Consider the following 70,081-nt stretch of genomic DNA (forward strand, 5'->3'; position numbering starts at 1 on the left):
TTGGTGACACTTCTCAGCTGCTGCTTTCAGCAAGGGACAAAATTTACACACGTGGTTTCTTCCCGCCACTAAACCTCACCCACTCAGGCTGTAGAGAGGAGGAATAGCTCAGTACTCTGAGGGCAGAAGTATTCTGCCCACAGAATACTCCTCCCATTTGCAGGAGGATGTGGAAGGTTGCTCTCAGACTATTTTTCTGCCTGTAGATGCCAAATTTGGAAGCATGAAAAGGTAAAACCCATAATTCCTGTGCAACATTTCAGGGTTCAAGTGTCAACAGAAGATGCAACAGGGACCACCAAATTTGCTGCAGCACCCCAGTTTGCTGGCAACTTCTTTGTAGTGATGATCCTGCATTGTCCCCAGAGCCCTTCAAGGCAGTTGTGAAAGGACAAAGCAGGCAGAGGCTGCTGCCCTCTTCCAGAGCCCTCAGTCTATATGGTCTTCAGACCATGCCTGCAAGCAACTGCAGGAGCTTGGGGACGTCCTGCCCACTGTGCCACTCTGGGACCAGAGGCTCATAGTTGGCCTCAGCTGAAAACAAGCCCACCTTTCCCTGGAGAGCACTGGAGCTCATGCGTAGCCTTAGCCACAGTCTGGCCAGAAAGATCTCTTCCACAGAAATGTTTTTGTGAGAAATTGCCAAGGAACACAGGCAAATGTTTACTTCAGTTTCCGAGGAATAACTTCTCCATTTCCACACTCTAGCCAAACCCACAAGCACTCAGGGAACAAGCAGTGGCCTGTTTGCCCAAGCAGTCACAGCCTGAGTGAGAGTTTGCATCCCCTGCCTCATTTCAGGATGGACTGCATGCTACTCACAGATAAAGGAACCATGCTAGTTTTCTGGTGTCATCTGGAGGCTCTTAGGTCTTAGGGCAAAAATTTTGAAGCACAGAGAAATTAATTCAGGGGGCAGCCAGAGGGACGAAAAGCTGGAGAAAGTTAATGCAAGGAGATTAAGGCACAGTCTAGTCCACCCCAAGAGCCAGAAACCCACTAAGACAGAGAGGCAATCCAGAGCAATGCTGCCAAATGTTGTAACTGAAAATATTTTTATTTGTGATCAATAGTAAAGAAGGAACATTGGATTATACATCCCTTGGTATATAAATGGTAAGAGTGCATAAGCAAAACCATCTACAGGAAACCCCAGTAAAAGCAGTCCAGCATACGAGTCCTGGAGAAAAGCAGCACACCAGAACCCTCCCTCATGCTAACAAGCAGTCAGTCATTCCAAAGAATCCAAGCATTAGCGTTTCCTTTGAAGCTGGTTTTTTTTTCCAGGTTTCAACCATTATTTACAATCAGTATCACTTTGAGTGTTTCCACCAGTAGGGGAGAGGAAAAAACACCACCCACCATAGGACACAGTTGGAATTGGCTTGTGTCCAACATGAGTATTTGTAGATGTGGCCCCTGAAAATCCCAGGGAGAGAAATTTCATGGCCAGGTCAAGTCAAGAGCATTTAATGAGTTTCACTGATACAGTTTACAAAGAGACAATGAGATTTAGAAATCACAGGTCAGCACCAAAGGGCAACATGAGCTACAAGAGGTGGCTTCAGTTCTTTACATGGCTTGTGGCTTTAGCAGCGGAAGAGAAACTATGCAGCAGCTTCTTGCACTGCTAGTATCTCTCTCTTGAAAAGGGTTTTCAGATTTCCTGATTTTCCAGTTTCCACTTCTTCCCTCTTTCAAGGCACATGTTGTAGAAACCTTTGATCTCAACAGCCAGAAACAAGTGCTCATCTCACCTCCACGACACTGAATAATTTCTGCATACAGCCAAACAATGAGTTATTGCAGTAACTTTTTTTCTAACCGTCAAAGAACTCACTGCAAGGATGCTGCCAGCATCTCTCCCACATGCCTGGTAGCAGGCAGCACTACAGCTGAAGGTCCTGACTCTTCAACTTGGCTCAAATAATCTTTGGCTTGAATCTTTTCTGATTACAAAAGGCTCAGCACAAAACTGAGGTGCTCTCTGCAAAGACATGGCATTTTCAAGTGCAGCCTTAATAATTTTTGGTTATCTGTGCTAGCTGTGGGAGTGAGGCCCTCCTTCTAAGGCAGCTTTGAAAATAAAAATTAAAAATAGTCTTCTCTTGTGCCTCCATTACAATCTCCACTCATGACAATGTTTTACAGGGAGACATTTGACCTGCATTTTGTAAAACACATCTTCTTTTACTCCCTCGCATCTTTAAGACCTGGAGCCTGATCTGCCATATTTTTTTTTTTAAATGCAATGATAAGCACAAAGGATAAGCTCTTAACCACAAGCCTCCTTCCTTGTACTTTGCTCCTGCTCCATGCAAACCCAATCTTTCCTCAGCTCCCACCATTACTGGAGCAGCAAGTCTAGCCAGAAAGAGCTTTGAACCAAAGAAGGTGAAGGTTTTTCCAAAGTGGGACTGAAAAGGCATCTGGTAAAGTCTCTATGCATCCTGTGAGCCACTGCTGGCCTAAGAAGAAACACACGGTTCCCTGGTCCCTGCAGGATCCCACCCCTGCAGTGCAAGGGTTCAGCAAAACCTTCCGGTCTCAAAAAATGTAACAAAAAAAACAAACTAAACCAAATTGGGAAAAAAAAAAAAAAGAAATTAAAAAAAAGGCAGTGCTGAAGATGATCCCCAGTAGAAGTGTCCCTGATTTTAACAAACTTCAGCACAGGCCAAGGAAGTGCAAATCACTGTGATAAGAGCTGGTGGCAAAGTACTCACCAGAAAGAATTCAGTTCTCAGTTCTGGCTAAGAGCTTTAAATCACTTAAACCAGCTCCCTAGGTGTCAGCACTTGAGGCTTTCACACACAGTCAAGAGGAGGAAAAGCAGGGTCTGTACAGGCGGCGTCCTGGTGCACTGACAGAAAATAGTACTGCAGAATGTGCATGGCCCTCAAGCCTGAGACAATCAGAAGGGAGGTTCCAGATACAGGACACACATTGCAAACAGTCTTTAGGCAAAGAAAAATCATTTGGATGTCGGCCCTGCTGTGAATATCTCAGCACTGCAGGAGATTTAATAGACAAATACGCAGAGCAAACAAAATACATGGCTTATATATAATGACGCACATAAAAGGCCTACTAGTCTAAAGATAAAGGAGGCTTTGAATCGTATCCTATTATACTGCACCCTACTTTAATCTGGTATTAAATATACTGCTTATGATACACAAATTACTTTTAAAAGGTATTAAAGTGTTACAACAACAACAAAAGTAATAAAATATTTCAAGTTTTATGCACACCCTTGTAAGAGAAAATTTTGGTTTCAGGAAGCTTCAGACAATGCTTAAATAGCATGGTAACTTCCTACCGCTGCTAACAAGTGTTAGCAAATTTTAAGGCCATATTTGTGCAATTAAATTAATCTTTATTTAATGGGGAAAAAAAACCAAAACAAATCAACACCACAAACCCACCCCTCTCTGAACTCCTCCAGCCCACAAAAGAATCCCAGGTGGTGTTGTGCTGAAGCAAATAATCTCTATCCTATCCAGAAGTAGGGTTATCTGAGGCCAGTGGTTTTTAGAGAGGTCATCTGTGTAGCTCCCACCCTATGCAGTGAGCTTACCCACAAATTCTGGCAAACTGTCTCAACTCACTCAAAGCCTCCTTTGAGACTAAATAAAATAATGACATTCATTGAATCCAGACTTGATTGTTCAACACCTGCTCTGCACATAGAGGAGATGTTTGTTTTGGTCACTATGACAAAAAAGTTGTATTATGCTGTCTCCATTTAAAAAAATCTAATGCAAAGCGTAAACTTGGACAATTTTAGCAGCATTTTACAGTCCTTCATAAAGTAAAACCAGGAATGAATTTAAAAGAACGCCTGCACGCACATCATTCAAAATACCAAATATCATGGGCAGCAACTGTTGATACATCACAGCCATAATCAGAAAAATTTGAGTCCAGCAATTAACTCAACATGGGGAGTACTGCAGCAAATAGATCAGATTCAACATTTTCTGGCAAAGTAATTATTTACAACTCATATGTACAGCTTCTGGACTTAAAAAACGATGGAGAGCTAGAAAGTTGTGTAAAGTCAAGTTTGAAATTTAAATTTTTTTTTTAAAAGCAGTTGTCCAAACAATTTGGAGACACTTTGGCATGCCAAAAGAGGCGCGCTACTTTTTTTTTTTTTTTGGTTCATTGCAACTGTTATAAAACCAGCACATATAATGCATTAGTGAGGCCAGATATCCTGGGCAATACAGGGAAGTCTCTGTTGTGTCTCTGATGTTAGCTATTAGGGGAGCCAATATCCACTGTGATCTTTGTATACAGAGGGTACTTGTCAGTTCTTAACACCTTGTAGGATAGTGTATTTAGGCCATCAGAATTCATGGTCTCCCGTGTGTGAGCAATTCGGTCAAACCTGTAGGAGGGGAAGAAAAAAAGTAGGGGAGAGGGTGGAAACAACAAAGAAAGGAAATAAATGTTTAAGTTTAAACAATCTGATTTTTACATGCCTCTCAGGCAGCATCTCTAGTGTTTCAAGAAAAACCTGAGTATCAGTGCCATAAACTCCCAGATTTGGCCAGCATTAGCAGCGGGTCAATGCATCCCTATGGGGTCAAATTTTAGCTAGGAAGAAACAGCCAAGCTTTTAAATCACAAAGGTCCTTTTCCAGCTCTCCATTAGAGCAGAGGTTTATACCCCAACAACAATCTGGAAATAATTGCTTGGAATCTAATTCTCTGCCTTTACGAAATAAAAGAGAGGCCTTCTTGCCACAGTGCAATGTTGGGGGAAAGGTCTATAATCAGATAATAAACTGGCAAGAGGAAGGTGGCAGCTTATTGAGCAGGAGCAGAGAGCTCAGTCAGGGAGGAGCCTTCCCACACTGGACCTCTGTGCCCAGCAAAGAGAAAGCCAAGCAGTCAGAGCAGCAAGGGCAGGAGGCACCCCTAAACCTGCTGTGGGTCAGGGTGAGACACACCTCTCAGGGTTGGGTTCGTTCTTCCTGTCCCGGGAATGCCGGATCATTCTGCACTTCCCAATGACCGCATCCGGACGGGATATCCCCATGCCTTTAAACACCAGCCTGCAGAAAGCAAGTACATTAAACACCCGACGGATGTGGGATGCTGTGCCGCAACGTCCATAAATAACCACTGGTTTTACCTGTTTTTTTTGTGGGTTTTTTTTTTTTTTTTTTTTTTTTTTGTTGTTGTTTTGTTTGTTTGGTTTTTTTTTTTTGAGGGGGGATATTACTAAGGCACCTCCAAGCTTGCCGACACAAGGAAGGAAAGCCAGTCCTTTTCCACACAGACACCTTATCCATCGTGTGGAGCAGAGACCTCCTCTTGCCAACATCAAGATAATTCACCACACCCTCATTTACACCTCCATCTCCAAACAACACCCAACACACATTAACCCTGCTCCAGGCTGTAGACTCCAATCTGAGTGGGAGTCATCTAGTTTTTAACCCATCTGGATAGGATCCAGAGGAGCACTTATTTTTTGTGATGTGAAAGAGCTGCAGTGCTGGGGGAAACCAGCATGAATGGTAGTGAAGCAGCATAAAGGAGACACACCATCAGACTCACAGACCTACCAAGTGAGGGACAACCTGTCTTTGTTAGCAAGCATGCTCTCTACAAAGCACCTGCAGAGTTTTTTAATGGATATCAGTGATGAAAAAGTACTTGATTTCTTCTTTGCCTCTCCCTTTTCACTTCTGTGTAGCATCTTCTGTTCCTCAAAAAGAAAGAACTGCCACCTTGCTCTGAATGCCCTACTGGAGACCTGTCCCTCTCTTAGATTTTTAACAGAAGTTCAAAACCTCAGGAAGGTACAATTTTTTAACTTTTATTTTTTTGGAACATCCTTCCTGAAGCCCAGAAGAGCTCAGAAGCCCCAGAAAAAAGATCACGGAGTGGTTTTGTCACAGAGAAACATGAAAAAGCTTCCAAAAATAAGCCCCTGATGATTTCTCTCAGTGACTGCTGTGGATATGTGAAACTGTAAGGTAGCATAACCCCATGTTCATCTTTTGCCCTGGTTTTCCCAGCCTGCCCTGTGAGAACACCTTCCTCCTCTCCTCTCCTGCAGCTTTGAGCCTTGCTCAGCTTCCTTCCAGTCAAGCTCATATGGCACACAGCATTATACAGAGCTGCTTACAGCCTGACAAATGGAACTCTCCTGGGAACAAGAGCATCTGCTACAAAGCTGCAGACCCAAACAAATCTTGGGCTGCATTGGGCAACGTGGGACAAGGTCTCATCCACCCTTGCCTTCATGTCCTGAATCCCCTTCTTTGAGCCAGTGCTGGGAGACCCAGAAGCACAGTGCTCCAGCCAGTGCACTGGTGTGGATGCTGGTGAGACTACAGGGAGAATGAACAGTGGCAGGGGGATGGGGCCAGGGTGTGACTTTTCCAACTTGACCCTCTACCCATGACATCGTGGAAGCTGAGAAATGGGGTGCCAGCTGCCAGCAGGAACATGCTCTTGCTGAGCCAGTAGGTTGCCCATAGACCACCTCATGCCTGGAGACACCCCATGTACCCCCATACCCCCATAGGTGAGAGCAGCAGGTCTATGTTCATCCCACCTGGGATGCACCCCAGGGTACCAAGGAGGAAGAATTATTTACCTGTTATAAATGTCATCATCTTCACCACCCCAGCCCCAGTAATTGTTTGGGAACCCATTGATCTTTGTGAACTGCTCTTTGCTCAGGGCAGACACGCCTCCAAAATACTGATTGTAAGGCAACCTGGGAGCAGAGAGAAGAACACGTTAAAGGAGAAGAGGTGCTATCCAAGGGGTAGCCTGCCTGCCTGAAAGGGTTTTGCTGTTGCCCTTCACCCAGCCCTCACACAGCCAGCACCCACTGCAAAGCACCTTCCTGCCACAGGAAGCAGCCATGTGTTTTGGTACCCTGGACTCAGCTGAGAGAGAGGAAACTGGTGGGCTCAGTCCTAAATATATCTGAGAAGTATTCTGCAACTGGAAGTAGCTGCAACCTTTTACTTAGCAGTACACTGCCCTCAAAGGACAGGCATACGAATGCCACAGGAGTAGCAGGAGCTCAGACAGACATTGGATACGACACAGAGCTTTCTCTTCCCGCAGCTCTACTGCTCACCTCCACACTCCTCAGTGCCCCAAAAGGGAGCTTGCAGCCCTGAAGTGAGCTGGCAGTGTGACCCTGCATAAGAAAGCCAACCAGCTCCCACTTGAAATGGGACAATTCACCAGGAGATTGAGTACAGATGAAATTCAGACCCAGAGCATAAGGAAAGGGTCTACACAGGGATCACTAGGACCTAGAACAGATTTGTCTCTGGTTTAACCAGAGCTATGCATTTCTATTTTAAATTTCATCTCAGTGCAAGAAAAAACTGCAGCTGCTGCAGTGCCAGTTTCAGTCCTGCTCTAAGCAGGGCTTGGGTCTGGAGTGGAGATGTGTAAGGACCCTATAACTTTAGCACTACTGGCCACCACAGGGTCACAAACAGTCTTCACTTCATAGATGAGCTTTTAAACTCCTCCTTGGGGATTTGGGACAGGGAAAAAAAAAACAAAACAAAAAAACAGAAGGAAAAAGCAAGACACACTTTGGATCAAAACAGCTTGCTGAGCCCAAATGTATGCTACAAGAAATTTCACTTTGTGCTGTTCTCATGTACTAGGGCAAGTCTCTCAGTGGCATAAAACCAAACAGCCAAAAAAATGTTGTCTTGCTCTTAAAATAGTATCTGATGCAGTCTTTTTAAAGCTGCACATAATTCTCACTGTGTAAGAGTATCTCACTTTTCAGACTGGGTGGAAACACTAGCTGTCTTCCAGCTTCCAGACTGAAACACAAGAGGGGATATGTGGGCATCTGCAAAATGAAGCGTGCTTAGCTCTTCCTCACCCTACGTTTCACCTTCCAGAAGCTCTGAATTTTAATAAATTGCTCAGCTGCATTTCTCTGCCTTCCTCCCCTGCAGCCACCCGCTCCCTGCAGGGCCGTGCACGTTAAGACAGGCTTTTGGGAGAGATGTTTTCCCATGCTTTCAGTGGTGGGCGGGGATGTGTAACACAGTGCCTGCCCTGCTAGGCTGCCAGCGGTATTAGAAAAAATATGCCGCTCCAAAAGGCATCTCACCGAAATCCAAATTTATCCATGGATACAGAGAGGTGTCGTGGCTGGCTGTAACATTTGTAGGTGTTCCTGTCATCCATTGGAATGAGGTCTACATCACTAAACACAAAGCAATCATAGTCATACTCCTTCAAGGCCTCTGCAAATCCAATATTCAGCAGTTTAGCACGGTTAAATTCTTCTTCTCCATCCTAATTTAAAAACAAATAAAAACAGTTAAGTGACTTAACTTTGACAGCTGGACATTAGCAGTTTCTTACCTGTTGCCATATGCCAGTGCTGCTGCAGAGGGCCGACATGCCTGCGATGGACAGAGCTGGAGCCCGAGCACTGCCCTTGCAGCACCCATGGGATGTTTGCACAGCAGACCTCCATGACCCCAAATGCTGCCTGCGGGACAATGACACCTGGGACAGCAGCAAACCGGGGGGGTAGGAAAAACAGCTGAGGAAAAGCTGGACGGCAGGAAAAACAGCTGAGGAAAAGCTGGACCCAGCTCAGCTCCCACCTCTTGCTGGGAGCCCCCAAGAGGGCAGGTTTGATATGATATTAAGCAGTCTGTGTCCCACTCCATGCACTGACATTTAAGAATTGAATTTTCTTATACCGGGCAAACAGGTGGAGCTTCCTGGAGCAGCAAAGAAAAGCAAAATGAGGTGAGCTCCTCTGGAAGAAGGGACTCTTGCTACAGAGAGAAACACTGGCAGTGCTTTAGCCATGACAAAGACCATGGACCAAAACCTCACTGTGGCCAGAATTCCAGCACCCTCCTCCTAAGCTCTGTCACAACACGGCTGTGAGACTGTAGCACAGACACTGCTGAGCAACGTGTGATCACATGCCAGACCTGATTTGCAAAGCACAAGACGGCACCAGGAGCCAAGGTCTGGTGCTCTGCTACTCACCTCTGACCCTCTGCCAAGCTGTGAGCAGCCATGAGTGCCAAGGAGCAGGATGCTCCCTGGGCCCTGCTCCCAAACCTCCTTTGGCACATGGCTGTGGCACACAGCCTTGGTTACTGCACAGCAGGCCAGCATGAGCTGCTTCCTGAAAGGGCGACAGCTCAAGAGATGGAATGTGCCACTGCTGCGGTGGCACATCCCCTTCTTAGGTGCTCTTCCACCACTGTTTATCTGTCTTGGGGGTCTCAATGGGAAAATGACATCAGGAAGGCTCTCAGCATGATGGGAAAAACTTGAAAAGAGCTGACACTACAGCAGGGCATATTCATCCCATGGCAACCACAGCTAATGAAAGGACTGGCAGAGAGCAGGGCAGGAAAATCCCCACTTCCTCCCCAGGCAATGAAGCACCTGAGGAGAACCTGCTCAGCCTTTTTCAGGCAAAAACATTTCAAAAGCACATGTGGATTTGAGAACAAGTACAGGCTCACAAATTGCGGAGCACTTTTGAAAAGCTAAAATATCATACCCAAACCCCAAAAATACTGGTGGTTGGAGAGTAAGGATTTCCAATCAAAGACCCCACTCTGCAGCAGCAGCTTCAAACCCAAACCCTGTACAAGGGAACAGAGCAGGAAGAAAGAAACTCATGGGGCATCGCCCAAAGAAACTGAAGGTTTTTGCCAGCCTGGAAACCAAGACTGCCAAATCCATTCTACCTCTAATCCTCCACACTCTCTGAGCAGTGTCAAGACAAGGAACTCCCCCACTGTGCAAGCTGTCCCCCCACCCTGCATTACCTACACCCAACATGGGATGCAAATCAAGGATAGACAAAATACTGTCCTCAAAGAACAGCAGCTTAACGCACCACATTCTCTGCAACAGATTTACCTGGTTAATAAGCAATTATTTTGGTAACTGTTTAATCCAGACTGGTTAATAAATCTGCTGCTGAAGAGCCAGTGCAGGTTCTTGAAACCACCCCAAGTATTCCAAATGTAGGTTTTAAAATGCAAGTGTCAAACCAAAGTTTTCAAAAGCATTCCTCTCCTGCCTTGGGCATAAATTACTTCACAGGGAGGAGTAAGCTTTCATGGAAGAGGATCTGAGCAAATTCTCAGCACCCTCACCCAAAACAAAAGGGTTCACACTATACTGAGGTGGTGGGTGGACGATCACTATCATGCATAAAGCTAGAGGAGTGAAAATTCGAGTACAGAAAATGAAGGCAAGTGAAACAAAGAGACTGGGGAGAGGAAGCAGCTAAGGTCATGAGATTGGAGCATTTTCTTTCCTCAGCAAAGGGGGCTGCCCAGCCCTAGCTGCCCAGCACTCCTCAGGTCCCATGGCACCAAACCCAAACTTGGCTCCAGGGTTCTCAGGGGGAACTCATCCTGGTGCTGGGGCTAAGTGCAACGTGCTCACACCTCAAAGCAACTGCTGGGGCCAGTCCAGGAGTGCGGCCTCATTTCACACCCTTTGGCTGCTCTTTTCCTAATGAAATTCAAGGCAAAGGGCACTTCACACCGATTTTGTTACCAGCAGAGGCTCAGCTGTAATTAACCTGTGCCTTTGGGTAGCCTCTAACTCTTCTGGGTGACACATGGGGATTAACAGTGCTAGGAGGAGCTGTGTTTTTAAACCTCTCCCCAAAAAAAATAAAAAACTTCAAAGCACAGAGAGTATGGCACCAAAAGCATGCAGGACCCTTCCTGCCACCTCACCCACGGGACCCTGGCAGAGCTCACATTAGAGCTCCCATGCATGGAGAGGGACACGACACAGGTCAAACACTTAAATGCAGGCATTGCCACTCTCCTCCTAAATGGCCACACAGATTCACACTCTGGCATCCAAAAGACTAGGAAGAAGGGAATCACAGCCTATACATGAAAACAAAGAATGCTCTCCAAGACATTTTTTAGTAACTTTATAGTGAGGATGTAGCTCATGCAGCAAACTTTGCAAGGCTGTTATCAGCTGTGACTGCTTTGAGGGCAGGAGGCTGGTTTTCTGTCCCAGAAGGTACATGGGGCTTTAACACAATGTAGTGGAACAAAAAAAAGAATGACAAGAGGTTTTTGTTTTGTTTTGTTTTGTTTTTTTAACTCATATGCATGCTGCAATCTTTGACTGATCCCCAACATTTTGGAAAAACAACCAAACAACAAACCAGAGCTGTGAAAACTTCCTTCCAGGCCAGCACAGAGCATAGTACCCACCAGTGACCCTTGAGAAAGTGGGAAAAGCATAACTGAAAAAATCTCAATCCCTCACCTCCGCCTGGTAGCTTGTCATCCCATGAATGCTGTTATTTGTCACAAAGAAATGGGTAAGTTTGGATTTGCTTGGACAGATGAGTATTATCTTGAAGAGCAAGGCAGTGCACAGAGGACTCCTAGTTTGACAATGCAGTCAAGCTCTATACATAGCCTCTATGTTTTCCTAGGCTTTCAGACAGAAAATATATAGTCCAACTATATTTTTGATATTTTCTTTTTCCCAATGTTCTCTTGTCCTGAAACTTAATCTATGTTTGAGTTCAGTGCTGGCACCCAGCACCTGCCTCTGAATTAACTCTCTCTGTCACTCCCAGAACAAATTGCTGGCTCAGTCCTGCAAGGTCTGACACTGACTCCTGCTTGCCCCTGCAGGTGAATGATCAGCCTTAGCAGAAAAACATCCAGGCTTTTTTACTTCCCATCCCTTACTTCAGCTGAATCTGGTTTGTTCAGCCAGACCTGCCAAAGGAGGGTTCCTTTTTCATTAGTCCTAGAGAGAAAAAAGTTGACGCTTTTTGAATCATTGCTCAAACTAAAGGGGTTGCAAACCAGCAAGAAGACACATGTTCTGACTTTGTTCTGCCTCCTACGTCTACATAGGAGGCAGCTCTGTGATTTCTCCTGCAGACAGCGCAGATGAAACGTGGCTGCATCTCTTTCACCTGAATCCTACACTTATCAGATCTCAGGGAGGTAATGTTGAGGATGTGTGTTTCTGGCCAGCAAGGAGACAGCCATCACCTCCAGTGGGAGCTTGCTAGCTAAGTCAAGGATACACTGAGATAGCCTGAGCCACACATGCAATGTCCATGGGAAAGTCCTTCCTCCAGTGGACTTGATAAGGTAGAAATAAATTTCCTGAGCCATAAGAGAAATACTAGAATATCAGTATATCAGTATCAAAACCAGAATATCAGTATCATAGAGAATTTCAGGATATACTCTGGTATTCCTGTCAAAGGGTGTTTTAAGGCCCCAGCACAATTACATTGGGCACAGGGAGAGAGCAGCCACAGCGGAAACCTGCCTGCCTTGACACTGGAAGGGGAAGTAGGAGCTGAGCACATTCCCTCCTCTGCCCATACACCTGATACCTCCTGCAAAGTAACGCGAATAAGAGTGATGCTCCAACCACTCCACACACACACACACACACACACACACACACACAACTCTCTGGAAAACTGCTCCCAAGACACTGCAAATAGCACCAGGGACCAGTGGAAAATGGCTGAACAACTGCCCAGTTTTCAGGGACTTGGCTAAGTCTTCCCTTTCCCAAACTTTAGTCTGGCCGTGCAGGCATCTTCATGGGCTGAAATGCAGTGAGAAGATTAACTTCTAGACCTGAGCATCTGCATGGCAATGGCCACAGGTGCAGGAGAACACATGGAATACGGTGGGAGTGAGCAAGGCTGAGGGAGACGCTGCAAATGCAACACTTGTGTGGCATTGATGGGCACTGGGCAGAACGTGCCTGGCCATGTATCCTTCCTCATCTCAGATTTACCTGAAAAATCCTCCAACGGCTATTCTAGGTACTGGGTTGGGGTTTTTCTAGGGATGGAGTGTGCAAGGCGAAACATAGTACATTATTTTCCACTGGCTCCTGTTACATGCTGGACATTTCACAAACATCATCCCCCTGACTTCAGCCAAGTCCTACTCAGAGGCATTCAGGCACGCAAGAACAGCATGATGGAGACACAATGGACTCGTGACAGAAACACATTGCGCTGAAAGGAAGAAGTTTGACATTACCAGTGCAGCAGTAGCAGGGCTCAGCACTCCTCTTTCTTTCTATGAGATGCGGAGCACAGAAGAGCATGTAGGCAGCGTGTAAGAACCAGATCACACAGTAATTCTCCTTGCTTCAGTGATTGCTTTGATATAGACAGGATTAACAAGTAAAGGTAATATTTCCCCACTAGAAGGAAAAATAAAATAAAAAAATAGGAGGGCAGATGCAAAGGGAAGGACAGACAAGAAAAAGAGAAAAGCAATTGTCAAGACAGCAGAAAATAAGACTTTTCCTACTGTACTTCTTGAAGAATTAATATATTTTCTGCATCTCTCTCTATTCAGTGTTCCCAGTCACCCTTGTGAGATGCATCCAGTTGGTTTGCTACCACTGACCACTCCACTTCTTCTAGATGCAGCTTATTAGAGGCATGCAGAAGGATAACATTTATTTTACAAATCAAGTAGTCTTACTTGCTAACCTTACTCACTTGCTAACTGCTGGATGTGGCCAGGGCATAATTACCCTGTGTACTGCATTTCACTTTCACTCAAACTATGCCCAAAGGATGAACCCGAGAAAAAGCATTTGTTTCAAAAACTTCTGTGAGAGTTAACTGTAAAGCACACAGCCCCAGTGCCGGAGAACAGGACCACAGAAGAGACGCAGCCAGCAACACAGGGCAATGCAAGCCAGCATGCACCATCACAGCAGCAGCAGGGAGTCCAACCGCCTTCAGACACTGCCTGCCTTTAGGGACACCAGCACTGCTTTCCCCACCCTGGAACACCACCCCGAGCTGCACTGCCAGCTCTTCACAGTGGAGCCAGCTGCTCTCCCACAAGCGATGCCCCAGACCTCGTGCAGGCAGCTCTCACAGCTGGTGGGTGACTACACCTGCCTTGGAAAGCAGCAGTTCCCAGCACAGGACCACTGCTGGAAGCCACACCACACTCTTGATTCCGAGCCATGCTCAGAGCAGGGAGGAACCGTCCTGCCAGCACCTGCACCCCTGACCAGCAGGGTCCGTGGACCAGCCAGCCCTGTGGCACCAGCACCACGCACGGGCAAATGCTGCACGTGCAGGGAAACCCAGTCCGGAGGATGGAGGGCAGCAGGCTGGCCCTGTAATGCTGCTCCTTGCATTACACAGGAAGGCTTTCCCTACAGGGCTCAATTTTAGGGCACAGCATGCCGGTCTGCATGTTGCAGAAATGCCTTGTGTCCTCAGCAGTGTGGCTGCCAGGCCACAGCAGAGTCAGATGAAGACACTGAACCATCTTGGCTGCTGTGCTGGGGAACTATTGCTAATTCGCCAGAAATCTCTTTTGTCCTGATCTCTGGCAGCCTGGAAATGAGCAAAGTAAGAGAAATTGTAGTAATGGAGTATCAGTTTTCTCTCACAGGGTAAGTCTCCCCCTACTTTCAAGTCCGTGATGAAATTAATCTCTTGGGTGACCACTTTAAATATTCATGGTGTTTGATATGCCCAAACACACCAGCTGATCCCAGCAGAAGTTTAAGGAGTTAACACTTAAAGCAGCATGTTATTTCATCTCAGTTCTTACTGAGCTGAGAAAACAGGATAAAAATACATATCCAAGAGAGAAACCGCAGAGGAATTGTCCAGAAGGTGGTCTCTGCTGGGGCTCTCAGAACTTCATCTGCCCTTTCACCCTGGAGCCTGCACAAACATCTGCACATTTTAAGCCTTTCCAAGAGTGAACACAAGTCACTTATTTAAACACCGTTATTCTATAAATTAAGACAGCTTGTCTTGAGTGAAATGTGCATTTTTATGCCTTTCATTTTTTCAAAGGCAGATTGAAAGCCACCAGATATCAAGAAGAAAAAGTCCCAAAACAAAAATCTCCATGAACTTCCCCATGATTGCTTGTTTCTTCTCTAATCCCCTGAAGACAACCACTTACCTGCCCCACTGCCACAACTTTGTTTTCTCCATCCTGACTTTGTGTGCTAACCTGAACAGAAGGTGTCTGATAAACTGAAATCCTACACACTTATGGCACATCTACTATCAAACTAGGCCAATATAATACCAAGCTGCCACCTTAATAATCTCTTCATGCAATTCCTGCAGCAGTTGGGGAAAAAAATACATTTGGAAAGAGATAATTAATTGGGTTGTGTTATTAAGAATTCTTTCCTCTTCACCAAGTGGTTTCTTTAAAGCAGAAGTTCTTAAGAATGAATTGTCTCTGAGCAGAAGTGGGGATCTCGAGTTTTCCATCAAAAGCATTCAAGCCAAATTTCTCTTCTTTTTCTTTTTTTAAGCAACCTTATACCTGCTTGCCAGCCTACTGCTTTTCAAAGTAAAGCAACCATTCCTCTGTTTTAAGGGGCACAGGCACTGTTGTGACAGCTGTATAAAAGTTTGTCTCTAGTACCTTACCTGGTTGATAACATATATTCCATAATCTAGTTGCTGCCTTTGGAGAATTGGGTGCAGGTAATAGAGCCAGTACTTCAGGTGCTCCTCTCGGTTCCTGAATGGAATGATTATTGCTACCTTCTGAAGTGCTATACAGTCCTTCGGAGCAAAATGACCTCCTGCTTTGACCATTGGGTTAATTCTTGCCACTTCTTCCAGGTTTACAGGCTGGGAAAACTCCACACGTAGTGCACCAACTGGAAGAGAGGCATAACACAAAGCAAATTAACACACACAATCTATTTCTCTGAGCATGCATCCTTTACACACATAATGGTTTTGCTTGGGTTTGTTTTTTAAGAAACAGAGCTTTTGGTCCCAACACAACCCCATCAGTACTTGGAGGTATTGAAACTTGGACCCTCCATACATAAAGCAACCTCACACCACCAAGTCAGAGCAAACCCACAAACACTGCGGCCTCTTGGTATTAGAACTCAATGGAGTCTGACACTGAGACCTGCAAGTCCTACAGTCTGTGTGGCCAACCAAGAGCTGTGCTCCCAATGGCTCGTGCACCACAAAACCAGCCTGAAGTACTGCCCTCTGGGCTCTCATCGACTTCAGGCAGCCCAAGAGTCAAGTACTTCAAAAATAGTTCTGCTCTCCTACCAACAAAATCACCTATGGCTAGTCACATGCAAAGTGAATTAAATTCCTTTCCTGGTTTGGTTTTTTTTTTAATATAGATATTTTCAGTGTTCTTTAAGGCATGTCTCCTATTTATTCAAAGTTCAAGTATTACAAATGCTACAAAAACCCATTTCCAGATTTTCATTCAGTTTGGCAATTTCTGTAGATGGTTTCAGAAGTGGCAGGTTTTGAAACCACTGAAACAATCTGTGTCAAAACCAGGTTAAAAGAGAGAAGTCCAGGTGGCACCAGAGAGAACCCTTTCAGAACAGCCAGGCTGGCCCTTCTATTTGCTTCCAGATGCTGCAGCACCAACTCACCACAAAAGCCTAAGGAAGGGTCTCTCCTGCTGCCACATCCTGCTTCCAGCACCAGCCCGTCAACAAACTGGACTTGGCACACACACTCATCTCCTGCTAAAACCTCTTCAGGAGAGGCTGAGGAACCCCTGCATAAGGCATAAAACATCAACCATAAATACCAGCCTGGGGATCACCCCTTAAACATTTGGCTGCAGTACCCTTCCTCTCCTCCATCTGGGTGTGCTTGAGTGTCCTACCTCAATGCTACCAACAAATGCTACCACCTCACATTTGTTGCAGAGACCCTCAGGTCCCCAAGGAGGGGGTACACTGCCCTGGGGGAGCCCCTTAAGAAGGGGCACAAGTGACTTCTGGAGCTCAAAAAGGCAGTGGCCATCACAATCAACCTTGTGCATCCCACAACGTGTGACTACTAAAAAAAGCAGAAATAATACTCCAGACTCATGGCTCGCTCCCTGGTTATTTAGAAGAAGCAACTGTGGTTGTGCTGCTTCACTAAGCTGTGCTCACTCACACTGGAAAGGACAAGGAGGAGACTGGCCAAGCTGGTAGAGATGCTCAGTGTACCTCCAGAGGCAGCAGGGAAGCTTTGCTGCATAGCACCTGCGTAGTGGCAGGGTGCAAAGGGATCTCCTGATCGCTGCATTTTCCACTGGTTAAATGGTAAGTTTCCCTCTCACACGAGGAGAAGGAAGTGTTTTCTCAGACTCCAGGAGCACTGGGACCAGTCTGCCTATGCTCCCAGCACCCCAGCAGCTCCCAGCTGTACTGCTGACACGTGTGCCTGGTTCTGCACCCTCTCTGCCCCACAGCACAAGCGGGGCCCTAGGGCTGCCTGCCCTGCAGCTGCACAGCCAGGGCCAAAGCCTCTCTGCTCTGAAGCCTAAATGTGGCTTGCAGAGAGAGCTCAGAAGGTGCTCTGCAGCAGGAGGAAGAGGCAAAAAATGGAGGAACTGGGACATGAAGGAACATGCAGTGGAATGGCCAGGACTGGAGCTCAGTGGTGACAGGATCAGGGGCCAGGCACAGCCACCCTCGTGCCTGTGGGACAGGTATCATATCAGGGAGCCCAGAGGTGGCAGCAGCAGGAGGCAGTACGTTGTTTCCTCTGAATTTGGGGACTGCTTCCATACCATGGCGGAGAGCATTTTCCCAAAACGGCCTCTAGCCCCAACCCACTTGCACACCCACTTGCCCAGCTGTCCCTGTGCCCATCAGTGTAACCTCCATCAGGAGACTGGCACTCAGAGTTAGGATGATGCTACACTTCTGTGTTTTTAAAACAGCAGAGGGCATTGCACTGGGAATGGTTCACCTAACCAGTCATGGCCAGCAAATGGGATTATGTTGAGCATCTGTGTCTAGAAACTTTATTTTCCCATCGTTCTTGCACCTGGTTTCCAGCAGCAGGGGCCAGTGGGATGCTGCAGGAAGCAGCAGGGGAGAAGCAACACATCCCTTGTGGGGCCTTGCCAGCCTAGTCCATTGCCAAAGACTGGGTGTGGCTGCTGTCCCATCAAACAAGCCCATTCCTGTTGGGACAAGCTGGGCTCTGTGTTCCCAGTTACTTGACTCTTCTCCCAGTTGCTGCTCCTAAGAAGCAACTGCAAGCCCCATCAGACTGGAGAATGCTTTCTGGCTTAATAAACAAAGGTTCTTTTAATGTCTCAAACCCACTCAGAGTAAGGCGGGAGGAAATGAAAGTCTGCCATTTAGGTGAACTTACAGAGGAAATCTCCCACTGGTGACTTGTGAGCCTCAGCTGGGCAAGGACAGCCACAAGCATTTGGAACTGCATACAGCTTTTTGCTGGCTGGCATCCAGCAGCCCCCCAAGGCGAAACATAGACCACTCATCCTGCCAGCAGTCACTCTTGCTTGCCTTATGGAGACTGGAATATTGGCAAGGAAAAGATGGGAGCAGAAAACATATTCATTGTTAAAAACAGCTGCAGAAGGCAGAGATTTAACAGTTTCATAGTCTTGAAGGGCTTTGGTGAGAAATGAATTCTACTGCACCACCCTCCTGCTTAATCAGTGTGCTTAATCAGCACACCTTCTCACAAATACTGCCCTAAGGGAAGCAACCAACATGTAGGTCAGTGAGAAGTCCCCAGGCACCACTGCCATCCATGTCTGGCAAAGCAGCCACTTCTGAGACAGGCTGGACACAAATCACTCAGTTAATACGGTAACCAAATACAAAACCAGAAAAAAAAAAAGCTGAATAGGCTGTTTTGAAATACAGAGTGACTAAAACAAACTCAACTTCCTAAAGCCATGTGGCTTACACAAAGCAGCAGCAACATACCATCCATTGCAAATTAACACTTTCAGTTTGCTTCCCAAGCAGGACAAGGCTAAAGCCAAATCCGTAAACGCACAGGCTTTCCAAATGGTTAATAGAGTCACAGTTCCAGCTACTAATTTTAAATAATTTTCGCTGAAATTTGACTACCTGGATAGCAAGCAGCCCTAGGGCTGCTGTTTCCCAAGGATGCTGACTCTGGACGTAATCTTCAACGGCAAGAAAACGTGCAAAGTCTGCTGCAAGTGCTGTCCCGCCTGTCAAAACTGTGTCCCTATCTATGTTTACTAGGTAAACTTTCCAGCTCGATTCACTCCATCTGAATCTTTTCTGATTCTGTTCAAGCTGACTGCCTGACACAGAAATCACTGTATATGGACCCCCTTCTAAGACAGGCATGACAGTGCTGCGTGGACTTGCAACTCCGGTCACCACTGCAGCCTGGCATTTGTAGGCAGATGCTTGTTGGGTTCAGCAACACAAAGCTCCAACTGAGCAGCTTCATGAGAGCCTCCACTGAGTACTTTTAGCAAAAGAAAACCTCGAAAACATAAATAAGCAACTGCAGGAAGCTTGCAAAAGAACACAAAAGCACAGCATCACATCAAAACATTTCAGAGTTTGTAAAAGGAGGCTTTAGCTGGCAGAGGCAGGGTAAGAGGAAGATACACCAAGAAAAGCCAACCCACTCCTGCCCCTCACCTCTGACCCTCAGAAGCATTTCTGCTCACAGGGAAGGTGCACCGGAAAAGCCAGGGACCATCATGCTGCTCATAAACAGGAAGCAGCTTCTCACACAAAGCAAAAAGTGAAGCTTGCAAAAAGCCAGAGGCAGAGCAGTGCTGGAGCCCCAGGAGCCTGTTGTACAGTGCCAGTGATTTTCCCATCCCCACTTTCCAACGGCCATGCCTGCCACAAGACCTAAACCTCCTGCCATCTGAAGCTGCCAGCACACAGCCTTCCAAGCACTCATCCTGCTGACCAAATGACAGGACCCTCACATAAGCAGCCCAGAATCCACTCAGCCTGATGCTATAATAAATCTAGAGACTGCTCTAGCTTCCCTAGACCAAAGGGAGTGATCTAGGGAGGCTCCAAGGAACATTTTCCCAATACTGTAAGTGGGAAAACTCAGGCAGCAATGTCTCGCAGAGCCAAAAGTGTATTCGTGCATCCGTACAGGGGTTGCAAAGGAGCCAACACCACACTCCATACAAGAAGGTGGGAGCAGGTTATACAAAACAGGGCTACTGCCACAAAAGGGCAGGCCTGGGGGGTCCAAGCAGGACAGACTGGGAGAACCCCGTTCTTCAGGAGGGCAGTGTGGCCCCAGGAGAAGGAAACAGGAAGGAGGGAAACTAGTCTGTTGGACAGGCTTGAAAAGTGATCCAGCTGTCTGAGTCACTGTCCTGAGAACTTCACTGGGAAAACAGGCAAAATCCACCTGCATGCTTTAAGCCAGGATCAATCTCAGACATCTAATTTAGTGGAAATGAAAGCAAAACCAGGTAGCAGCGGCTGAGAAAAGGCTCTCCCCAAACAGAGCTGAAAAGAACATTTCCATCAGCCTGGCTCAGAGCTGGGCGCTGCTCTCCATCCGCTGAGCCGTGTGCACACCCGCACTGCCACACTCAGACAATCCTCACACCAAATAAAAAACTGGAAAAGAGAAGCAGAGCTCGCAAGAGAGGAAAAAAAAAATCCGAAAAACAAATAACCCCCGTCTTTGCAGGGGCGCAACAGAAAAGGGAAGGAAGGGCCTTGTCAGCCACACCAAGCCCGCCTTGGCTGGGGAAAACAATATCAGCTCCATCCCAGACAATGTGAGAGCAAGTTCCCCCCACAGCAGGCTGTGAAGCAGGGCTGGACCCCAGCCCCACATGGCAGTTCCAGTGCAGGCTGGCAGCTGCATCCCAGTTCAACAAAGCAGTTATTTCCTCTTAAGGTCATGAAAATAATTTCCCACCAGCTAAACTTCAAAGCTGTGCCAGCAGCTTGTCACATAGCACCAGACAGACTCAAATCGAGCCTCAGGCTCATGGTGGGGAGACAGGGCAGCCCTCATGTCCCTTGCCCACCTGGGTCTCCCAAGCAGTCATGTCCAGGCATGAAACCCAGGCCAACTGGCTGCAGCCACTGCTCCCCTAGGGCAGTTTAAAAAAAAATCTCCTTGGGTTTTTCTAGAAATATCCTAGTCACAAAAAAGCCCGCAAAAAACAACAACAACAAAAAACAAACAAACAAACAAAAACAAACCCAAAACAAACAAAGAAACAAACAAAACAAAATTCCCTCTCACGGGCTGGGATACATTTCATTTGGCTGATCTACACTTGTGAAGTTGCATACCCCCAGAGATGTTAGCTATGCCAGGGTAAGGGAAGCCTGCTGCTTGGGCTCATCTATCCTGGGCAGGCTCACACATGGTCTGGCCTCTGCAACTGCAAAGAGAAACAGGCTGAAAAACATGAGGATGCATCACATGTGCTGGCAACGTTGGGTCTGCCTGATTAACTCAGCAACTACAGGCAGAGAAAAGAATTTCTTAACCCAAACCCCAGCACTGACTTTAGCATGTACATCTTTAAAACAAAATAATTAAAAAAAGGGGAGACGGTCTTGTTGATGGAGGGTATTTCTGGGAGAGAAGCAAAGTCCTCACTGGTGGCTCAAATCCAGTGCACGCTCACTGAGGCAGCTTTGAACCAGGCAATCTGCATGCTATTAGCTCTTCCCACCCGCCACAGAATTAAATTCCAGGCCCTCTAACAGAAAACTACAAACAAACAAACATGGGTCAGAAAAAGGCTGAGCAGCCACCAGCCAGAAACCCCCCACTATGCAACAGGATGGGATGTGTGGACAGGAGCCCTCCCATGCTGAGTGGCAGGCTCAGGCACATCTCTGCCACTGGCAGCCCCAAATCACAGGGCAATACCCCCAGCCCCTCTCCCATGCCCCATGCCATCCTGCCTGTGGCATGTGCACCTGAATTCCAGCACTGCCCCGGGGCTGGGGTGCGCTCCCCAGATAGGTGGGGGAGCGCTGGGTGTGCCAGGTGGGTGGAGGTGTGTCTGTCTGGCTGAAACTCTGCCAGGGCTTGTGCACCCCAAAAGCACAGGCTGCTGCTGGCATCAGGGAGTGCAGGAGGTGAGGACAGCAGGAGAGCATTGCATGCCTGGAGAGGTGGCTGCTGCTTCATGTGCTGCCCTGGAGCACACAGGTTTGTGGAAACCCTTTACAGGGCCACTTCCAGATTCAGCAAGATAGGTTTGCAGGTAACTTGTCTCTTTTGCCCTCAAAGTAAGTCCAGTGACAACCCAGTTGTGGGAGGTGACAAAAGCAACTCTCAGACAAACATCTGCAGAGGATAGGGCACTGCCAGGAGTTGCCTGCAGTTTAGCAGCAGCTGGAAGCCTGCTGGAAAGGCTGTTTGCCATGCCGCTGGCCATGGACACTGCTCAGTGAAATCAGCACCTGCAGTGCAAATGCAATCCACACCCGGCTCACCAGGCACCTGTCCTTGCATGCAGGGGCTGCAGAAAACACAGATCCAGTGGGCACAAGCTGAGCAGCAAGACCTTGTCCAACCCAGAAAATTAGCAAGATGAACACTGACACTGCTCCATCCATGTGCCCAAACACCCCAAATCTTTGGCCCCATCACTGCAGCATTGCTGTGGATGGGCTGGTTTTGTCCCCAAAACCAGACCTCCCTTCTGCCCTGCAGAGAAGGGTGTGCAGGAGGGACTGGAGCAGTGGCTGCAGGACGCTGGCTGGAGGGTAGTGTCCATTGGTGAGGAAAGGAAGTGAGCAGTGGAGCCCAGCACCTCCTGCTTGCTAGAGCACCTCCCTACTGAGGACTGTACACCCCCAGCACCATGCCTTTCAGGGTGGGGATGGCCCTCAAGACAGGGCCAACATTCCCTATCTGCTGAATGAAGTCAGACTAAGATGCGCCACACCAGAGGAGGAAAGTGAAAGAGCTTAACTGAATTCTGCATTCAAGTGCATTTTTGGAGCTGCAAGTTATCTGTCTCTTTCCAAACACAAACTTGGCGCAATTTCCAAAGAAACTAGCTTTTGCTTCAGATCAGTGCTGGCAGAGAAACAAGTGTGTTATAAAACACTACATGCATGAGACAGAAAACTTTCCTTTTCTCCTCTGTCTGTTGTGCTTTGTCCCTGGAACAGCTGCTCTCCAGCACAGCACAGCACCTTTCCGAGTTACTTTGTGAGCCTAATTAGCACTCCTTGACCTCCACTTTAACAAGATGAGAGGATGCTAGTGATATGCTCCTCACAGAAGCTGCTCCCTGCCAGCCAAGAAAGCCTGAGTTTCAAAGGTATGATGTGCTCCCAGCCACACAGATAGATAGCTGTGGAGTTGTCAGTGATGTTGCCAAGATCACACATCTGCTCCTTGCCAAACATCTTAAGCATATTCTGTGGAGAAGTTTAACAGTTTCTCAAACCCTCTTTCGAAGCCAAAAAAGCTTAAATTTGAGCAAACTGATTTATGTGTTATCTCCCCCTCCCCCTGTCCTCTCCATGAGTCTCTCTACTCTGAGTCTCTGTTTTACTTTTTTAAAAGAAGGCAGTAGAGGGACACAGCATAACTCCAGCTTGTGCCTGTGAGCAAAGCAATGCCTCCAGCACCCAGGCAGGCAGGAAGGAGCAGAGACCAGCTATATAAAAACAGTTTAAAAAAAGGCAGGTCCAGATGAGAGAGGAAAGGGAGATACAACATGTAAAGCAAATGTTTCCTCTACTGCCTGGCATTGCAAGTGACCCCACAAATTCAGAGGCCTCCAACTCTTGAGGTAGAAACTCCCCAAACAAGAAGAGAGCCTATGACTGAAGGTGTGCAACGTGACACGATGGCGAGACCACATGCATGCCCAACCTACCAAATCCCTCCAGTACTGTCAGCACTAGAAGTCTTCCTGAAAAACTGTGGGTTTAGCATCTCTTGGGTTTTCACCCTCTTGCTCCAGTTTTGTCCTGCTAGGATTCTGCCAGTGGTAAAGCATCTCCTATCTCTGCTCACACAAAGTCCACATATACAGTCAAATGTCAAACGACATTATTTATTAATTCAATCTCAGGCAGCACATAACCTCTAAACATTTCTGTAATACAGACACTAAGCATCACTGCTGATTTTACAGGCTACCTCAAAGCATCAGAATACTCTCATCGCTGACCTTCAGCATCAACAGTTTAGAGCACCTGCTTGTACTGACTACACAGGCATCAGAAGCAGTGCATTGAAAAAATAGCCTGTGTAATAGGTCCTATCCTCCCTGAGTGAAAGCTGTTCAAAGTTTTTTTCTTTCAATCCTTGTTTTTTTTTAAAACACGCCTCACTAACATGGATGTAGGAAGCATCAGTTTATATCCAGATCTCCAACATCTTGGAGAAACAGTTCTTTTCCTCGTATGCCCAAGATCCCCAAGCAGGACTTAGGGGTGCTGGCTGACAAGAAGCTGGACATGACCCAGCCATGAGCACTCCCAGCCCAGAAAGCCAAACGTGTCCTGGGCTGCATCCAGAGCAGCATGGGCAGCAGGGGAGGGAGGGGATTCTGTCCCTCTGCTCTGCTCTGGTGAGACCCCAGCTGGAACCCTGCATCCAGCTCTGGGGTCCAGCACAGGAAAGACACGGAATTGCTGGAGTGAGTCCAGAGGAGGGACATCAAGATGATCAGAGGGTTGGAGCACTTTCCTTGTGAAGACAGGCTGAGAGAACTGGGACTGTTCAGATGGAAGAGGACAAAGCTCTAGAGAGGAAACAAAGCTGAAGAGGGACTTTTGACAAGATAGTGACATAACAAAGAGCAATGGCTTTTAAGGGCAGCAGGTTTAGATTAGATGTTAGGAAAAAATTCTTTACTGTGAGAACATCCTGGTCTGGTAAAGGTGTGCATGCCCACACCAGGGAGTAGGGATTACATGATCTTTAAGGTCCTTTCCAATCCAATCCAATCCAATCCAATCCAATCCAATCCATTCTATTGTATGCCAGGAAACAGCTGTTTTCAAACCTTAGTGAAACTGAGTACATCTCTAATGGTTTATCTTTTGGACAATTCACTGGTTCATACATTAACCTTTTTTTGGTTCTGTCAATACCTATTTATTACTAGTGTTCAGGGTTATCTGTTTTCTAATTTTACATCTGGGCATGAAAAGCTATAAAGACAGAGAGACGTGACTGCAATATTTAGCACACTTGGATGAACCTTCTCAGAAAATGCTCATGGCAAAAAGGGCAAGAGCACAGCTTTTATGTTAGCCATCCCAGCCATACCTGGTGTCTAAATGGGGGTTAGAACTGGTTAAGGAGACAGCTGTACTCTAAAATAACTGCCCTTGAAAATGACATCCCTGAAATACAGATAAGCCTCTCTATGAAATTCGGCTTTGCAGACTTCTGGCTGCTTTAGAACGAGCTCTCGGAAAGGGATCTTTCAGCCAAAGAATTTGACCCCTTGTGCACACCCTCCTTAAACCATCAGGCATGTAATTACCCCAAAACCAAAATACAAAAACCACATGGAAATGGTAGAAGAAACACATTTGACTGTTTTGAAAGTGCTTAGGCCAACACACATACTACTTCTAGAGAGCAATTTTTTATTAAAAAACCACAAACAAAACAAAACAAACAAAAAAACCCAACCAATATGGCAATACTGTTCTGCATCTCCTAAAAAATGTAACAATTTGGGGAATGGACACCAGTAGGAAATACCTGGATTTTGGTATAGCCTGCTTTTGGGCTCCTCAGAGAAACCAAAATTTCTCGGAATTCTTGAAATTTTACTGCAGCAATCAGGCTCTGCTTCCCAATACCCCGTTTAAGATACTCATTGGCATGTAGCTCTAAACTGCAGCATAAATCCAAAATGCTTATATGACCTTGTATTAGAGAATTTCATAGCATTTAAGGACTTTCAGCTTGAAGCTGAATTACAGTATTACTCCAGTCCTGATTTATTCTTCTAAATTATAAATAATACCAAGTGAACCACAAAAGCACATTTAAAATTTGGCAGCTTCTTGTAAGAGATTAAACCTCATTCAGCTAATGCATTTGTTGCAGAGCCAGACAGCAGAGATTGTAAACTACTCTCTAAAGACTGCTAGGAAGAAAACCGTGGGCCTCTGAAATGAGTACCTGGCTATTTTACCATTCAAAAACCCTGAGCAGCTCAGTCACACATATCCTGTGTGAGTCATCACAGGCTTCCCAGCAACGTTGGGGGAGGGGCAGGCAGGAAAGTAAAACCCCCCAGAATTATGTATTCTACAATAAATGTCGGTTTATTAGGACATGGCGTTTTTGGAGCTACCAACAACTCTGTTCCCATCAGAGCACTTCTCCATGGCTTTGGGAATATAGGAATCACAGGACGGTTTCTGGTTTTTATGTTCATATTGATAAGTGAGTTTTTAGCTCAAAAAGGAGTATTTTTGAGTTCTGGGTGGGGAAATTACATGTTAGAAATGCCCACAAAGTGCACTCCCTCTCTTCCTCACCGTGGTTTTAGAGACAAGAGATGCTGAGCAGGGCAGACTCAGCTTTGACCAACATGTGAGGCATGATACAATTGTTTAACAAATGCTGTTTGCAAGTGAAATCTGAAAAGAACAGAGAGAAAAAAAAAGAAAAGAAAAAAAAGAACAAACAGTTTCTCACCTACATGCTGGCTATAAATCTTGGTGCTGTGACGGTGCCAGGCTGCATGTGACTGCACCACCCAAGTACTGTACTACAGGTAACACAGCTAGTAAACATTTGCCTACTGTATTGTAAAGAGCTACTTCTTCTGTGGTCCTGTAGCTCTCTTGACCATCTGTAATCACTGCCAGTAGTCTCATATTGCCCTTGGCCGATTCAGTGAACTGTGCTGAAGATGTTACAAAGATGATTTATAGCATCTTAAATGATCCTTCAGCAACCAACTCCAACACTTTGAATCTTGGAGTAAGTCACTAAGAGTATTTCTCTGAACTCCAGGCATTTCCAAAGCACATGACTCACTCCTGACAGGATCAGACTAAGTGGTGACCATTCAAAGCAAAGCCATACTCATAAAGGGTTCCCACATCCATTCTCTGAGGAGAGGCTTGCACAGCCACTTTCAAAGTAAGTGATGTAGGGGGAAAAAGTGAAAGATATGAATCAAAAACAACAACACAAAACACAGGACAGTTTCTTTTAGTGACCTCAAAACCACCTTCCTAAAATAACAAACCAGTCATTTGTAATTTAGATGCGCTGATCCATAAACAGCTGACCAGTAAGCACCAAGAGAAACTATTAATTTTTCTGTTGGTTTCATAAACTGAAAACCACAGGTAGCTTCTCGGAAGTCTCTTCCGCCGTTGTGATCTCTAGTAACAGATGTACCCATGCTAAAATGGCAGACTCGGGGGATGAGGGAGATTACCCGAAGGATCAAGGAAGGGCCCAAGGTGGGGGCCAGGCTACTATCAACTGGGATGCCAGCAAGTCATGGTAACAACCCTACCTACAGCACAGGAGAGTCTGTTCAAGGAGCAGCAGTCACAAGCATCAAGTTGGGTAAGAGAGCCTTTTAAAGGGAGGAAAAAATCTGAAATTCCCTTTGTCCCAAACTCTGCCTTGTAACAAAGCCAGCAGAACAAAACAGCTCCAGGTCATCACGTAGTAAAAATGAGACCACCAACAGGCTGCAAAACCGCGAAGATCCTGCCAGCATGCCAGCACCCAAGCGGTCGTGGAAAAGGCCCATGGGGAGCATAGTCCCAGTGCAGATAAAACACACGCCAGGCTGCCACGTATCACGGTACTGCATCACAGGACCAAATACGTCCGGGGGAAGCGCCGCTGGGATGCATAACAACTGAGCTCATGACCCTGCCTTACAGCCCATTTTGAACCCGTGCCGCTCACTCGGCAGGTCCGCGGACACAGAAAGGCTTCGAAAAGCCTGCACAGCGTAAAAAGCTCTCCTCAGCTTTCCTGTGGCATTGCGCAAGAGCAGCATTTTGGGTAGAGTTCCCAGAGGAAATTACCCAACTTCGACGACAACCAGAAAGAAACCTAGCCGGGCGGGGTGGGAGCGCTTCCCGACAGCGAAGGGGATCCGCTCCGCTCCGCTCGCCGCTGCCGTGCCTGCGGCAGCATCCGCGCCGCGCTCCCCGGCGCACCGTCTCCCCAGGGATTCTCCCACAATCCCCCTCCGCCGCTGTCACACCGCGCCCGCTCCGGAGGGACAGGCGCACCGGGACCGGGCGGCGTCGGGCACCCCGGGCGGGGGGGCCGCTGCCCGTCCCCCCTAAACCCTGCCGGGACGGCACTCACCGAGCAGCGGGGAGGGCTCGGGGCAGGGGCCCGGCGGCGGCGGCGGCTCGGCGGGCGGGGGCCGGGCCCGGGCGGCGGTCGGCGACGGGCGGGAGAGCAGCAGGGAGAGGTTGGCGGGCGGCGGGCGGCGCGGCGGCGGCTCGGGGCTGCCCGGCGGCCCCAGAGCGCTGCCCGCCAGGTAGTAGAGCAGCGTGGCCGAGAGGTGGAGGGCACAGAAGGCGACCAGGAGGCGGCAGGCCCGCTGCAGCGAGGTGCCGGGCAACGACGGCTCCTTCATGCCGCTGCGCTTGCGGGGAGCGCCGCCCGCCCCGCACCGCGCCGCCGACGGGGGACGGGGACGGGGCGGGGGCGGTGGTGGCTCCGCCCGCCGGGGGAGGCCCCGAGCCCCGCGCACCGCCCGCCTCCGCCGGCACAGCCCGCGAGACCCCCCCCAGCGCTGCCCGGCTTCTGCATCCCCTTCCCGTGCCCGGGGCCCGCCCATACGCCCCGAGCCCCGGGGCGGACAGCCCCGCCGCTCCGGCCGGCCCGTGTGAGCGCACCCCGCCTGGGCTGGCTCTCCTGCACGGTGCTCGACGGCAGCGTGCTGGAACGGTCGCTGTAGCAGCCCTGAGAAAGAGCTCTCTTGTAGCGGGGGGAGTAAGCAGCGAGGGCTACGTATTCATGCCCCTTGGAGGGCTGCGCGTTGTCTTGGCTCGGAGCAACTGTGGGTAAACTGTAGTTTTCTGTCATCTCGGTGGAGCTTGTTTCAGTTCGTCTCCTGCAAAGCATCAGGACTAGCTTTCTGTTCAATGTGTCATAGCATCCTGTCAGTGCCAGTGGCAGGGCCTTTAGGAGGTCTCCAAAGATCCTGCTTGGAGCATGACTATCGCCAGCAACAGGTGAAGTCAGCTGTGGTTTTGTCCTGCTGGCTCTTGAAAGCTGCCCAGCATGGCGATCTGCACCTCTCTGGTGCCCTGTCCCAGAGCTGATCCATTTCTCTGAGGAAAGATTTTCCCCATGTCCATCATCAATTGCCTGCGCAAACACGTCTGGGCACCATGCAACATCCCTCAAAATTACATGTGTTTCTTGTAACTAGAGAGTCCTTGAGCCTGGGAAAAAAACACTTTCATTCTTTCACCAGGAAGAAACCTGTCCTGTCTCGGCCAGCAGAGAGGATGGGGGAGGTTTTATAGTGTTGCCCTACTGCACGAGCAGCGCAGCGGCAGTCAGGAAGACAGCACTAATCTTGTTTCCCCGGCCGCTGCAGGCATTTCACTCGCAGCTGACTGGAAAGTAAGTGGGACATCGGTGACTCACAGGGTAACACTGACAGCTGACCAGGCAAAATCCAGCTAGTGGTCTGGCAGACTTGCATGTATCTGGGTTTCAGAGTGCTTCAGGTATGCTGTGAGACAATCAAGTGGTTTTCAAGTGCAATAAATAACTCTTGCTAGTAGCCCTTAATGCTACTGTTCATTTGGTCTCACGAAAGAGAAGTGACTGCGGGGAGAAAGTGAATCCCGTTCTTCTCATTGGTTAAAACTACTTTGTAACACACACGCACACACACGGACACACACATGGACACACACACGGACACGTGCACGCACACACACACAGACACACACATGGACACACACACGGACACGTGCACGCACACACACACGATCACACACACGGACACACACTCGGACACACACATGGACACACACACGGACACACACTCGGACACACGCACACTCGTGCATGTGTGCGCTACTCCTACTGTCCTCAGCCCTTGTGAATCTGCTGATTTCAGCGGCCTCTGGTGCTGCCTGGTGGGCTGCCAAAGTGACGAGAATGAGCTATCCTGCTGCCAAAGTGCAGGACCAGAGACATCTGCTTCCTCTTTCTGTTCACTTAGACGTTTCTCAGTTCTTTCTGACACATTCTGCAAGTCAGTCCAATAATCACCCTATGATTTGTTTAAACTTGATGTTGTGAGCAACGTGAAGGCCGTGCCAGTGTCCATGATACTATAATGATGCCATCACTGATGGCACTGATATTCTCAGTCAACATTCAAACAGGCATCAGGTCAGTAATTGCCTTCTTCAATAAGCAAACCTAGTTTTCAAAAAACCCTCAGGCTCTGCAGACATCTTTTATGGATCAACTGGCAAAAGGCAACCCACAACATGAGCCAGCAGAAAATCCATTCTTCAGAGCTAGCAAGTCAATCCAGAGTTTCTGTGTTTCTCTACTGTCAGAAAATACCTGGACTTGTGCTAGTGAAACTTGTCTTTCTGTTCTTCCAGTTTTGTACTACGCACTTGTAGGGAAAGTGGTGCATTGTGAACCAGACCTCAATTGTGACTCAAGGCAGAGTCAATTTGATTTCCCATGACACTATTATATATGCCATCCTTCAAATTTGTCTAGCAATAGCAAAAGAAGTGACAGCATAGTATTCAGTAAAAACATCCGAGAATTAGGAAATGTCTAACACATTTTTTCCATGGGTCCACTATAGCTCCTCACCCTGAATGCCTGCTATGTTTTATGTGAATCCTATAAAAATATTGCCATTTTTCTCATGTCTTGCTTAGTCACAACTTGTCCCTGGAAGCAGAGCAAGGCTTTGTGATTAAAGAAGGCCCTGTTGCTGGAAGGGATCATTCAGACTCTGCACCACTCAAGTGTGCAATGATGTGTGAAAGGGTAAATATAGACTTATAGATCCAAGCAGGTAACCACACACCTATTTTTGGCAAAGACGTAAGGTGTCCTAATGAACCTATGATCAAGGAAAGAGAAATACAGGTCTTCCAGGAGAAGCAAAAACGAGCATGTGTTTCTGCAAGGTCTGGCTGCTCACACTGCATGTCAGCCCTCTCCAGATTTTCACCACTGCAGTGTACACTCCAGCCCAACCTATAAGGAGTCCTTGGAGATCTCACTTTTCCAGTCACACCATAGTCCGCTCCAACCTCATCATGTTGTGATGTTCTTTTTTGGCACAGTTATTTTTTAGTCTTTTTCTTCCTACAAAAAAATTAATGTTCGACTAAAATGCTTTGCTACACATGAATGTAACTGTCTATCCATCATGCCTAATGATTTGTATGTCTGGTTTTAATCAACTTGGCAGTTGGAAGAGATTGTAAGCATAAAATACCTGCTGAAACTAGCCATCAGAATGCAACTGAGTGAAAGTTCACTAGTCATGTGGCAAGACATTTGTTAGCTAGTCATCAAAGTATGAGGAGAAAGAAGGAAGTTACAAACCCTGTATTCTTGGAAGAAAAGCAAAAGTTCTCAAGGAGCATGGCAGAATCCCGGAAAGGATGTGAATATGAATCAGACGGGAGGTTCTCAGTCAGGCAGTTCATGGAAAGCTTTCCAGGTCTGTGCTGGGGTCAGTATTTTAGCCAGAGCAGTAGCATCATGTATCTCCACTGGGCAACCACTCCTCAGCTGAAGAGCTGCATGTGATCACCCCCAGCACTGTAGAGATGTATCCACATGAAAATGCAGTGCCCAGCAAAATGTGGCCCATCTGGGTGTGTGGTCTTGTGGAGCTGAAGATGGCTGGGACAGTGGAGGGAGGTGCAGTAGCTGTTCTAGCCCTCACAAACCTCTTTCTGGCCAGGGAGGGCACACAGAAGCACAGCACCACAGCAGCTCTCCTGTCTGCTTATTCCAAGATCAGCACGCATCACCTCAGGTTCTCCAAGAAGAGTGGGAGTTTGGGCTTGTGACTCTGCTCTTCAGCATGGTTGTGGCAGCCCTGAGCATCTATGGGACAAGAGCAGGCCCCACATGTGTAACCAGACCTAGATTGTTCTGGAGTGAGGCCCACAGCCCCAGGTCACTCACAAGACCAAAAAATATGCAGTGCACATCCTCAGAGCATGAAAGTGGTGCCTGGGATGAGCACAGCTTGGGCAAGAAGGAGGCAAGAGGAGAGGTCAGAAGGTATTGTCAGGCTTTGGGGCCCAGCCCAGATGGAGAGGGCTTCTTCAGAGAGGTGGGTGGCAGTAAAGCCATACGCCCTGTGGCACGTGGGGGGCTGTGCCAGGGTAGTCTGGGTCACAGTAGGTGTCCTCTGCTGGCACTGTGCTCCTAGGCACTGTGCATCTCCCCAGAAAATCCAGTGCAGCTCGCTCTCTCCATAGAAATGCTGCTTCCAAGGATGCTGGCTGGACAGAAATATGCTCCCTCTCCAGTTGTGTGGGCTGGGGGACACACGCCCTCTTTGACATCTTTGTTTCTCTGATTTACAGGACCAATTAAAGTGGTCAGATAGCTTTTCATAAGGTATAGCTTTCCTTAGTGTCAAAACTGCAGTCACCCAGATTAATGATATCGAGAATTTGTTTTGGCTTTATTTATTTTGGGGTGTGCTTGTGGCCCAGAAAGCCAGCTGTATCCTGGGCTGCACAAAAGGAATTGTGGCCTACAGGTTGAGGGAGGTGGTTCTACTCTGCTCTGGTGAAACCTCCCCTGGGGTGCTGTGTGCAGCTCTGGGGTCCCCAGAAGAAAGACATGGACCTGTTTAGAACGTAGTCCTGAGGAGACCATGAAGAAGATCAGAGTGCTGGAGCACCTCTCCTATGAAGACAGATTCAGAGTGCTGGGGTTGTTCAGCCTGGAGAAGAGAAGGCTCTAGGGAGAACTTGGAGTAACCTTTCTATAGTTAAATGGGGCTTTATAAGAAAGATGGGGGCAATTATTTTTTTTATCAAAAACTGTAATAACAGGAGAAGGGACAAGTCTTTCAAACCGAGCATAGATTTAGACTGTACATGAGGAATTTATTTCTGTTTCAGTGAGGGTGGTGAGACAGGGTAACAAGTTACCCAGAGAAGTTGTGGATGCCCTATCTGTGAAAGTTCTCAAGGCTATCTTGTATGGGACTTACAGCAACCTGTTCAAGTGAAAGTTCACCCTCTTCAAGCCTGGGGGTTGAACTAAATAATCTTTTACAGGTCAATTTCAGCCCAAATAGTTCTATGTTTTTTTTCTCTATTGCTCCTTTCAAGGCCTGCAGAAGCCCAGCAATATCCCCAGTGCCTGCCTCTTGCTCCCTGACTCTGGGACATGCTGTGTGGATGGAGGGGAGGCATCCCTTCTGTTTAGCACAGCACCCCTCAGGCACATTCCTGTGTTTTTTTCCTAACACAGTCGTGGCAGCAGTGCAGAGCAGTGTACTTCTGCAGGGCAGGGCTCTGAGACACAAGCATGTCTCTGTGCTGCCCACAGGTCACCCTGCTGCTGGGACATCAGTGCCACAGCACAGCCCTCTGCTCCCAGGATCCTGCTCCACAAGGTCCCTTCTCTCTCCTGTCTCTTCTGCCAAGGCACTGGTTTGTTTAGGAAGAGGGTTGGGAAGGGCTGACTTCATCTGGAGGGACCGGTAGAAGCAGAGGAACATGCAAAGAGGGGCAGAAAGGTCTGGAGACCCAATTGCAACATCCAGCTGCCTTTTCTGAGAGTCCAGAGGGGTCAAATCAGGAGCAGCACTGTCTCCATGGGAAGAAGTTTCATGAGAGACCTGGCCACAAGCTTTGTCTACAATTTGTCTACAATGATCATTACTTGAAAGAAAGACTTGAGCAAAGGAACTTAAATTGTCTTACAAACCTGGAAGTCCTTTTGCACAGTTCTGCTGCCAGCATTGAACTGTCTTTGTGGGGTGGTTTTGCAAAGTGCAGTGATTTGGGAAGGGCCCCAAACAGTCCTGATACAGTGAGTGTTGACACACACCAGCTCCTAATCCAAACCTCTTTGCCCCCTGAATGGTGCTGGCTGGTCCTGCTATGGACTGAGGGTGTCCCATAGTTGTGACAGGAAAGATGCATGAGCTTTTACCTCCTTACCCAGCCCTACCAGGTTTATTCCCCTTTTCCTCTCAGCCATATCCAGTCTGTAAAGTCTGCATCTTTTCAACCACATGATGCTAAACTGTGCCCCATGTCTCAGGCCCCATTTTGTGCTTGCCTCAGAAGCAAAGTGACAATAGATTATCTTCTGCACGAGGCATAGTGTCAGGCCTGCCAGAGCAAAGGGAGGTGCCTGCAAAGCTTCGGTTGTGTATAGGCTGAGGAAAACAAGGGAAAAATTAGCTTCCTCTGCAGACAAGCTCATCACCAGGCAAGAAGGTATGTTCTATAGATGCAGCTACATTCATCTAAGTGAAGAAAAACTTCCACCATTTCTTAGTTACAGTCTTTGATAGCTTTTATCCTGAAAGTTTTCTTTATCTGTTTTGAGGGTTTTGGTGTCATTCACAACTTTTTCTAATCACTAGAATAAGGTTAAATGGGCCTTGCCAAAATCTGGCTCCAAATCCAGCTTGTGTTTAGTTGCTGCTGCATGTTCCCAGTTCCTTTCTCATCTTCTGTTCGTTTGGGTGGTTCCTGCTGTAGTGCCTAAAACACAGCCTGATTATTTGTCACAGAAATTGAATATATGAATCACACAAATCCATTTGTTATAAGGGTGCTCAGCATTTGTGCCTATCAGCAGTGCATTTCTGCTCTATGCACTGCTTTTCCTCCCTGGACAGACGGTGGAGAGAATAACATCTGTCCAGAGGCGCCAGGACCTGGCTGAACCCCTGGACTGTGTATTTTCTGGAGGAGAGTCTGGCATGGCAGTTATGCTCAAAGGTAGGGTTTTTGCCACTCTTGAGCTGATTTTACCTGATGGTTCCTGAAAGAAGAACTTTGCATTAGTATCTGGCTGCTTAAGAGTAAGCTGCTTTCAGTACTTCTAGCTCTGCTCTGATCTGCCAGTACAAAGCTAATCACAGAGTGAAAAAGAGAGCTTCCATAAGGATAGGTAACAGAGGATATCCTCTCTCAGTGCAAATGAAATATCTCAGAGACTACCTAGTTCTCTCTACAACTTCTAAGAGAAATGGAAGCAAAGGCTGCAGGAAAGTGTTCCAAGAAACAGGATGGGTTTCACTGAGGGTGACAGTTCCCTTCTGTTCAGTGGTATTTGTTGTGGCTCCCTCCTGGTGCTAATTCATACCTACCCAAGTAGTGATTATGTCATTTGGAAAAAAATTATACCTGCACTATAGATGGGCTCTGAAGTCAGAATTAGCAGGCAATGTCAAGGACACACATTTCTGCTCCTAGTGTCGATGTGTAAACCTCATCTTACTTCTCTGGCAACTTAACTAATGGGGAAGTACTGAGCAATTTGTGTGCCTGCACATTTGCTGGATAAACAGAGCACTAGAGAACGTTTTGTTCCGTTTTTTCTTTGGAAGAATGCTGCATCTGCAGTTGTGTAGGAGAAAGTGGAGACATATGAATATTAACCAGTGTCAATGTGGAAAGGTGGCTAGGCATGACTGGGTGACCCTGCTGTCAAAGACCTGTGCAAATGTAGCATCACAGAACAGCATCCCCTGAAAATGCAAGGAGAAAAAGAGAGTTCCCCAATTCTCTTACACTGTGTACCTTATTACATCAATTCACTATGGGATATTCAGGGGCTTTAGCAATTGGCAGACTAGGAAGACCAGGCCTCCCCTGCAAAAGTCAAGGGACCTCCTCCACAAAAACTCACCAAGAGCAGCTGTCACTTTGAAAGGGGGAGCTGGCATATGTGCTATCCCTTTTTTTCTCCAGCGTGGTGCTAAATGCAGGGTGGTGACAGGATTCAGTCCCACACAAAATGGAATTAGCAACACTGTTCTCAGAAGGTATAAAAAACTAGGGCCCAGTACAGATTTATTCATTCAGAAAAAAAAACTCCAGGGAAAAGGAGACTCACAAATATATATATATATTTTTTGTAAATTACAGTGGGTGTGAGTTCCCAGATAAACAAGACTGAACATCAGTATGCTGGGGGCAGCATACCTACAGCTGCTGCCAGGACCCAGGTTATCTGTGTCAGCTCAGAGCAGGAGGGGACAGTACTGCAGCAGCAAGGGAGCTCTGCCTACCCAGCCCGGGCACACAGCCTCATCCTATCCCTGACACCAGCACTGGGGCTTGGTGTGCCTTGTGCCAAGCATTTACTGGGCAAAAAGAAAATCTGTGGTTTTATCTGCTGCACTTGGGACTTGGTCACCCAGCCCTCAAGTGCAAGCATGTGGAAAAATGCAGGACAGCGCCATCCTTAAGCTGCCAAGGAGCTGAACTGCATTTGCAGAGTGCAGGTGCATTTAGAGCACATCTTGCAGAACAGAGGGCTAAACATGCAGTGGTCAACTCAGGGGAGAAGAGAAGCAGGTGCTCTTGCATCAGGGCAAGTTGCAGCAACTTCTGTCCCTCTCCAGCTGTAGGCTGCAGCAGGGGAAAAAAGTGTGCAATGGATCCTCCCTCAGGCTGTTACACTTCTGAAGTCCACTGAAGAGCCTGGGTTGGCAGGAAGCTCTAGTCTTCTCCAGACTGATGACACCTTGGCTCAGACTGCATCAGGCGAGAGTGCCAGCAGGAAGGATTAGTTTGTGTACTCACAATCTTCACTCATCTGACTGTCAGTTCTCCCTCCTGATGGTGGCACAGACTAATTATTCTATCATAAAATAAATCATAAACATTACTCACTCTCTGATATACTGCAGTATTTATTCACAGTCATGAAAAGGAGGAAAGTGGCCAAAGGTGTGATCTGAATCTAGAAAGTCTGGCAAAATTGCTGAAAGTGATGATGGGTGATGATGTCCCTTTCCCAGTTACAGAGTGAGATTTCAGATGCTGAGTTTTGGATCCACAGTATATCCAAAGGCAAACCTCTTTCATACAAAGGAGAACAAATTGTTCCTTCTCTCTCTTACTTGTGTGGAGACCTCTGAGTGGTCAGAGGAACAGAACAGAGACTGTCATCCTCTCTATAAAAAACATCTAGATGAAGGGAGCGAGCTGAAGATTAAAATGAGCATGGCACTTGCCCTCTTCTTTTTGCCTTGCCCCATTGTGCAGCAGGAGGGTAGACGCTAGGCTCGGTTTGGGCTGCACAAGCAAAGCAGCACTCTGCCTTCAGGGTACGGCAGTACTGTGGGACCCTGGCGTCTGCTGGTATGCCAAAACCCTGTGAGGAGCAGCAGAAGAGGAGTTAAAATATCAGTATGGGTGCAGGATGTGGGAAGGCTGAAAACAGCCATGAAATCCAGGAAAGGCAGCAGATAACAGCAAGGAAAGGCAGGTGCTGGGTGGAGTGGTGACGACACCAAGCCGCAGCACTGATAAGACCACCAGGCAGATGTGGGACAAGGGTAATGTGATGCAATCCCATCTGGCCAGCTGCCATCTGTGCCCACTCAGATGGACAACCTGCAAACAGAGATGCATCCCCTAGGAAGGGAGAGCTGTAATAAGGGCTTATGATGTGATGAGCAAACCTAGATGAGTGCAGTGCTGCAAGGCAACAGGCCTAGGATTTGTTTCAGAAGCAGAAGTCTCCTTGCTTGTTGTCCCTGTCTCCAGTAGAGTTTATGTGTCTTGCTGGTGGTGACACTAGGTCTCCAGCTCCTGAGGCAAACCCAGAGCCTTCACATCTCCCCATCCTATGTCTTGAAGACATCACCATCTTGCTGGTGTAAGTTCAGGGAGAGAATGCAAAGCCAGCTGGAGCTCCACAGCCAATGTGAGGGAAGCAGCCACCAGAAAACCTCCTGCCCCACCTGAGGAAGAATTTCCCCATCTCTTCTTTGAGGGGTACAGTAGGCAGGTTGCAAGGTTTCATTAGGGGTTGCAAGTTTGTGCTTGGCAGAAAAGCTTGAAAAGACAAGAACAGTCATTTACCTTTTGTCATTTTTTAGATCATGACATGATGTGTCATATTTTAATCTGCTTTGTGAAGGCAATGGAATTTGAATACCACTGAGGAACGAGGTGGAGCATTATATCAGCCAGCAGTTTTGCTACAGGTCCACTGACCTTGCTGCCTTCAGCACAGAGCAGAAGCAGATATTTCCTGCCAACCTCTATCCAAGGGGAGCGATCTGGAGTACACAGTGTGTCCCAGCAGCACAGCCCCAGCCTGTTGCTCCTGTGTTGCTGCTGGCATAATCAAAGAACCAAACCATGCTTGGAATCAGAATTGGCACCAGAAGCATTACAGTCAGCATTTGGATGTTTTTCTTGGTAGTAAAAACTCTGAAGAGGACTTTAAAGGCCCAAGATAGCCCTCATCTAGAGCTGTGAAGTGTGTTGGTGTGTGAGCAGTTTGCAGGAGGGGGCTCTGTGTTGTTCATGTTGAGTGTTGGTGAGGACCAGATTCACCAGATGTGAATCTAAAGACATACATCTGTGTGTGCTGGAGACTGACAGCTGCTTGTCCCATGGACCCAACCTGCTGGTGGCAGGCACCCAACAAACCTTGTGCACAGTGAGGCTTGGTCAGGTACATATCCCACTGAGATGGAGGTGTCCCACCTCTCTGCTGGTTTGGGTTGTTCACCCTTTGGGGTAAGGCTTCTTTCCTGACTCCTGACCAGGTCATCTCAAGTTTGTGACAATTGCTTTTTATTCTGTCATATGGCACCACCAAAAGAGATTGGCTCCATCAGCTTCCCTTCCAGCAGTTGTAGGCTACTATCAGATCCCCCTTGGCCTCCTTTGTACTAGACTAAACAAGACTAACAGGACCCCATGTGCCTTGGGAACAACTGCTAATGCAGTTAAATATTTACTTTAGTTGAGGGATTTCCAAAGTGGAATAATAATGAAAGCCAAAGGTTACTGAACTGTGTAAACTCTGTGAAGAGGGAATATAAAACATGTGTGCAGCTGTCCCGGCAGAGTGGAGGAATGATTCTGCAAGGGGAACCCTGAGCTGGTTACTTGGCTGTTTCCCAAACCTGGTCACAGCCCTGCTGAGTTACATGAATAGACCTCCAGTAGAAGGATGCAAGCAGCCTCTGGCAGGACTCTACCTCTCTGGCTAAAAGGAATACTCAAGATGTCCCCTTTTGTCTCAGAGGGGGCCAGGGTTTTCTTCCTCTGGGGAAAAAGCATCCTAAGCACAGTCATAGTCAGATCCTCAGCAACTGCAAATGTGTGTGCTTGTGCATCTAGAGCTCTCCCAGCCTGCTGGTGGTTTTTGTAGGGCACCTACCCCCTGGTCACCTCTTGCACTCATGATACATCCCATCTGCTCCCATGGGGAAGGTAACTGTCTGTCCCTTCTGGCACAGACCTCATTTCAGCAAGTCTGACCCAAAGGAATTTTTAGTCAACATTGGTCTTACACTGACTTTGTGACCAATGGTCCTCTTTTCCATCCTTCACCTTTCACCAATTGATTTTTTTTCACCAAAGGAAAGTGTGGACAGATGTAGAATATAAAACTTCTGAGAAAGAGCAGATAAGAATGCTCACCCTGATGTAAAGCATCCAGTCTTGCAGACAAAGCAGCTGGGATATTCTGGGGTCATGATGCTTGTTGAAAAGGTGCTGTTTCTTGCCACTGAGGGTCATCTCCAGCCTCTCTGTCCCCTCCCTGCTCTGTGTGCCACCTCTGTTTATTTAATCTGAGTATCCATATACACAGCTCCCTTCCAAAGCACTGAATCATATGACAAAAGTAATTTTGCTCTGTCAAACACAGTTTCAGCCAAGGTGGTGATTGGAGTAAGGCATTAAACCACCTCTGACTGTGTGGCTCCTCAGACCATAGGCAGTGACTGTACCTGCAGCTCCCTGCCCCCAGGCAGCTGAATTTTGTACCCTCCAGACCCTCTGCACCCCCAGCTGTCCCATCCCACCCAGTGACTGTGTGGACTTGCTGCAGTGTGGTGACAGGCCGCCTGCTGTGTTTGGGATCCTGCCCAGTGCGTCAAGCAGTTGAGTGTCCACCTGGCTGGGTCTCATGGGATAATGCTCATGGGATAATGCCACAGTGCCACCACCCAAATTAGCCTGAATTTCCTGGCTTTTCTATGTCCAGTCTCACAACTCAAATGGAGATACCTGTCACATATGAAGAACAGCAGCTGCAAAACTGAAGGGTTTCGGTGAGATACATTAAGAAGCAGCTAGCTGGGGTAAACAGAGAAGAGCAGCATTGCCCAACGCTGATGTGCTGATTTTGCATGGCCTGGTATTTGGTAGCAAGGGACCACAGAGGTGGTTTCTGTAAGAAGCTGCTGGAAGCTTCCACCATGTCTGGCACAGCCAATCCCTGATGGCTCTGAGGATGGACATGCTGCTGGGCAAGGCTGGGCCAATTATAGAGGTTGGTAATGCCTCTGTGATAACAGATTTAAGGAGAAAATCAAAACAAAGTGGGGCACACAGTGTTAATTCCAGCCAGAGAAGAGGATGAGGTGAGAACATGTGAGGGAAACAAGATGGAGACACCAAAATCAGTGGAGAAGGAGGGGCAGGAAATGCTCCAGGCACTGGAGCTGAGATTCCCCTGCAGCCACAGGGGATGCAGAGATCCACCCACAGCCCATGGGGATCCACAGGGGATGCAGAGATCCACCCACAGCCCATGGAGGAGCCCCATGCTGCAGCAGGTGGGTGCCTGGAGGAAGCTGTGATCTGGTGGGAGATACAGTGGAGAGAGGTGCCCTGCTTCCAGGCTGGAGCAGCCTGTCCTTGGAGGACTGCATCCCATGGAAGAGTGACCCACACCACAGCAGTTTTGGGAGGACTGTGTGCCCGTGGGGGGATTCACATTGCAGCAGCTTTGTCATGACTGCTGCTCCTGAGATTTGGAGCCACACTGGAGAAGTTCACAGAGAACTGTCTCCCATGGGAGGAACCCCATGGTCTCACAGGGGAACAACTTCTCTCCCTGTGCAGCAGAAGAAAACCTCAGGTGATGACCTGACCAAAACCCCATGCCGTATCTCCCTGCACTGTCAGTAAGAAGGAGGGAGGGGTTGTGGGAAAAGAGAGGTGTTTTTAAGGGCTTATTTTACTTATCATTAGCCTCCTCTTATTTTTTAGTAAGAAATTCACTTTGTGCCTCTAAGCTGAGCCTCTTTTGCCCTTGGAGTGTTTTCTGCCAGTCCTTATTTCAACTCATGAAGCCTTCATTTAATTTTTCTCTCCTCTGCCCGGCTGTAGCAGGGGAGGGTGAGTGAGTGATTTCCATGGCTGCCTGGCCAGTGTCAAACCCGGCCAGTGTCAAACCACTACACCTGACTACAGTACAAGTGGATTGTAAAGCAGCCTCCCGTGCTGCCACCTGAAGTCGTCAAGTGGGAAGCTTCAGGGGAAGCTTATCTTAATGTGTGAAAGTGCCTAAGTGATCCCTTAGGGTGTACAGTCCAGCTGCTCCCAGAAGGAACAGAACACCACTTTTCCCAGTGTTCTTGAGATAAGGCTGCGTCGTCCCCTATAAAGGCAGCCACAAGCAGAGTGAGGTGCACAAGCAGGTCTGCCTGGACTGACCATGCCTGGGAGAGAGGTGCTGCTGCTGCTGCTGCTGGCAGCAATGGTGACTCTTGTTGCTGCCAGAGGTAAATCTGCTTTGCTGCTGGAGGCTGGCTTATCAGTGGTGGGTTGGGAATAACAGATGGATAATGGGATGGAGGGAAATGCGTAATAGGCCAGAAAGACACAGAAATTCTGGTTTGGAGAGGAGGTGAGGCTAGGGCAAACAAACAGTGGCAGCATGGTGAGGAAGAAGTACTGGAGCAAACACATTGTCCCTTTCTTATTAGCAGTTTGTGGCAGGGGTTACACAAATGTATTGTGCTTGGGAGTGGGCTGGGAGAGAGGAGAGTCCACAATGTGAACAGGAACCAGGCCCTGGGAGGACAGCATGAACACTGCAGTGGCAGCTGCTGCAGTTCCTGCCTCCATGAAAACTGGCAAGCGTTTGCAAGAACAGTATGTGCTCAGCATATTTATGTGGGAAGCACCTGTTTGTAGGTGCTGGGAAGCCATTGCTACCTACGTGCAGGTCGTGGTGGTCCTGCATGGGCTTGTGTGTGAGCCTTCATGCTCCCAGGACATCTGTACACTGCACAGGTGGGCTGTGAACTGCTGCTACTGCTCTGCTTGCTTGAGAAAAAGGAATCCACCAAATGCCACTCTGCTTAAAGGTGGCAGTTGTCCTGCTGTGCAATATCACCAAGCCTCATCCCTCTGGGGCTACCCCATGCTGCATGCTGCATTGCATGGTTTCCCATTTCTCGAGATGTGTCAGATTCTCCATGGAGCTTCTGACCTAGAAACTGGGAAAGAGGACTGTTGGGAGAGGATTTAGGGAATGGGAACTGCTGTCCACAGCTTTGTCCCAGTCAGCTCAGCTGTGGATGGAAGCTATGTACCGTGCTGCTGGCAGGGAGGGATGGGAGTGGAGCTCAGCAGCAACCTGATCCTCCCCATGAAACCCACAGAGCTGATTCAGTCCTGAATGGGCTCTGCACAACACTCCCTTTGGTTTGGATGGGATCCTCTGTCAATACTTGTGCTTCTGCCATCAGGCACAGGTGTGCCATGCTCATGGGTCTCTGCTGTGTTCCAGGGGCAGAGCTGAATGAAGGGAGTGGTCTGAGAAGGGTAAGAGGCTTCTGGTTTTCTTTGTTCGTGACTTGAGACGGGTATGCCTGGTGTGCCTGGGAGAAAGACTGTTCCCAGCAATCATCCCCAGCCTCATGGCAATCAAGCCCACACCAAAGCCCAGGTCACAAGTCCCACTGAGGGATTCAGCAGCCCCTGCTCCTCTGTGGGCACGCCCTGCTCCGAGACAGAGGGAACCAGGCTTCCAGTGACACTTGCTCCTGCCTGAGTGTTCTGGGGGCAAGAAATGGGTACTGCTGGCACTGAAATGGTTTCTCCTTTCCAGCCGGTGTGTGAAGACTTGGCTGACGTGCAGGCCTGCCCCCTCCTGTACTTGCCCATCTGTGGGACTGATGGGAATACCTACGCCAGTGAATGCCAGCTCTGTGTGGAAAAAATGTAAGCTCATGCCCTTGGTAGGGACCTCTCAGGTCTAATTTTGGCTACTGAAACTGTGTGCTTGTGAAGTACAACCATTCAGGCTCCCCAGAGCCTGGGAAAAACCATGGTAGGCTGCACTTGGTGCAGCAAATAACACAAACCGTGTGCTGGGCTGCAGGAGGGGGACGATGACCAGCTTGTCAAGCAAAGCTGCAGGGAAGAGCAGAGGAGCTGTGCCCAGCCAGTCTGAGGAGGGGGATGCCTGGGAGTATCCAGCAGCAGCCTACAGTTGCAGATGGGATGGAGCAACTTGGTGCAGTAACAACAGCCGCAAACAGCAGCCCCAGGAGGGTGAAAATTTGACATAGACACCAGGTCAAGCTGGTGGTGCACCACCAATGGGGGGGTCTCCATTCTTGGGGGTAGTGGTTGGGGCTCAGATAGAGCCAGTGGCCACCACAACCTCATGCTAGGGACAGCCCTGTTGTGAGCAGGGTGGGCTGCAGATGCACCAGGATGTTCCAGTCACCTCAGCTCTTTAGACAGGAAAATGAGCAGTTCAGTTTTGTAATAGTCAGCTCAATTACATTTGATGGAATGCAGCCTAAGTATGACTGACAGAATGTTTGGTTTTTATGTTTCTTTGGTTTTTGTGGGTTTTTTTTTTTGTTTGTTTGTTTTATTTTTTTAATCTCTTACTCTTTTTTCCTGTATTACTCTAGGAAAACTAGGCAAGACATACGGATTTTGAAAGATGGGGAGTGTCAAGATACCTGAGCTTTCTGATAGCTTTCCTGAGCCTAAAAACAGGTGATTAATTGATCCTGTGAGCTCTGTGCCAATTGCCCATTTAAGCTAGCTATGGTGAATAATAAAATGACATGCACAATCTTATTTCAAAAGCAATTTCTTTATGCATGGCTGGAGGAAAACAGCATAAGCCAGTTCCCACCAAGGGCTAATAAAAGTGCACAGTCAAAACAGTAATTTCAGATCCATGTAAGAAACTGGGGTGCTCTGCATAGGGTATTATCTCACCCACACCAGTGCAGGAAAGGCCATGGGGGATAGCAAGAAGCACATCAGTCCTGATGAAAAAGGTGCTGAATGAGCACAGTTTTTTCTTGGTAGGAAGCAATTTAGTGAAGGGAAAATAAAGTTTCTCTGGCATGGGAGAAGATGTCTCCCTGGCTTCCTTGCAAACTGCTTCACAGGTTCCAGAGCTGATGTAAATTGAAAATAGTAACATCTGCACTTCACATATTAGATGTTATTCTGCTTTTTATCTAAGGCCCTTTCATATCAATCAGCTCAGATAACACATGGGAGCATGGAAAGACCCTGAGCGGAGATGGTGAACACCAGGGATCCCAGATGTCTGCTCTAGCACTTGAGAAAACTGAAGAATTTCCAGGTCTAGGTTGCTCCTTGTGTCAGGGCCATCTTCGAGATTGTGGCAGGGCCCAGTCCTGCCAAGGTAATAGCGTCAGTCTATATCAGCAGTCTTTGGAGCTTCCTCTGCTCTTTCATGTCCCACTTCTAGCACATGAACATAACTCACCTTTCAGAAAATACCTGCAACAAGGCCATACAACTTGGGCAGGCAAGGGGCCCCCTTCTCTCACAGTGGCAAAGATCAGAGGGCTAACACAGGACTTGCCTCCTTAGCTTGTTTCAGTCCCGCACCAGATCTTGTATTTGTACAGAATTACCAACTGAAATCTCTGATCAGCTTTGAAGAGCATTTCAAGGTGAATTGAAGCCTTCCAAGGATAGGTCTGTGCTCATCCACAGGAGATCGTGTTGCTCTGACTTGCTCCTATACCAGTATCCCATATAGCTCTCATTTGCAAGCATCTGAGTAGGAGTCCAGGGTCCACCACGTGGTCAAGTGGGCTCACCAAAGTTAGTGACCATCCTTGTAGTCTGGGAGATGTGCCAGTATCTACTATGACTATTGTCCTTGGTCAGCAGGAATCCACCCTCTCACCCAGTTCTGCACCTTGATGGAACCACCAGATGGGACACCCATAACACCACAATGCACAACAAAGCATTGCTGACAGACTTTATGCTGCAGCTGGAAATAGGATCGGGGAGTACAAAACAGCTGTGCTCAGTCAGATGGATTGTATCCACTATTTTCTGTGTCAGAGGCAGCTGCTCTTATCAAAAACTTTATTCTCCTTAGAAAGTTCTCTCCCAGACTGAAAAATCCTAGCCTGACTAGTTGCTCGGGGTTGTCCAGAGGTTTAATTTTCCCTGTTTTCCTTTCCTGGACCCTTTCCACTTCTGCAGAGGAGGGCACAACTGTCCATGGCTGCTGCTATTAACTGTTCATTTGTTCCAAGGCTCTGCAAGCCTGTTTGTCCCTTCCAGCCCCCAAATAGCATGGAAAAAGTGCTCTGACTGTTTGCTACTCTCTGTGTTGCCAGTTCTTCTCCATAGACCTTGTTGTCTCCCTGGCACCATAGGGAAAGGCTTTGGTCGAGCTATGAACCCCAAAACACATCCACAGTGAACACAAATGTATTGCTTACTTCTGTCCTGAGGTTTTCTGCTCATGCTGCTGCCAACTCAGCCACAGGCAGGATTTATTTGGGCAGCTCTGTCCCAGTTTTCTGTGAGGGCTAAGGGGAAGGTTATGCCCATCTTAGCATAACTAGGGCTCATTCTCCCCTGGGGTGGGCAAGTGTCAACAGCATCTCAGCCCCACGCCATGGCTTGTGCTGCACTGGCAGAGTGGCTGCAGCCCAAGAGCATGTGTGTGCTGTGTGTGCCCTGAGAGCCATGATTGTTTATGTGCAGAGGCTAGGAAAAAAAACCACAGGCCATCCAGAAGCTCTTCTGAAGAGGGAAACCACATGCCTCCAGCAAAAAGTGGAGTGTTTATTCAGAAACTGCAGAACTAAGGCACAGACTAATAGGCCAGACCTGCAAGGTCAGAGCATGGGCAGCCACAGGACAGGGTCAGTGTTGACTGTACACACAGCAAATTCAGAGATACTCATCCTCCCAGGGACTTGTGGATTTGGCTGTTTATTTCACATGGCTCAACAGCAAGTGGCAGACCACGAGAATGGTGAAGGCAGTGATTAAACACTACCACAGACCTCAGGGGCTGTGCAAGACCAGCCTGGTGCAGAGAGCCTGACTCTGAAGCCCAACAGGTCTGTGTCTGGCAAGGTCAGGTGAGACTCAGGATGCAGCTGGTGGACAGCAAGATGCCTGCAATGCCCTGATCTGTGCCAGAGAGTATGCATATGAATTTGCACTTTTGCATACATTTTTCCTGTTCAATTTATGTGTCTGTTTCTCATCTTTTCATGCTTCAGTCAAGGCAGGGAAAGAAAGGGGTTACCTACTTTCACAGGCAGCATAGTTTGTCACACAGAGCAATGAGTAGTCTTGCTCCCAGAGCAGTGTGTTGCAGTCAGGCAAGTTTTCCTCAAGTCAAGGAGTGAAGGACAAACCTGCAAGTTGCTTCTCTGTCATTGTCCTGTGAGACAAAACTGGGCAAAGTGCCCTGACACCCTGTAAGAGTGGCAGCAGCATAGCTCCCCCAGTTGCTCATGTTGACCAGGTCTGCAACCATGACTGGATAGTGCTTTGCAGTAGCCTTGCCAGATAGGGGAAGCAGATACCCTTGAGGATCACAAAGACCTTTGACTTACACATAGATCCAAAGCCTGGTGTTGTGTCTACAGTGAAATCAGTCTCACCAATGGTAGGATCCAGCCCTTGGAGTGTTTGTCCCTTGGACAAAACTTTCCTAGGATATTTGTGTGTTGAGAGCTGTGTGGAGTCATGGTGAGATGTACCCAGGGTTGGTGATGTTCCCTACCAAGCAGCTCCAATGACATTTGAGGAGTCTGTGACACTGGAGATGATCAGGTTGCTGAACGCTTGGTTGATATCTTCCAGGGCCTCACCTAGGAAACTGGACACATCAGTGAAAATGGGCAGGACTAGCTGAACTGAAATGTGGAGAGGAAGGGGAGGGAAGCACTAATTGGCACACTGTAAAGTGTCCAGCTACAGCAGTTCATGTAGCCAGGACTGGCCAGGAAATTTAACCCACGTGCACAAATTTCTCTGCAGCGAATGAGGTGCAGCTTTGGCCACATCTCAGTCCCTCTGCTTCAGAGCATAGACTGCTTGAAAGTAGGTGGTGGGGCCTGTAATTTCCACATTGCTAATATATCCCAAAGTTTTCTGTGGGATACTGAAATTGCTTCCTTGGCATTTAAAGTAATTTACACTCAAGGGACAAGTGTCTTCTAGAGATTTCCTTCCTGAGAAATACAAGTACAAGCTCTGTAAGATTTTAAAGTCCCTCTATTCCATTAAACACCTCTGAAGAACCTGGGGGCACAGGGACTCTTTCTTTTACAAATGCTGCCTTCAAGGTCGAAGAAGACGAAATGGTGAAACATTCTCAGCATCAGCTCTGCGGTGTCTTAGGGCAACATTTTGCTGAGTCAAGAGTCACTTATCAGCCCTCACCAGGCTTTGGGGTGACTGAGAAGATGGTTGGTGTGAGAAGCTGAGTTAGCCACAGCCTGAGCATGCGCCCAATTCCCGTGGAGCACTGAAACACGCAGGGATTTCCACCCTTTTTTCCACCCTTCATACCACCTTCAAGCAGCCCAAAATATAGAATCATAGAATTGTTCTGTTGAAAAGGACCCTTAAGACCATGAAATCCAGCCATTAACTGCCATGTCCTGCAGGACACCATGTGCCTAAAGGACCATGTCTACACGTCTTTTAAATACTTCCAGGAACAGTGCCCTGGGCAGCCTGACATCCAACCTAAGCCTACCCCAGAGCAATTTGATGTAATTTCCTCTTGCCCTATTGCTTGTTATTTGGGAAAATAGACGGATTTCTACCAGTCTACAATCAGGAAGCTGTAGAGAACAATAAGGTCTCCCCTCAGATTCCTTTTATTCAAGCTTAACTCTCTCAGCTCCCTCAGTCACTCCTTACAGAATTTGTTTTCTAGACTTTTTGCCAGCTTCTTTGCTTTTCTTTGAACATGCTCCAAGTACTTCAGTTTCTCCACCTGGGACAGGACAACATTGGATGTGTGTATAGACTGGGGAATCAGAGGCTAGAGAGCAGCTCCACGGAAAAGGACCTGGTCAGTGGCAAGTTGAACATGAGCCAGCAGTGCCCTGGCAGCCAAGAGGGTCAAACCTGTCCTGGGATGCATCAGGCCCAACATCACTAGCAGGGCAAGGGAGGGGATTGTCCCTTCTGCTCTGAGCTGGGGCAGTCTCAGCTCAAGTGCTGGGGGGAGTTTTGGATATAAGAAAGACATTGAGCTGTCAGGGAGCATCCAAAGGGGGGCAACATAGAGGGTGAAGGGCCTTGAGGGGAAGCTGTACAAGGAGTGGCTGAGGTCACTTGGTCTGTTCAGTCTGGAGGAGACTGAGGGGGATCTCACTGCAGTTATAGCTTCATTGTGAGGGGAAGAAGAGGGGCAGGCACTGACCTCTGCTCTGGGGTGAGCAGTGGCAGGACTTGAGGGAATGGCCTGAAGCTGAGTCAGGGGAGGTTTAGGTTGGGTATTAGGAAAAGGTTCTTCACCCAGAGGGTGTTTGGGCATTGGAACAGGCTCCCCAGGGAAGTGGTCACAGCACCAAGTGTGTTAGAGTTCAAGAAGCATTTGGACAATGGTCTCAGGCACATGGTGTGATTTTGTGGTGTCCTGTGCAGGAACAGGAGTTGTACTCAATGATCCTGCTGCATCCTTTCCAGCTCAGCATATTATGTGGTTCTGTGATAATGCATTTTTTGTAATGAGGACACAAAAATAGAAACAGTGTTCAAGGTCTGATATGTTTGCCCCTCCAAAAGCAATGCCTTTGCACAGTGAAGTATCCTGCCAGGGTACAGTTTTCAGATGTCTGCATGACCAGGATGTCTCTAGCATTTTGCAGCACCACACAGTGCTGGAACATGGACACCCTCACCAGCCTGGGACACCTTGTCTTCATTTGTGACTGAGCTACAAGAAACTATTCCATGAATGACTCAGTAGCACGACATCTCTTTATGCCATCCATGCTCCTGGCCCACCCTCCCATATCAGAGCCTTCCCATATCTGCTCTGCTGCCACCACCCTGTTGCTTCTTTTGGGGCTGTTAGACCTACCCCACCTCTCTGGAGGTACCATGTAATCTGCAGTGGACACAGGGCAGGAGCCCTAGAGTGGTAACTCTGGGGATAAGAAGAATGGCAGCAGAGATGCGCACGAATCTCCAAGGTTACATCCTAAGAAATCAACATGGGTGAAGTTTCAAGCTCTAGAGGTTCCAGGGACCTAGAGAGAGATCCTGCTGAGAGCACAGGATGTACAGTAAAAATAAAAAAGGCTGGCAAAGACTGGGGGCAGCCAGATCTGCTCATCCCTGAGGAGCTGCTTTCCCCAGGGAAAGTTCTCAGACTGCTCAAGGAGGTGGGATCATCCCTGCCAAGGAAGGCAGTCAGGTTCCAGAGGACCTGGGGCTAGACACCTTGTCAAATTCTTCAACCAACCTTTGAGCTACTTTTGAATTCATGGGGGGCAGTGAGGGAAGGGATTAGGGGCACTAGCACCTAATCAGTGTGTAAGTAGTTGAGTATCTCATGGAGAAAACTGCTGATAGCAGCTGAGTATACTACAAACTGGCTGAAGAGGTATCTCTGGTCTGTGAGAGTTGTTAAACACCATATAAGCTTGAGCTTTTCTGTTCTATCCTGGCATAAGAAACTATGAAGGCAATTTTCAGGAGAGGCCAAGATTCCCCCTCATCTCACATGCACTGGTCCAGGGGCCTGGCCATTCCCACAGGGCAAGGAACAGGCTCTCAGAATGGAAGCCTTTGTACTAAGCAGCAGTTTCCCTTTTGCAGTGATTCTGGCCCTGCAGATGATCCTACAGAGGCTGCACAAGCCTGCAGGCCAGGCAGAGATGGGGGTGCAAGGGGCTACCAGCAGCTATGAGCAGCCACTTAAGGAAATCAAGGGAATGGCTGGGTCTTCCCACTGGCTTTACTGGGGCTACCCACTGCCATCCTGCTCTGTGAGTGAAGTGCTTTGTTCATAGTCCTGATCCACCAGGGACTGGACCGAAGAATCATTAGGCAGTCCTCAATATGCACAGCCAGGCTGGCATGGATTTATTATTCTGTCTGGATCCCAGGAAGCTGATGCAGCTCTTGGACAGGTAACATGGCTGTGACAGTCTCCATTCTTAGGGGGAATATGACAGCACAGCCATCCTGACCTTGTGAAGCAGGCAGTCCTGCTGTGAGGGGAGCTGGAGGGTGTCCTTTCCCACCAGCACTGCCAGGATCCTATGTAAACACCTTCAGACAGCATATGTCCCGTTTCAGACCTCTCAAGGGGTCCTTAAGGACTAAGAACGTGTCTCTGCATCTCACTCTGGAAAGCAGCAGTGAGACAGTGCCACATCCTGCCCTGCCATGTCCACTACAAAGGAGAGCTTTTGAGTCAGAGTTTAGCAGCAGTGAGTATAAATTTCCTATCTGAAGTGGAATTATTTGCAGTATAAAAGCACTAACATGTTTTGCAATCCACACAGTAGATCCTGGACAGACTCACACACCTTTGCACTGCGATAAGGGGAATATTATTACCCTCCCAGTGGTCTGGCCAGATAAGAGGTTTGGGGCGGGCAGCCTGCATTTTTTTTTCAAGCTCTCATTATGCCGCACCAGTATCTCCCGATGCTGTTTCCAGGGAACTAAGCTGCTTTCCAATTAAAACTGCAAAGAGCAATGGAGAGTTTAGGCAAAGTCCATTCTTCTTCGGACTCTTCCCTGACAACCTCTGCAGACTGTGAGGAGTATGCTGTGCCAGGTAATGATGAGAACATTCCTAAGTTGAGTTTTTGGAGAGAGGAGAGCATAGTTTTTGTTAGCAAGTGTTTCTAAGAAGGGAACTAATAATTATTAGTCTCTGCTTGGGGATGGAGAATGCACATTTAACTGTGAATACGTGTCTTTTTGCATGTTATGTTTCAGGTCACAAAGGCAGAAGCACATATAAGGGCTTTTCAACTAAAGTCCTTCAGAGAGCATCAGTAAATTGTTGGTGCGCAGACTGGCAGTACTGCCTTGTTGTTTTTATAGCTTGATATTTTTTTTCTCTTTTCATTTAAATGCTGTTTCTTTGTGTCCTCTAGTAAATATTTTTTCATCAGGATGCATATGTTTTACTGTGATCTTTCCTGCTTAGTGCTGGCAGGTGACAGCTTTGGAGCTATTGTGGGAGTGCTTTCTTGGACTAGTTAGAAGTGAATGAAGGGTGTTTTCTTAGAATGGACTGGGAAGGAGATCGATTGCAAGCACCTAAAATTGTTTTTACAGTTCTCAAGACATTTTGAAAGGAGAAGAAAATTACCTTGGCTGCAAGTGGGATGTGCAAGGGATTACATACTTCAGTAGCTGAACTGAGGCCCTGTGCAGATCTTGCTACTGCAGCTTGTAACCTCATCTTCCCAGGGAGTTTACTGCCTTTTTCTGTGTTGAATGCAGAGTCATCTGCTGCTGGCTGAGCCCTACTGTCTCTGTTACTGCCTCATGTCAAGGAACAACTTCCCATTTGTCTTGGAGTTATTCTCAACTTCCCTGAACAATGTTCAGGTCTGTCAGATATAACTTTAAAATTGACTCTGCTTTGATGAAGGCATTGAAGCATAGACCAACATAAATACTCTCCAAGCTAAATTTCTGTAAGATTATTATTAATTATCAGAAGTGTCTTGTGTAAAAGTCTACTTTGGGCCAAGACTGGCTCCTGCTGTCAGTTTTGCATTGTCCTGTCATGGAGTACAGTATTTCCTGCTTTTAATAAATACCTGGGATAAAAGAGCTCTAATCCCAACTCAGCCTCAGAAGCCTTTCTCACCTTGACACTTCTACCATCTGATCAAGGGAACAACAAAATGACAATTTTTCACTGATCTCAGTGTGAGTTGAGCCGTTTTGTGAAAAGGAGCTGGATTTGATTACATTCGGAAGGAGCAGTTCATAGTTTTGCTTTTCCACTTGTGTGGGTTTTGTTGAAACTATGAAAATCAGTTCTTTTGTGATCTCTTCAGTGTACATATGGGAAGAATTCCCTCTCCCTCAAGGCATCAGGGCAGTAGTGTTGCTCCCTTTGTCTCCTGGGATTAGGTCTCATGCTGCTTGATTTGAGACAAATTTTTATTATCAACTCTTAGGGTCTATGCTAGAAATCATCAGGGATTGCTGTCTTTTAGGACAAAGACATGGAGAAGTGAAGTACAGACCATATTTTAGGCTGGCCTTTGCCTTGGGAAGTCATTTGGAGCTCTCTGCAACCTGTGAAATGGACACTGCTTACCTTGGCCAAAGAAGGCATGTCAGCGGGTGACTGGGATCTGGAGAGTGCTCCACTCTGCTTGCGGCTGTATACAATCTGCACGTCCTGCCCAAATAATAAAGCCAGCATTGGAGCTTTCTCAGATCAGTTAGCCTTTCTTCAGCCCTGCCACGGTCTTCCTCACAGCTACAGACCAGCTTGGGCCTGTTTATGTTGTGTTTGGGACCAATTTTTCTCAACCCCAGCAGTTGTGTACTAGCCCTGTCTTGGTCTCTGGCTGGATCACCATCTCCCCACAAGGTCTCAGCCCAGTGCATGTGAGCATCTGTGTGGAAAAAGCTGTGCCCTCTGGCTCATCCTTGCCCCCACAGGGCAAAAGTTCCTTTTCTGAAGGACTGTCTGTTTGGTGGGTCAGGGCTTTCTCCTTGATTGTTAGCTAAACATCTCAATTTCAGTGATGGCCAGTTCCAGCTGTCTGGGAAAAAGGGTAACAATGGAGCTAACACGTAGAATTATCTTGTAGTCTGTACTATGTCTGATCAAAGGCACAACACACCAGGTCCCTACAGTATGGGAGTAGGTTGGACATGGACCACCCCAAGGAATTGTAACTGGAAATCTAGAGTAATTGTTAGGCTAGGACCCTGGGATTTTTGGGTGCTGTGTTATCAAATCCTACCCACTGAGGCTGTGCTGGAAGTACAGTGCTCAAGTAGTCTCATATCAAGACCCCTCCGGGACAAAAAAAAAACATGGCCTCTTGCAGCAGTGCCCTAGTACCAGGCAGGGAGGGAGCGGAATGCCATGTTAGCACTCACTTTATCTTTGTAGATGTCATCATAACCCGTCGCTTGAGGGACCGGGAGTTGCTCAGGAAAAGAAAAGCAGAAGCCCTGGAGAAAGATTCAGCTCAGTGGGTTCTGAGGTAAATCTTGCTTTTTCTGTCATACTGCTTTTGTGGTGCACTTAACCTGAGCCCAGACATGGCCCAGCCCCTCCATCCTCAGCCAATAACAGAGCCATTAGTCTTCAGTGGGGAAAGCTGACCTGTGGCCAGTAGCTGCGCAAGATCTACACAGGCACTGGGGGAGAGATGGATGGGGGGCTGGCAAGAAAACCTCAGTCATAATGTGAGGCTGAGGAAAAATTTGTTGCCCAAGGTCCTGCCCACTGGTTCAGGTGCAAAAGGCTGTTGTGCAAGGCTCAGGAGAAGGGCTGCAGAATTGCAGTTTCTGCCAGGATGAACTGGGTCACAGTCACAACAGGGGTACCCAGCAAAATTGCCTGAGAGCAGAAGGGAAAGTCCTTTGTCCTATTCCTAAGTCAACATCCCTCTGAAATCCCCTGGCAGAGACTATAAGAGCGAACAGCAAAGGAGACCCAGAAGAGCCAAAAGAGGACGGGGCCGTCAGACAGTGGTGAAGGCTGTCCTGGAGTCAGAGCCAGCAGTGGACCCCCAGCCTGACCCACAGGAGAAGGCTGAGCCAGTGCCCACTGAGCCAGCACTGCCTGAACCAGTGTATCAACAGCAGCCACCTATGCTGACCATCCAGAACATGGCTGGTGGGATGCAAGCAGTGACAGTGGAAGGGGAGCTGGCAGACAAGAGCTTGGACCCTGCTGGTGAGTTGCCGCAGAGCTGCTGGCCCCGTGGTGGCTTGGGGAGCAGTGCAGTGCTGCCTTTCCAGGACTACCAGCCAAGGGTGCCCACCTTATCCACAACGATCCCACAACATCTCCAGGGCACGGGTCCCTACCCCACAAAACTTGGGTAGCTGAGAAAGGGGGGCAGGGATGGTGGGACTGTGGGGATGGACAGCTCTCTCCAAGTCCAGGGGAGTGATAACAAGTCCACTATTGCCAGTCATTGGGATGGGGTTGTAGACCTGGTCCTTAATAACTCCTTGGCCTTGAATACTTCGGTGGTTCTGCCAAGAGCCATATTAGCACAGTGGGATATCTCTGAAGGTCTCTTCTCTGTGGAGAGAAGATGTGTTTTTTGTGGTCAGAACTGGCTGGGGGAGCCAAAGCTCAGACATGCTCTGTCCACAGTCCATCCAGTTTCAGTACTGACACTGAGATGGTGGGAGAGAAGAGTGGGCACTGGGACAAGGAGGGGGTGTCTGCAGACAACTAAACCCTTGAAACCTGCCAGGACTGAGGCATGGAGGTCTGAATGGCAGGCTGGTGTCTGGGCTCAAAAAATCAACTTACAGCTACCGCAGCAGGAGCTGCTCCCAGATCTTGCATGGGAAGAGTCGAATACTTTCAATTTAGCAGTCAGTGGATCAAACATGCAGGTAACTTTAAAACCAGGAAAACCTAGGATCTCCTTCAGAGGTGATTGCAACCCTCAACTACTACATTTCCAGCAATGTCTGTGCAGTGGGAAGAAAAGGCCTGCTGCTGCAAGGCATGTGGTGTGGCCTTGTGCCATGGAAAAAAGCTAATCTGTGTCCTGGGTTCTGGGCTGGGTGTCCAGCCTCCAGCCCTGAGGTCCTGAAATGGGCAATCACCAGGGTTATGGTTATTGCCTCTGGATTTAAACCCACCAGTGATTTACCTTCTCCAACTCCCTTCCCCAGCTGGGACTGCCTTTGAAAAGCAGACAATCCACAATGAGCTGCCTAACAGCTTCTCCAGGCAATCGCAGGAGACTCACCAAGGTGTCTTTAACATGGGACAGAGGGGTAATGCATGAGAACCCAGTATGAAATTATCTGTCTCTTACATGCCTCATAGGTGAAGAGGATGTGCTGAAGCCAGCAGAAGCAGATGTACTAGAAGAGTTGAATACTCCTCTGGAAAATGACCACCAGGATAATGAATACATCCCACATATTCTGTATTAACTTTCTGATTTTTTGGGGATATTTTTTTACTTTGACCTTTACCTCACTTACTTGATAAGTACAGCACAGTCATTTTGAGCAGCTGCTTTCTTGAGAGTCATAAAGCCCATATTCTCCTTGTCACTCTGCTTTCTATGCTTCTTCTAGGATACAGAGGCAGCCCCTAGGGAGTTGCCTGTGTCTTATGAGCCCCCTGGTCTCTCTGCAAACAGGCTGTTTTACTTGGGCCCCTGGAAGGCTTCACAGTGATCTGCCACACTACAGTTCAGTTGTACAGTCCAGCATCCATCTGTGCTTCTGAAATAAATTTATTTGTATAAATGTGAGTGGCATTGCAAAGCTAACACCCACCATGATATTTAGCTGTCTGGAGAAGCCCAGCTTGGGCTTTTTACTGCACCCCATAAACCCTATCACCCTTTGCACTGTTACTTTTAGTCTGAAAGTTTTTCTCATAGCCTGTTTTCCTCTGCAATAAACATCTTTCTTTCCTAAAGCTGGAAATATATATGTTTTTCTTAATTTCTGGGCAGCTTTTCTCTGACCTTGTGAGACAGACAAAAGGTAGTTGAAAACAGATGAGTGCATTGGGCTGAAACTTGGTTGAATTATACACTTATATCAGGAAAACACCATTTGGAGCAAAGACAGGAGACACTCTGCCCAGTCATTGTCTTCCTGGCTCCCCAGTCTTCACACAGGATTCCTCCTGAAGCCAGGAGGTAATGGGACACCCTGTGTCTCTCCCCATGTTTTGGGTGTTGTGGTCCTTGTAGCTATGCATAGCAAGGGAAGAGGCTCTCTTACATTCCTGTAATATGCTGACACAGAAGATTCTCCTCCTCTTGAGGAGGAGTGGAGATCATATTGCCATTGTCTGACTTCCCAAGGGCCTCTCTCCCAGAGCATAAGGCTGAGGGCACCCTTGATTTGGGGAAATATTTTATGGCTCTGGAGCCCTCAAGGCTCTCTATCACAGCATGTGTGACATCTAGCTGGTGACACCAGTAAGAGTCTCTCCAGTGACAGGATGGACACCCTTGAACACCCCATGCCTGCTTTGGTCCCAGGGATATCACATGAGGAGCAAGTGCTTGCCAGCTCTTCGAACAGCCTCCCCACACTGAAATCCTGACCTCTACAGATACACTGCCAGAAGCTCTAAAGCACCTGGTGGATGTCAAAGCAGAAACCATTCAGCAGCACCATACCAAATCAAATCCAGATCCATTCCTCATGGGCAGCTCCTGGAGGGATGGGCTTCCCTACACAAATATCCTGACACTGTTTTGGTCTCCATAGACATATCATATAACATAAGATTTTGCACTCCCCTTGAGTCACTGATCCTGGTGGCAGCTGAACAAGATCTCTCAGCTTCTGCCATGAACTACTCAAACCTCACCCACAACCCCAAACACTGTGGAGCACAGTGTGTAGGAGCTGGTGAAGGCCTGGAGGAGTGAGGTATCCATGAACATGGGGCAACACTCACTCTTGGAACACACATGGGCAGCAGTGTTAATCCTTGCACTGGAAGGGCTGGGGGAGCTTCAGGAGGGCAGAGGTGAGCAGGAACCAGAGCAAGCACCTCTGTCCATCTGTGGAGAAGCCTTTGGTGGCTAGGAAGTCCTGGAGTCATCCCAGGTACTGCACACTCTCTCTCATAGCTGCTTGTACTCTGTCTTCTCTGGCAGACAGTAATAAAGGTGTGTATGCAAACAACAAATCTTATCTCAAAGTAAACAAGAGAAAGATAAAGCCCTCTTAATCAACACTTCAACTCACCGTGCACTGCTTCTCTATCTGTTGAGAGGACAGATAACAGAGCTCTTGCTTATACAGATGGGGTTCAGGCGTGAAGTTGGACTCATGGTGGTCCACGTGTACCCCTGAGGCAGGTTGTGCTGCCTGAATGGAGTTGAGGAGAGGTTGGCAAGGGCAGCTCTATCTAGGATAGGGAGGCTGCTGTTTTGTAGGTGCAACAAATCACCTGCTCCCTCTCTTCCCTCCTTCCAGAGTCCAAGACACATGTCTTTACCCAGGGCCACTGACAGAGAATCCAATAAAGAAAATTTTCACCTTCTGGGATGACAACTGTGGTCGGGGCCTGACATGAAGGGGAAGTCTGGGGGAGGCCAGAGACCTTTAACTGACTGCAGCCTCCTTACTGGCAAAGGGAAGGATATGGGTGCAGGGAAATAGCTTCTGAGCTATGGGGCCAGCACAGGTAGCCAGGTATGTGCCTGACATGGTGATTCTTGCTGTGCTGTGAAGTGGGAGAGCTGCCTGAGGCTGCTCCAGGATGCTCTGAGCTGCCCCCTGAGGCACGAAGATGAAGGCATGTTGTGGTACACAGTGGACAGGACCACTGTGGTTGTCTCCTCAGTAGTGAGATTCAGGATACTGGAAAATATCATCTGGGCTGGACTGAGCATGCTCCTGTGAGCTTTTCTCAGGGTTTCAGGTCCTGTCCCCCCTTCACCCCAAAGAACATTGCAGGCCATCCTGCATGCTGACAGCCATGACATGACAGCTAAGGAGAGGAAACCTAATGTCATATCCTGGAGAAGCAGACTCTCCTTTGTCCATGCTGATTACCTTTTAATATCCTTTCAGGAAACATGCTTCCAGCTCTCTGGGACAAGGGAAGTTGTTTGGTTTGTGCACCCTGGCTTCCCACTTCTCAGATCACTCTCTTAATGTATGGGGCTCCCCATATCTGCTGAAAGTCAGGAGTGATTTGTGGCAGACTGTTGCTCATCGGTGATGTTTTGAACCAGAAGGATCTTCCTGTCCTTAGCAGAAATGAAGTCATAGCTAAGCCTCAGCAGAAGTAAGTGGGCAAGCAACTTTGAGCCAGAGGCTACCACAGGTCGGTGAAAACCATTCCACCTTGTAAGTGCCTGGTGATAAGAAAAATTTGCTGATTAATTTACTAATATTGACTCTAAGCAGTAAATCCTGAACACGGCAAATATCCACTCCCTCCTTGGCCACCACTTCCTGCTCAGAGCTTGTTAGCTCTGCTCCTGCCTATCCTGTGTTCACTATTTAAATAAATACCTCTCTGATGCTGCCAGGGCCACCTCAAACTGGAGCTGTGTGTCCAGCTAGGCTCATCAGTGCTCCACCACCTGGCCTGACTCTCATTTTTCATCAGGAAATCATGTAACAGTAGAAAAAATTAAGTGAAGAGAGATTTCTGGAGATCTTGAATCCAACCCCTGCTCAGAACATGGCTAAGTCTGACCAGACTGCTTTGGGCTTTCTCCTGTCAAGTGTTGACCTTCTCCAAGACATAAGATTATCCCACTCTTGTCCTCATCCTAGGGCTGCCCTACTTTCAAGGAAAGATGTCACACCAGGCTTTCCCTCAGCACAGCTTTAGCTCCTTGACTTTCTCCATCCTGGTGCACTTCAGAGAAGATTCCAGCCCCATCTTCTCTGTAACCCTCTTTCAGACTGCACATTAGCCTCCATGCTCACCTACTCTCCATGAGAACAACCCCGATTCCTTCAGCCTGTCCTATGCACCAGCTCCCTGCCTTGACGACCCCAGCTGAACTCCAACGTAAGAATTACTTTCTTGCTCTGGGTTACCCTAACTGGATCCAGCGTTCCTGTGTGGGCTCACATAAGGCTGGGCGGATGGCCATTTGTCTAAGCCCACCACCTGAAATTCAGTCCATCCAGATGGACTTGGGATGCTAAGCATGAACTGCGCCTGTGTCTCCATCAGACAGCCTGAGGTTTTCACTGACAGGACACAGAAAAAAAGAAGCACAAGATCCACGAAGAAACCAAGATACAGCTTGCGTGGTAAGCAGTGTGATCTGTGCTTTGCAGCCTTAATTAACGACGCTTTTAAATCAACTCCCTCCTCTGCAGCCCATCTCCCTGGGAACTCAGGAAAGCTCTTAAACAGAGTTTGGGGGCAGTATTAATCACATACCCCTGGACACGGCTGCTTGCTGGTCCAAACTGGGACATCGCGGGCTGAAGGCGCAGTTCTGGTGTGCCCGTGTGGAGCTCAGCACCGCGCTCTGTGCAAGGACGAGCCCGGGCTCGCCGGGACCCAAAGTTGGTGACCGACTTTGGAGCGGCCGGCACTGCTCCCCAGCGGCAGCACCGAATAGTTCGGCTTCAAAAGGACATTAAAGATCTTCTCTTTCCCCCCATCCCGATTGCTCACAGACCCATCCAGCCTGGTTTTGTATACTTCCAGGGATGGGGCATCCACAGCTTTTCTGGACAACTTGTGCCTGTGCCTCATTATCCTCACAGGAATTTCTTCCAAATACCTGATCTAAATCTACCTTCCTTCACCTTGAAGTCATTACCCTTTGTCCTAGCACATCCCTCTCCAGTTTTCCTATAGACTTCTTAGATAGTGGAAGGTGCTAAGAGGTCTCCCCAACTTCGTAAAGTCTTCTTGGATTTAAGTTCAGCTCCTGTTGTGGAAGAGAGGTAGTATATCTTATATTCACTTAAGTGGGAAGGTGTGAAACAATTTTCCCTGGTTGCTTCAGGAGGGCTTTTCTTTTGCCTTTTCTCTGGAAGGGAAGGGTGGAAAAAACCTCCATGAAAGCAAAATACAAAAGAAATTACTCTAGAAGGCAAACATTCTTTTTTAACAAATGTTTCCTGCATAAAGGTCAAAGCTCTGAATCATCCTCTGCTTCCTCCATGAAAAAGTCACCAGCATCAAAAATAATACCCAGGAGGCACAGCCTTTCACACCATGATAGGGTGGTACTTCTCACTTAGGCACATTTATTCTGTGTGGCCTCATCTGTCTGTAACTCCAGGGTTCAAGTCTATTGCAGGGGTCAGTCACTCATTGCTGCAGAAATGCAAGCCCATGTTATTCAAGTAAAGGCAATTTTAGAGAAAACAATGAGAACAAAAAACAAAACAAACAAAAAAACCCCAAAACTGCCCCCTAACAAAAAAACCCAAAACCAACAACAACAAAAACAGCAACACAACAAAAAAGCAAAACAAAAAAAAAAAAAAACAAAAACAAAAACAAAAAACCAACCAACCAACCAACCAAACAAACAAACAAAACCCAGAAAATCTAACCACCAAAACAATTTGGAAACTACTGAAAAATAGAACATATACAGAAATATATTCAGGTGTACCCAAAGATGGAGAAGGAAGAAATCATCACCATCAGTATGCACCTCCTGATGAAGAGAAGGAAATCTCTGAGAACATCATGGTCTACCTGTTGAAGACATCACAATGCCAACACCCTGTAAGTCTTCCTCCCCCACTATTCTTGCAGCCATAAACCTGAGAACACCGGAAGAGTGGCTAGGGAGCCACTATTTAATTGGATAGTTCTAGGGCCAGCACTCCAGTGAGCTTGATGACAGGCTGTGTGCTAAAACATATGGCTGTAGAAGTGATACAAGGTCTAGGACATAGTTTGTTGATCACAGAAGCTGACAACCTGGATTCATGAGCACCTTTTCCCAAGTGGAAGAGGTCAACATGAGATGTACATGGCATCCTTGCAAGAGCCAGCCACGGGGATAATTGACTCAGAGTGGTTCATGTATCAGGCAAGCTGTGTCTCAGTGTTGGACCAAGAGCTCTGGTGCTGATACTGAAAAAGTCAGAAGCTGCTCCTTAATAAATTAGGACCTCTTTGTTTACATCCAGACAACAGCTTTGCAAATTCTTAAATGGCTAATGAATCTTAGCTTCCTGGCGTCAGAGAAGGGATAGTAATGAGCTCAGTAAGCCCTTCTGCACCAACCCACAGTTAATATTCCTACCTCCTCTCCATGGCCATTTTCAGCCAGACATACAGCCCTGAGCATACAATAGCCCTATTAACTTCCTACTATCAGAAGAGGCTAGCATACAGCCTCTTTTCCTCTTAGCCCAAGCAGTGTGGCCAGGGTACTTCATGTTAGCCAGCTGCACCCTGTGTTCCAACGCTGCAGAAGCAGTGAGAGCTCAGACTGAGTTGGCAGCCCTGAGTTGGGCCTCCCTCCCACTAAGTCTTCCCACAAAAAGAGGAGTTGGATGACTGCACCACATCCAAAAGCAACTCCCAAAAATAAAATCAGTTTCCAGGCATAGCACATTCCACCATCTCCCACCTTGACTTCTTGACATTGGACATGAGAAGACATACATTTCAACTGGACTGAGTTAAGAAATCAGCTCTGCTGTCTAGAGAGGGCTTCCAGCAAATCAGGGCTTCAGGATCACAGCAAGACAAGTGTGTAAAGCTGTTCTTTGTGCCAACATGGGCCACTCTATTCTCGTACACCAGACTCTGTAAAGTCAGACCCCCATCAGCCTTCCTGTGCTCACATCAGTTCACTTCCAGGTGGCACATGAGTGGGATGTCCCCTCTGGTCACTGACATGGCAGATCTAGGTAATGGATACAGCTAAAACCCAACTCCAGCTACATAGGGTGCCCTCCAATTACAGCTTACTAAACTCTGGATGCCCTCCAAGGTACTCCCTCCTGGCCAAAGGGCAGCTGCCTCCCCTGCCTACTGTTTGCCTCATAGTTTTGATCCACTTCTTCTCACTTTCAAAGGCATACTTGGGAGTCCCAAAGCTATTGAAGACTTTCCTATCTGCTCTTTGGTAACTTGGCAGATTAAACTACCTGTTCCCATCTCATTCATCGCCCTCCAGGCAGCCTGGGCTGTTGACAGGGAACAGCTGCAGAATTCACTATCCCCCCAGACACCCTCAGGAAGCCAGTCACCACCCTCTCAGCAGGAGAAGGGGCAACATCTGCCATCATCTTACCCATGTGCAAGCCAGTTCATCATCCAGATGTGTGGAGTTGCCCCTGAAGGCCTGATACACCCCCATTAGCTATGGTTATTGCTTGATGAGTTGTTCCCACAGATGTTGCTGTTGCATAAGGTGAACACAGTGTCAGCCTGCAGCTACAGGAACTCCATCTCTGCAGCCAAAAATCCAACTGGCCTGGGGTGCAGGAGGCAAGACCAAGCATTTCTGCTGCTGCTGCCACAGGACAGGCAACATGTTTCCAGTGGTAACACCTTCTCTAGCTGGCCCAGCTCCCCGTTGGAGCAATCAGAGTAATTAATGCCAAACATGGTCCCCTTGCCCATCTCTGAGCTTCTGTTCCTCTCATGGCAGTAGCCCTCCCTACCTGTCCCTTTTTCTAGCAGAGACACGTGGCTGGGATGGAGCTTCATGCAATGATGTCTGGGGCATGCTTATGGCCTGACAGAAGACCCTCAAAGGAGACTGGTGATTCAAAGGGTTGCAGAAGTTTGATAAGCCACCCGTGGCATGGCTTTGCTGACCCATCCCTCCTCCTTCTCTCTGATGTCTTCAGCAGCCCAGCATACCAAAAAAAGGCAAGCTATGACAGAGTGAAAAACAATGAGCAGCACATGCCACACATCTTGCTTTTTATGTCTCCCAGTCTCAGGAGTACAGGCAAGGCTTGAAAGAATAAACTCAGAGACACTTCATTACAAACAAGACAAAGATTTATTTCAATGTCAAAAGAAGTAGAAGAGTAAATATATATAAAAAAATCTCCAATACAGAATACAATATTCTCCTAGGCTATACAGTCCACTTCTTTCTCAAAGTCTGCTCAGGGCCTGATTATACCAGAACTTGGGCAGAACAGGAACCAAGAGGCTCTGTCCTTTGAGGAATGAGCACTTTCAAGGCCGCTCTCCTCTTCAGTGCTCACATTTAAGAGTTTGCTACAAGTTTACAATCTGGATTTATTGGACTCTTCTGACAGAAATCAAAAGAGTAGTTTGAAACTTAGACTAGCTTTGCTAAAAGGAAGGCTCTCAGATATTTACAAAAAAACTTATAGAAAACATTTTTTGTCTTATTCTTGCTGGTGCCTGGGAATTACAAATGAATGCAAGACAAAAACACATTGAGATTCACATGTTAAACAAATCCCCATGGCACAAGTATACACTGAGATCCAATTGTCTAACATATCCCCATGGAATATCCCCATATCCTCACAGAGAGACCCAACCCCATGGCTCCTCAATGATATGACAAGAGTATCTTCCTCTGTCAGTGGTCAGGCAGTCCCATGTCACACATGGGCACAGGGGCAGCACATCTCAGTGCCACAAGACACAGCCTGGACAGACACTTGGCATCTGAGCCGACATGACAGCTTAGAGAGCTTGGAATAGTCACAAAACCACAGCAGTGCTGGTAGGAAGGGATTTCTGGAGTCTTCAGGCCTGCTGCAAGCTGGAGGCTGGAGAACTGCCAGCACTAGCAAAGGGCAGGTATAACTTGTCTGGTTTTGCCTCAAAAACCTTGAAGCACAGACCCCACACAGATATAGACCTTCTTGAAAGGTCTCAGTAGCTCTTCACAGTTCTGCCCAGGGTTTCTAGCTGTTTATGACTGAAGTTTGAGCAGTTTTTGACCATGTATCATGTTCTTGATGCAACAAGCTCACCACTGTACCTGCTGAAAAAACCCCTACCCTCTAGATATGCCCAGTTTCCCTAGTTTGTAGGTATACAAGATCTGGAGAGAAACAAGAATAAGCATCTAGACCTTCTCTGCAAACACACAACTGAACCTACCCAATCTGTTCATTCTAAGTCATCAGGATCTGCCATGCTTGTCCTTCATACATTGAGTTTTGCTCCCTGAACTGCCTACAGATGCTATCTGAGCTCAGAAGCATCTTCCACAAAACCTGTACCATTGGTGACCTTTTTTTAGACTGAACTCCAAACTGGCATGAGGGCTGAAGCCCTCATGAGAATAAAACTAGAGGAACAAGGGCCAGAAGACATCTAGGCTCTTCACTCTCATGACCTATAACAAAATTCATGGAGGCACAAAGGGATGGATATCACTCCAGACAATGTCCAGACAGTGACAGTGGAACAGACTCCCCAGGGAGCAAGCACCAAGCCTGAGAGAGTTGAAGAAGCACTTGGACAATACTCTCAGGCACACGGTGTGATTCTTGGGGTGTCCTGTGCAGAGACAGGAGCTGGGCTTGATGATCCTGATGAGTCCCTTCCATTATCATAGCACTGCTATGATTCTATGAAAATCATCTGTTCCACATTGATAACAGCTTCTACAGGAAGGAAAGAAAGGATTAGAAGTCAGGACAGTTCTTCTTCCAGCTACCCCCAAATGAGCATGGCTTGCTGTCAAAGCAACACAGTCCAGCCCTTGCAGGCAATGAAAGCAGAGCCAGCAGTGATCAAAAATACCAGGAGCTGGCACAGCTAGGTGTACAGATCCTCTTCCAGATGGAGAGGGGATAGCTGGGAGAGATATTAGCACAGCTGCTGAGGTGACCTGTCCCTGGCTGAGACAACTCTCTCCAGGATGGCAGCAGCTTCTGGATGTGCCAGGACCAGGAAGAACAAGGAAGATACAACTTTAGCTCTACAGAAAGGATAGGAAAGGAAAAATCTGACTGACCTCAGCAGGCCAAAGAGTTGAGTGGTGCTCACACTTGCTGCCTGTGCTCACTCCCCACTGGCTCCATACATGGAGCAGCCTCCCCAGCTCTGTGTATGGAGAGAAACTTCCTGCAGTGCCACAGACAGGTCTAATCGGGCACAGGGCAGGCTATCAGGTCAATATAAGCCTCCCAGCCCAGGAGCTGGCTCACCAGATGCCACCCTTGGCACTCTGAACCCTTGAATCCAAAAACTCATCTCTTACCTCACAGCCCTGTGGAAAGAAGATATACAACTTCTCCTGCCCACCTACTGCAGAGGACTTTACTCTTCTCCACACCAAGCTGTGCTATGAGGACACCCAACCACCTTCCTGCTCCATGCCATTTCCTCTCTCATGTCCTACCTGGATATGTGGACCATAGCACCCACAGAAAGCAAGGAAATTGTCTCTATACAAATCTCATCCTGCTGAGGACCTCATATGAAAAATGCAGAGCAGAAGGTACAGGTGTCTTCATGGGATCAAAAACTCTTTGGAGTAAAGCACAGCAGTGGGACAAGACAGTAAACACAAAATGAGACTAGAGAAGTGCTAAATAGAGGATACAAGGCAAAACTTCTCCCCCACAAGGACAGCCAGGCTGCCCAAAGAGACTGTGCTGTCTCCATTCTTGGAGGTGATGAAGATTCAACTGCATAGGGGCTGAGCCTACTGGTCTGAGTCATAGCCGACCCTGATTTGGGTACCAGACTGAACAGAAATTTCCCAAGATCTTTTCCAACCTGAGTTATATTATGATCTACACCCTTCTCTGGAGAGAGAGACTCTGGCGTATGCGCACCCTGTCTGCTCTTCCAAAGCTTCTGTTGAGGCTCTGGCTGCATTTTCTCACTCCATCTCCCCATACAAGGCCCCACTACACTGCAGGATCATCCCACCAACCTCCTCCTGGCCCTGGATATACAGGTTCTCCACCTCCACGGGAAAAAGTAGCTGTGGAAGAAGACCTGGGAGCAGGGCTATGTTGGCTCACTCTACACCTTACACTCAGAGCCCTGGGTATCCACTATGCTCCAGACCCCTTCCCAGGGTGGTGAGATCTGTTGGGAGGGGAATGCTTGAGTTTCCCTATGGATCCAGTTTCAAGCATTTGTCTCACAGACATTCCTATTAGGTGTTCCCTCTCTGTATCTTTCTCCAGACTTTTTTCCATACCAGGAAAGCACAAAAGTGGAGCAAATTAAGATGAAAGGCCACCATATCCTGCCTCTTGTGTTCCAGAAACAAAGTTTTCTCCTATATATTCTAATTTCTCTAGGCTACAGACAGAGCTGGGCTGATCTTGGGATCAAAGTAATTTAGACCTCAGAATCAGGGCTTCACCCAAAACAAGTCCAAATTCAATGTTGGCTACAACTTCAGAGGGAGATCAGGCTCCATCCAATCAACCTGAAAAGACCTTCAAAGGCAGAGGTCCCACAGCCTCCCTGTGTCCCCCCTTCCAGGGGGCCGGCATGTTCATGGTAGAAATTTTTGTAGTTCCAATCCTGCCACTGTTCCCACCCCTGCAGCACAGAGCACAACACCTGGAAGGATGTGACTTGATGAGTTTTTCTGCAGTCCTGGCATCCAAACCTTCTCCAGCCTTGGTCACACTGCAGGTATAAAGACTGGGGCCAAAGCAATAGCCGTCAGGGACATGCCACCACATCAGTGCCACGCATTACTGCTTTTACAGCTTTACCTGCACGAGGCCAGGGAATGCTTCATCCTGTGTCCCTCCTTCACCTCACCAATAGACATTTAATTTTCTTTAAAAAAAAATCAACAGCAGAGAGACTTTTAAAAGTGAAATCTTCCTGGATAGACTAGAAGGGGCCCAGCTGTGTGTGCTGGGAGGGCGGGGGCCTGGCAGGAAGCTCTGAGCACCTGCCCCAGGAAAGGCTGTGGAAGAGGAATAAACCACTTGCCCCATCCGAGCACTTGGGAGTCCCTAGGGCTTTTCTGTCGAGAGTGGACAGGGCTGGACAGGACACCCCAGGTCCACAGGGCTGACTGTGACGCTCCTCGCCAGGAAGCCTGGCCAGATGACAGAATGCGTGGGTGCAGCCCAAGGCTCTTCAGCATCTTCTCGGGCAGCGCCGGGAGTAGCCGTGCCGGGCGATCCCCGCAGTCCGCCGTCTCCCGGGCTCCGGACCTCTCTGGGACGGGTCAGAGCGCCGGGACGAACCTGTCGGGGCCTCCAGGGAAGGTGCCGTGTCTCGGTGCGGGCTCGGCGGCACTCAGCTGCCCTCCGGCGCCGTAGGCGTGGGTCAACGGCGGGTAGGGCGCGGGGGAGCCGGGAGAAGAGGCGGGCAGCACGATGCGCCCCGACGGAGCGTACAGCGGCCCGTGGGCCCCGGGCGCGTAGGGCCCGGGAGCGGTGGGCAGCGGAGCGTAGGCGTGGGGCAGGGCGGCGGAGGCGCAGCCCTGCGCGGGGAAGGCGGTGGCGAAAGCGCAGGAGGCGGCGGCGGGCGCCGGGGGCAGGTCGGCGGGGGGCGGCGGGGCGGGCAGCGGGAGCAGGCGGCAGGGAGCGGCGGGGCGCTCGGCGAGGAAGGCCGGGTAGGTGGACAGGTCGCTGCGCTTGAAACGTTTTCTGCGGCGGAGGAAGGACCCGCTCTCGAACATGTCGCGGGCGTGAGGGTCCAGCGTCCAGTAGTTGCCCTTGCCGGGGCGGCCGGGCTCCCGTGGCACCTTGACAAAGCAGTCATTGAGGGTGAGGTTGTGGCGGATGCTGTTCTGCCACTTGCGGGGGCTGTCGCGGTAGAAGGGGAAGCGCTCGGTGATGAAGCGGTAGATGCCACCGAGAGTCAGTCGCCGCTCGGGCGCCTGCCCGATGGCCATGGCGATGAGGGCGATGTAACTGTACGGCGGCTTGTCCCGCTCCGCCGGGCGCTTGCGGCGCCGCCGCCCGCCCCTCGCCCCCGCCGCCGCCGCCGCCGCCTCCTCTCCCGGCGGCACCGCGTCCGCCTTAAGCGGCGGTGGCCCCGGCGGGGGCCCCGGCGGCAGCCGGCTCTCGGCTGTCATGTGCCCGTCGGAGAGGCTCCGCGCTGGACCGAGCCGAGCCGAGCCGAGGAAGCGCAGCGCGGCGCGACCGCGGCTTTTATGCGGCGGTGTCCGGCGGCTCCGCTCCCGGGCTGCCGGCACTCCCCCTGCTACGCCCCGCCGCCCGGGAGGCGCGGGCAGGGCCGGGCGTGCCGCCGCTGCCGCCGCGGGTTGGGGCAGCACCCTGCCCGGCACCCCCTTTCCGCCCCTCTCCGCTGGTCCCTATCCCCAGCGCCGTCGGGACAGCTCCGGAGGGCCGAAGGGCAACCGAACGGGGCGGGGACGTCTCCGGGACCCCGGGGCGGGTGACCGGGCACGGGCATTTAACGCGCCTCCCCGTAGGGCTCGGCGCCGTCGGGGCCGCTAGTGCTGGCGGCCGCGGGGAGAGGTGGCAGCGATGAGCGAAGGGGATGCTGCCGGTCCGCGGGGGATACTCGGCCCCGGGCAACGTTGCCCAGGGAGCCCCACGATTCTTTGCGGAAATCAAGTTGTCGAAACAAATTAGGCTGGAAAAATAACACCCTGTGACAGATCTGCGTGGGGAGAGATAGTAAGTGCGAGCTTAGGCTACGCGGTTTGAGTGCAGAGCTGCTGTGTAGAATGCACTGAGGCTGGGGCCCTCAATACGTGGTACCCAGCAGCGATTTGGCACAGGACTAGGCTCCCGTGGCCCTGGTTTACCCCTGAGCTGACCTGCTTGTCCCTGATCCTTATGCCACGGGACCAAACAGGTCCATGATCCAACCAGGAAGGATGCCAGGCTCTCTACAGGCTAATCCTGGGACATACCTGCCAGCTCTCTCGTGTTTGCTCAGATACTTGGGGCTGAGGTCTGACCCCAGCCAAGTGCACCAGCTGTTGAGGAATGCTTGCCCAGGACTTGAGCCCCTGTGATATACCCACAGCCTGTGCCTGTGACTTGAGCCTGTGACATACCCACAGGCCTGGGGACAGCACAACCTCCTCACCCGCTGGCATGATGTTCCTTGCAAGCCAGAATATAAAGGAGATGACAGGATGTCCTGTAGGTGACACTGAAAGTGTGTACAAGGGTGCACAGGCAGGTGTGTGTGTATGGAAGGGTGCACCTGCACAGGTACATGGGTGTGGAACGGCACTGGTGTGGGGCTGAAGATTTACGTGAGAGTTTGTGGGTGTGCACTGAAAGGTGAGTGTGTATACAAACAAATGCCAGCACACACAGGTCTGTGGCTGGACCCAAGGCTTGTATGTGGGCATGTAGGCAAGAAACAGATACAGGCAGGTGTGTGTGCAGAGAGGTGGATGTGCATAGGTATGCAGGTGATGTGCATAGCTGTACACCTGATCCTGCCCATATCTTGGCATCTCCTGCCAGTTCTTCCAGAACTCAAGTGCACTGCTGAGTCTATCTTTGTAGGAGAAACTTTTCCAAAGCCCTCTTGGGCATTACACAAATTATTTTTAAGGAAGAAAGGGGAGATAAGAGCTGTTTATCCTAGTGAAACATGGCTCCCTTGGAGGTGTCCAACAGAGTTGTTGAACAGTTTATTTTCTTGGAGAAAAATGTGTGTGTGTGTGTGTGTGTGTGTGTGTGTGTGTGTGTGTTTATGTATCAATTTCCATTCAGCAAACAAACCTCAGCCCTGCTTTCCAGTTAAATAAGGGACCCAGGAATCACTGGCCACCTGCTTATCTCTGTGGCTTCCCAGCAATCTCAGAAATAACAAAAAGTCCTATGGAGTTGGCAGAGTAAACCATGAAGTGGCACTTGCTATGGACCCACATGTGCATGTAGTGTGTACAGTAGCTGGATGCAGACACTGGGCAGTATTTCAAATCACATGCTGCAGAGCTTGTGCCAAGAGAAAAAATCAACCTCCTGAACCAACACTCACGTTCTTGGAGTGCACAGCAGTCTAGGGTAGTATTACCCTCTATGAACCAAAAGCCAACTCCTTCGGTATGGACCTGCCTCACCAGTAATGCTCTGCCTTCTGGCTCATGGGAAGCTGCAGCTGGGAATGAATTTTCCTATCAGATGTTCCAAAAGGCAGTGCTGTAGTTCAGTCACCTCTGGGGCTGTGTCTCTCTGTGCCATGCCAATTCCATGCCTCCAGAGGGCAAAGTCAGATCGTGCTTTGCTTTGCACTTGTAGAGTATGGGGAATGAGAGAGGTGTGTGCTGAGGAGGGATGGTGTGCTGAACAGCTGCTTTTGCCCTCCCTCATGGTGACAAAAATCCTTTCCTAAGTAAGCACTTTCCTTGGCAGAGACCAAAGCAGAGTGAAATGGATACCCAAACAGCATGTGCTGGCTCTTGTCCCTTCTCCTTTCCACATCACACAAATTGTGGTGCCAATATTTGTGAGTGAAGTGGGAACTGTATAACATGGTGCCTTGGAG

General features: G+C 48.5%; 4 protein-coding genes across 4 annotated transcripts; 2 read left to right on the forward strand and 2 right to left on the reverse strand.

Annotated features, from left to right (window-relative positions):
* Positions 1-1,091: 1,091 nt before the first annotated feature.
* Positions 1,092-28,397, reverse strand: B4GALT1 (beta-1,4-galactosyltransferase 1). Its single transcript, XM_062513110.1, has 6 exons — positions 28,121-28,397; positions 15,464-15,699; positions 8,126-8,313; positions 6,623-6,745; positions 4,962-5,066; positions 1,092-4,396 (listed from the first exon to the last, which is right to left on the reverse strand). The coding sequence occupies exons 1-6, from the start codon at positions 28,395-28,397 to the stop codon at positions 4,261-4,263; spliced, it is 1,065 nt and encodes a 354-aa protein (XP_062369094.1). The 3' UTR covers positions 1,092-4,260.
* Positions 28,398-41,458: 13,061 nt separating this feature from the next.
* SPINK4 (serine peptidase inhibitor Kazal type 4) lies at positions 41,459-43,900 on the forward strand. The gene is made up of 4 exons (XM_062513738.1): positions 41,459-41,525; positions 42,539-42,573; positions 42,860-42,972; positions 43,677-43,900. The coding sequence occupies exons 1-4, from the start codon at positions 41,459-41,461 to the stop codon at positions 43,729-43,731; spliced, it is 270 nt and encodes an 89-aa protein (XP_062369722.1). The 3' UTR covers positions 43,732-43,900.
* A 6,745-nt stretch (positions 43,901-50,645) lies between these two features.
* Positions 50,646-55,663, forward strand: HEMGN (hemogen). The gene is made up of 4 exons (XM_062513266.1): positions 50,646-50,827; positions 53,147-53,240; positions 53,667-53,938; positions 55,058-55,663. Exons 1-4 carry the CDS (start codon positions 50,746-50,748, stop codon positions 55,165-55,167), a joined length of 558 nt encoding a protein of 185 aa, XP_062369250.1. The 5' UTR covers positions 50,646-50,745; the 3' UTR covers positions 55,168-55,663.
* Positions 55,664-66,824: 11,161 nt separating this feature from the next.
* Positions 66,825-67,679, reverse strand: FOXE1 (forkhead box E1). The gene has a single exon (XM_062513754.1). It carries the CDS (start codon positions 67,677-67,679, stop codon positions 66,825-66,827), a length of 855 nt encoding a protein of 284 aa, XP_062369738.1.
* Positions 67,680-70,081: the final 2,402 nt, after the last annotated feature.

This window comes from Cinclus cinclus, chromosome Z, assembly GCF_963662255.1.
Source record: "Cinclus cinclus chromosome Z, bCinCin1.1, whole genome shotgun sequence".
Taxonomy (NCBI): domain Eukaryota; kingdom Metazoa; phylum Chordata; class Aves; order Passeriformes; family Cinclidae; genus Cinclus; species Cinclus cinclus.

Coding starts and splice junctions, on each gene's coding strand:
- FOXE1 (XM_062513754.1), bottom strand. CDS start 67,679: ATGACAGCCGAGAGCCGGCTGCCGCCGGGGCCCCCGCCGGGGCCACCG.
- HEMGN (XM_062513266.1), top strand. CDS start 50,746: ATGGAGAGTTTAGGCAAAGTCCATTCTTCTTCGGACTCTTCCCTGACA. Junction 50,828..53,146: donor TGAGGAGTATGCTGTGCCAG/GTAATGATGAGA, acceptor TTATCTTTGTAG/ATGTCATCATAACCCGTCGC. Junction 53,939..55,057: donor CAAGAGCTTGGACCCTGCTG/GTGAGTTGCCGC, acceptor CATGCCTCATAG/GTGAAGAGGATGTGCTGAAG.
- SPINK4 (XM_062513738.1), top strand. CDS start 41,459: ATGCCTGGGAGAGAGGTGCTGCTGCTGCTGCTGCTGGCAGCAATGGTG. Junction 42,574..42,859: donor AAGGGAGTGGTCTGAGAAGG/GTAAGAGGCTTC, acceptor TCTCCTTTCCAG/CCGGTGTGTGAAGACTTGGC. Junction 42,973..43,676: donor CAGCTCTGTGTGGAAAAAAT/GTAAGCTCATGC, acceptor GTATTACTCTAG/GAAAACTAGGCAAGACATAC.
- B4GALT1 (XM_062513110.1), bottom strand. CDS start 28,397: ATGAAGGAGCCGTCGTTGCCCGGCACCTCGCTGCAGCGGGCCTGCCGC. Junction 15,700..28,120: donor CGAGCCCTCCCCGCTGCTCG/GTGAGTGCCGTC, acceptor CCTCTCTTCCAG/TTGGTGCACTACGTGTGGAG. Junction 8,314..15,463: donor GAATATATGTTATCAACCAG/GTAAGGTACTAG, acceptor TTTTTAAATTAG/GATGGAGAAGAAGAATTTAA.